This window comes from Rana temporaria, chromosome 2, assembly GCF_905171775.1.
Source record: "Rana temporaria chromosome 2, aRanTem1.1, whole genome shotgun sequence".
NCBI classification, from domain to species: domain Eukaryota; kingdom Metazoa; phylum Chordata; class Amphibia; order Anura; family Ranidae; genus Rana; species Rana temporaria.
The window spans coordinates 15,716,915-15,789,003 of record NC_053490.1 but is presented as its reverse complement, the minus strand read 5'-3'; the positions used below and the strand labels follow the sequence as shown (position 1 = coordinate 15,789,003).

The window sequence follows — 72,089 nt, the reverse complement described above, 5'->3', positions numbered from 1 at the left end:
TGTGTCTCAATATTGCTGGTATCACCTGGTGAACACACCTGCTCACGGTGGGTTGTGACATCCCAGCCAACAGTGCACTTGTCCTTTGAAAAGAACCAGTGGCCAAGAAATGAAGTGTGGCTAATACCTTCACCAGTGGCTGCACTGCATGTGTGCGGAGTGTGGGGCTTGTGAGGTCATCCTGCAGGAATCTGGTGATTTCCAGTATGGCTTCACGGCTGAACCTGTAGGTGCGATACACCTCTGCGTCCCCCATGCCAAAAACATTAATGCGTGTGCGGAAGATTATCTCCTGTTCCCTCCTACGTGCCCGTCGACGCAGAAGTGCAAGGACCACGGCTGCCCCTGGCATGATGGCACACAGGTGTTGTCCAGCAAGTGTACTTGCAGCTCAGTTCGTCTGTAGCGGTGTGGTTTTATCTGCTCTCCAAATGACCTGTGCAAGTGTGGTGTAAAGTTACCCCTGCTTTATAAAGGGTAACTTTCCGCTGCAAACCAGAGTTACACGCACCGGGAGTAGCCTGCGCCGGCAATTCGTAATTTGCTGAATCGGACCAACTCCCTCATTTGCATATTTAAAATAGAAAAACCAGGGCCGCGCTAGTTCAGACCAGCGTAAATGGGCGCCCACGCCGCACCGGCGTGGAAAGGTCCAAACGAAAAAAAAAATCTACGTTACGGCGTAATATTGTTTGCTGAATACGGCGCGGAGATACGCCGGCGCAAATTGGCATTTACGCCGCGCATCTCAGTCTACACCGGCGGAAATTGTTCCTGAATCTACCCCACTGTGTATGTCACACATGTCAGAGTGAAAGAGAAATATTTTTTTTGGTCCTTCAGTTGCAGTTAACTGTAAACTGATGGTATCGGACTCCGGCCTGACTAGCACAGATATATCAGACAGCAGATGAACACTGCTGGAGGGGGTGTAAAGATAGGGGTACATTTCTCCATATATGGTGGTACTGCCCCAAGATCAGATCATTCTGGGAAGGAGTGGCCCCATGGATCAAGAGGGTGATGGTTAAACCCATAGAGTTGACACCTTTACACTTCTTGTTTTATGGGACGACTGGATCTATTAAATCTTATAAAAAAAGCATTACACCACACCTGCTGACGCAGCAAAAATGTTAATACCTAGGTATCGGAAGCAGATTACATGCCCCCCTCTTGTGGAATGGAAGAGAGAGGTAGATGGAATAATGGAGGCCGAAAAATCGTTGCACGAGACAAGAAACCAACAAGAAAAATTTAAAAACACATGTGCAGGCTGGAAGTATTACTCCCCAGAGATAGATAAAGATTAAAGCACACGACCGGTCAAAACCGATGAGAATGGACCGAGGTTCAGTTTCATCGGTCCAAACCGACCGTGTGTACGGCCCATCGGTCTTTTGCCCCTCGAACCAAAATTTTAAAACTTGCTTTAAAATCGAACCGATGGACTGCTGACCGATCGGGCCAAACCGATGGTTAGTACACAAAAGCATCGGTTAAAAAACCGACGCATGCTCAGACTAAATGAGGGGACGGGAACGCTCGTTCTTGTAAAACTCGCGTTCGTTTTTGACATGGCACATTCGACATTTTTTAATTTAGTGTCTCGTTTATTGCAGCGCATTTATTTCTTCGTTCTATTGCTAGAATAAACACGTTGTTTTGCTGATGCTATTTAGACAGAGTTTTCCTATACGGATTTGTTTTGTTTTTTGCTTGTGATCTCATGTTTTTTTATGGTTTTTTTTGCAAGCCAGATGTCCAAAATTTCTTTTTGTACTCCACATATCTTTTTTTTTTATTTTGTTATTTTGGCAAATTATCACACCAATGTATTTTTTTGAGAATTTTTTTATTTTATTTATTTTTTTGGTGGACATTTTTTTTTCCTTTTTTATGGGGATATTTTTTTTTTTTGGCAAGTTATCACACCAATGTCCCCCCCCCCCCCTCAAGGAGGTTGTGTCCTTTGTAAATTACACATTGGGGTAGATTCAGGTAGGGGCACGCAATGATACAGTGGCGCAGCGTATCGTATTTACGCTACGCCGCCGTAACTTACAGGAGTAAGCGCTGTATTCACAAAGCACTTGCTCCGTAAGTTGCGGCAGCGTAGCGTAAAAGGGGCCGGCGTAAGCGCGCGTAATTCAAATAATCCGATAGGGGGCGTGGATCATTTAAATTAGGCGCGTTCCCGTGCCGACTGTACTGCGCATGCGCCGTCCCTAAAATTTCCCGACGTTTATTGCAGTAAATGACGTCGCAAGGACGTCATTGGTTTTGACGTGAATGTAAATGGCGTCCAGCGCCATTCATGGACGACTTACGCAAACAACGTAAAATTTTCAAATCGTGACGCGGGAACGACGTCCATACTTAACATTGTCTGCGCCTCCTAATAGCAGGAGCAGCCTTACACCAAAAAAGCCTTAACGCAAACGACGTAAAAAACGAACGCCGGGCGCACGTACGTTTGTGAATCGGCGTATCTAAGAAATTAGCATATTCTACGCCGACAACAACGGAAGCGCCCCCTAGCGGCCAAAGTTATATTGCACACAATTCTACGCCGCCGCAATCAAGTTACGTCGGTGGAGGAAGCCTATTTTTTCAGCGTAACTGCCTTTGTGAATCGGCGTAATGCTACGCAGGCGCGGAATTCAAAGTACAGCGGCGTATCTGGAGATACGCCACTGCAAAAAGTACCTGAATCTACCCCAGTGTATTTTGGCTATTCACCAGAAAAACACAATAGACAAAGTTTTAGCGTAAATTAAATTACCATTTATTCTGGCCAAAAAAATTAGAAAAAGAACGGCAACACTTGAGCAATTCACAAAATACATGCAGACTTTTTGGAAAACAAAGGCACATTCTACCATGATCAAGAACAAAATTAACAACCTCAGGAGTCACAATGTGCTCCCCAAATTATAGAAATTAGAAGCAGCAGCAGATATAAATGACCCCAAGCTGTGGTACTACAACAACCTCAGTTTGTGGCTAAATCAGCTGGAAGGCAGGGATTCACTTTCTGGTCTTCCTTACAGCCTTCCTTCCAGGCTGCCTTGCAGCGGAACTTCCACGGCCCCGTCCACGGCCCCTTGCAGGTGGTGATGATGTGGCAGCAGGAGGGAGATGAGAAGCAGGCTGGGCCGGGTCACTCAGATCAGTGTCCCTTGTCAGCAGGTCCCTTCTGGCCCACCACATGACCTTGTTGATCATGTCTTTGGCGAGCCCTCTTTGTTCCTCCCCCAATTCCTGCAGGTCATTGGAGAGGGAAGAACTGTAGCTCTCCGTTGGGGTCAGGGGGGCCCTCATTATCTGAGATGCCTCCCTGATGACCTGCATGCTCTCCTCCTCCAGCTGCCTCAAGCGCCTCCTTTGACTTGGTCGGCGCATCTGGAGGGGAGGCACCTGGGAGATGGTGCTGAGCCTGGGGACCTGCTGACATCCACTCGGCCCAGCCTCCTCCTGGCTGCCACACACCCTTTCCGCCTGGCTGACATCTTCGGGACCTGCCGCCTCCTGGCTGGTCTCTTCCTGTGTATAAAATAGGGACATGTTGTAATATTTTGCACAATCAATCACACATTTTCATGCTCTTGACTGTTTTATTTTTTCGTCATTTAAATTGAACAGACTCTCATTCTGACCCCTGCAGTTGGCATTCCTGACACAATTCTTTCTGCCCACGACTTTTGTTTGTGTTTCCAAGCTTTCCTTTTTGGTTACAAATTCATCTCAATAAACCAACAATAATTTCCAGCCAAGAAATATGTTGTAAACTACTATACCTCACTGAAGCTCGGCAGATCTGCCTCCTCGATGTCAGCCAGCTCCTGCTCGCACTCTGCAGGGGTGGGGGGAACCGTGGAAGTTCCGCTGGAAGGAAGGGTGGAAGGAAGACTGGAAATTGAATCCCGGCCCTCCATTTGATCCTCCAAAAAGCTGAGGTGCTTGTAGTACCACAGCTTGGGCTCCTTTACAGCACGTGCTGCTGCTCCTGACCTCTGTTTATGCACTTTTTTGTAGGTCTTCCTGTATGTGTTCCTGAGGTTGTTAATTTTTTCCTTAATCATGGTGGATGTGCACTCCGGAATCCAAGTCTGCATGTATCTTGCAAATTGCTCAAGTGTTTCCGTCCTGATATTGGCCTTGTGGTACGCTGGGTTTCTGGAATCCCAAAGGCAGGGTAGGTCACAGTATTTTTCGATAAAATGCATCAGATTTTGGGCATGTTAAATTGATCCATCGTTTATAAATGGTTTTCTAGAATACCAAAAAAAAATTAAAAAAACTCTAGGCTCAGCTTGTACATTGCCAGAATATGCGCACAATCCTTTGAGCTTCAAACACAGTGTCTCCTGCTGCTAAAATGCTGCCCAGCTCTGCCCCATTGTTGTTGAAAATTAGTATTTTACCTGCAGACCCTGGGCCGGATTTAGATCCATTGGAGTATCTTTCGGCGGGGCGTAACGTATCTCAGATACGTTACGCCGCCGTAAATTAGGGCACAAGTTCCGTATTCAGAAAGAACTTGCGCCCTAAGTTACGGCGGCGTAACGTATGTGGTTCGGTATAAGCCTGCCTAATTCAAATGTGTTTGATGTGGGCGTGTTTGACCCCACGTATTTGACGTATTTTACGAACGGCGCATGCGTCGTTCATGAAAAAATCCCAGTGCGCATGCTCGAAATTACGCCGCAAATCGTCAATGCTTTAGACGTGAACGTAACTTACGTACAGCCCTATTTGCGAACGACTTACGCAAACAACGTAACATTTTCGAAATTCGACGCGGGAACGACGTCCATACTTAACATAGGATATCCCTCATATAGCAGGGGTAACTTTACGCCGCAAAAAAGCCTAACGTTAACAACGTAAAAAATGCACCGGGCGGAGGTACGTTTCTGAATCGGCGAAACTACCTAATTTGCATATTCCTCGCAGAAATATACGGAAGCGCCACCTAGCGGCCAGCGTAAATATGCAGCCTAGGGGCGTGGCCTGGACGGGCATGTGAGCGGACGCTTAGCACGGAGCTCCCGCTAATGATCCTGATTCGATCCGGTTCCCGGTACTTACAGACATAGGCGATTGACTCCCTAGTGCCCTGCCGTCGCACTGACCTTAGCGGAGGCCGTTTAAACGATCGGCGTGGTCCGGATGACCCGTAAACCCGAGAAAGGAGCCGCAGCAGCGGCGACTATGGATATCCAACTGTAAAAAAGGGAAAAAACTGCGCTAATCTAGAAATATAAAGTGAGCAGCTACACAAGCAATATGACAAAAATTGAAATAGAAACAGTGAAAAAATATGCAGCGCTAATAAAACTCTTATAAAGATATAAAAGTGAAAAACATGCGTCAATGTGATAGGATCACAGTAGCCTGTGAATGAGTGTCCATTTGAAATGAAAAACACAAAACAAAAAGTCCATCAATAGGGGGTGTATGGCCACATCCTCATCATAGGAAAGACTTTCTGCACGATAAAAACAGGAGTAGATGGAATACTCTTACCGGATAACGTGGATCTGCTTGTCAGCGACAACAGATCATAAACGCATGGAAGGACTCCACTCGAATCTGCTCGGCTGGACGATGGCCCAATAGTAGACTCACCACGGGATATCCCGATGGATGGCTGTAAGCCTGGACTGGAACCTCACCGTGGGTGTACTTGCTCCAACTCAGATTCGTAGACAGGAACAGAAGGTCAGCTTGTTTCAAGCGACAAACGATGATGTAAACAGTGGTGTCCACTGATGGAAGGTGCGCACAAACATGGAGTATGAAAAACTTTGTATCCAAGCAGGTCATGCAGGAGAAAGAAAAAACAATGCTCCGGATGGTGCAGATAAAAGAGGATAGGTTTTATTGTAATAAAACCAAATTACATAAAAGTGATCACTTCAGTATAAAAATGGATAAAAGCAATATGGGGTGCAGGTATAGCAAGCCCGACGCGTTTCGTCTAAGTGGACTTCAACTGGGGCATCCAGATGCCCCAGATGCCCCAGTTGAAGTCCACTTGGACGAAACGCGTCGGGCTTGCTATACCTGCACCCCATATTGCTTTTATCCATTTTTATACTGAAGTGATCACTTTTATGTAATTTGGTTTTATTACAATAAAACCTATCCTCTTTTATCTGCACCATCCGGAGCATTGTTTTTTCTTTCTCCTGCATGACCTGCTTGGATACAAAGTTTTTCATACTCCATGTTTGTGCGCACCTTCCATCAGTGGACACCACTGTTTACATCATCGTTTGTCGCTTGAAACAAGCTGACCTTCTGTTCCTGTCTACGAATCTGAGTTGGAGCAAGTACACCCACGGTGAGGTTCCAGTCCAGGCTTACAGCCATCCATCGGGATATCCCGTGGTGAGTCTACTATTGGGCCATCGTCCAGCCGAGCAGATTCGAGTGGAGTCCTTCCATGTGTTTATGATCTGTTGTCGCTGACAAGCAGATCCACGTTATCCGGTAAGAGTATTCCATCTACTCCTGTTTTTATCGTGCAGAAAGTCTTTCCTATGATGAGGATGTGGCCATACACCCCCTATTGATGGACTTTTTGTTTTGTGTTTTTCATTTCAAATGGACACTCATTCACAGGCTACTGTGATCCTATCACATTGACGCATGTTTTTCACTTTTATATCTTTATAAGAGTTTTATTAGCGCTGCATATTTTTTCACTATGGATATCCAAGATGGCGCTGGGGCCTCACAACAGCCGAAAGCAGCGCGCGGGGCGGAGAAGCAGACGGAGGCCGGCGGTAAGGCTCCTAAGGCGCAAAGGCAGCAGGGGAGAGAACCCCCCAGAGACATGCTATATTTCACGCAGAAATTGCAGGGCCCCATCAGCTCCCCTGCTCCGTCCCAGCTGTCATGGGCCCAGAGAGTACAGGGCCAACATGGCGACGCAGCCATGGATGACACACTCCCGCTCGAGAGCTCCTCTGACGCCATACAGGACATATTCGGGGAACTGCAGGATGACTCCCCGCAACCCACGCTTAGCGAGATCCTCCGTGCGGTGCAGAAATGCACCACGTCGGTTACTGCCGCAGTGGATGGCCTGAAGCTCCAGTTTGGAGAGCTCACTGAAACGGTGTCACTCCTGCGCCATGACCTCCAGAAGATCAGGGAGAGGACCACGGCTGTGGAGGGCCGCATTAGCGAAATGGAGGACACACTCCCACCCCTCACCAGGGACACTAGATCTGCCCTACAACAATCCGCGCAGGCTAACGCAAAAACAGACGACATTGAGAACTGCCTGAGAAGGAACAATGTCCGTATAGTGGGGCTCCCAGAGAAGGTGGAAGGTAGCGACCCCACGGCCTTTGTTGAGACATGGCTCCAAGACATCTTTGGCAAAGAGGCCTTTACCGCACTGTTCGCGGTGGAGAGGGCACCGCACACCTCCTAGGCCCCTTCCCCCTGGCGGCCCCCCCGATCCATGCTCGCCAGACTCCTAAACTACTGTGACAGGGAGATAATCCTGTGGCTGGCCAGGGAGAGGGGATCGGTGTACTACAACGGAGCCAGGATCTCGTTTTATCCGGACTTCTCGGCTGAGGTGCAGCGCAAGAGAGCCAAATTCGCGGAGGTCAAGAAGCGCCTACAGAAGGTACAAGTTGCATATGCGATGCTGTTCCCGGCGAAGCTGAGGGTCACAGTGAGAGGCCAAGCTACCTTCTTTGAATCCGCCGCAGAAGCCGCGCAGTGGCTGGACCACAATGAGCAGGACCTGAGGAGACGCCGAGAGGACGACAGGGGAGACTGAAGCCCCGCGGTTGCTTCCACACGCTACAGTTTTTGCCGCAGACAAGATAAGTTTTTACCTGTTAACCGGGACTTTACCTGTTTTACATTTTATTAGCGATTGAACAGAGCTTCGGCAGTTGAAATACACCCCCCCTGGAATCTATGCTACAGCGGGGGGCATGCACCGGCGTGCTGATCGGTGCCGCTGCTTCACCCTGGCTAGGGAATTGTATCTGTTTGTGCCCGGTTGGCACGTATCGTTTGCTGAATCCACACACTGGAGGGTCGCGGAGAGGGAGTGCCTCCACCCCGGCTGGGGTTGTGCTGTGGACATTGCTACTACATCCTTTTTTGTTCACAACCTTTACTCAGTTGCTTACAGGATCACACCACTTGTTACTTATCTGCTTTCCTGACTCACTGCAACCACGTACCTGGTTTTATTTACCCGAGATGACCCTAAGGCCCCTGGCCTTGGCCACTGATCACTTCTGGATTCAACCATGGCCACCACCCCGGTAGTGACTTGGAATGTGCGTGGGGTGCATGACCCGTTGAAGCGCACCATGATTCGTTCTGGACTGAAGAAGTTTCTCCCCGCAGTCGTGGGCTTGCAGGAGACCCATCTTACGAAGGACACGGTAGGGTGTCTGGGATTTTCCTGGGTGGGCAGGGCATACCACTCCACTCACACCTCATATTCACGGGGGGTGAGTGTGCTGGTGCATAGCTCCCTGGCCTACCAGGAAATAGACGTAGCTATAGACACTCTTGGCAGATATGTGTTTTTATATTGCAAGTTGTTTACAGTCACCATGGTCCTAGCTTTTGTATACATCCCCCCACCTTTCTCTCGAGAGGTGTTACAGCTATTTCTGTCATACCTGGGCGATAAGCCTGATGTCCCTGTCCTGGTACTGGGAGATTTCAACGCGTGCATTGACCCTAGGTTGGATAGACATCCCCCAGCTCAGGCTCCTCAGGGGGGCAGGGGAACGATACTGAGCCAGATGGCTGGGAGAAGTGGGGTGGTTAGACATCTGGAGGGCTAGGTACCCCATTGTTAAACAATTCTCTTGCTTCTCTAAGACCCATGGCTCATTGTCCCGTATTGATTTGTGCGTGGGGTCCCCTCAGGCTCTGGCTATGATTCCTAGGGTAGAGTACTTTCCAAGGGGGGTCTCTGACCACTCTCCGCTGGTGGCTCACTTGGTGACCCGTCCGGTCTCCTCTCTGCCCAGGGCCCCTTGGAAACTGAATGCCTTTTGGCTGAAACTGTTCACCTCCCATGATCAGGTCACACGCAGGATAGAACAGTACTTTATAGACAACTGGGGAGGTGGGGATCGTGCCCTAAACTGGGACTCTTTCAAGGCCTGTCTCAGGGGAACATTTATTGAGGAAATTGCAGCCGTCAAACACAACTCATCCGCTCTCTTGGAGCGGGTTGAGGATCAGGTGAGACAGCTGGAATTAACCTGTCCATGTCATGGACCCATCGGACTCCACGAGGGAGGCATGGACGTCGGGCCAGGATTCCCTCGACCGGCTGAGATCCTCCGCCGCGGAGAAGAAACGCTTCTTTACCCAGCAAGCTTATTATGAGGAGGGGGAGAAGACGGGTCGTCTGCTGGCCAGAATCGCTAGGTCTCAACAGGCGTCCCCTGCCATAGGAGCGATCCGGGATGTGCAGGGACGACTGGTGAACGACCCGGAAATGATTTTGGTGGAGCTCGCTAATTTCTATTCGGAACTTTACAAGGCGCGGGATGAATATACAGATGCGGAGCTGCAATGTTACATGGAGGCAGTGGCCCTCCCGGTTTTGAGTAATACGGCGCGGTCTGAGTTGGAGAAGCCGCTCTCCTTGGAGGAGCTCCGGGAGGCGGCTGCATCCTTCTCCACATGCAAGGCCCCAGGCGACGATGGTATCCCCATAGAAGTGTATACCCAAGCTGCTCGAGGTGTTCAACTCCGCGTTTGATACAGGCGACTTGCCCCCCTCTATGACAAGAGCGAACATTGTTTTACTTCTGAAGGCAGGCAAGGATCCATTGGATCCTGGGTCGTATAGACCTATATCGCTCCTACAGAGTGATGTTAAAATTCTTGCGAAGGTACTGGCCATGCGGGTGAACAAAATTATTATATCCATTATACACTCCGACCAGGCGGGCTTTATGCCGCGTAAATCCACTGCGACGAATCTCCGTCGGCTCTACCTAAATATGCAGGCCTCCTCGGGTTCCGCCGGCAATAGGGCACTGTTGTCGCTAGATGCCAACAAGGCCTTCGACAGTGTCGGCTGGCGGTATCTCTGGGCGGTGCTGTCCAAATTCGGATTCGGCCCTAGATTCCTGAGGTGGGTACGTCTTTTGTATGCTCAGCCCAAGGCAGCCGTGCGCATGGCTGATAGGATGTCTCAGGCTTTTGCTCTGGGCAGGGGGACCAGACAGGGATGCCCCCTGTCCCCCCTGCTCTTTGCTCTGGCTATCGAGCCCCTTGCGGCCCTGGTAAGGGACTGCAAGGCGGTTCGCGGGTTCAGGTATGATAATATGCACGAAAAGATCATGCTATATGCTGACGACATGCTCCTCTTTTTGGAGGATGCAGATGATTCCCTGCGCCAGGTAATGGCCATTATCACTGACTTTGGCCGCTTCTCGGGCCTCACCATCAATTGGACAAAATCGGCCCTGATGTTCCTGGATGGGGAGCCGGAGCATGGGGGCAGCCTGCGATGCCCGGTCCCCGTAGTAACATCATTTAAGTATCTTGGGGTCTGGATATCCCCCACGATTACGGATTACTGTAAGCTTAATGTACACCCCCTGCTGTCCAAATTTTGAGACAAGATTCAAATCTGGAATAGACTGAAGATGTCACTCGCGGGTAAAACCAACCTTATCAAAATGATACTAATGCCACAACTATTATATTTTCTTCACAATGCACCCATCGTCATTACCCTTAAAGTATTCCGTGTAGTCAACTCCCTTTTTCGACAGCTGTTGTGGCACACCAAACCCCCTAGGATAAAATTGGAACAACTGCAGCGCCCAAAGGAGGGAGGGGGCCTGGCACTACCTAATCCCTGGTTATATTACTTAGCGGCTCAGCTGCAGCATTTAATAGGAGCCATGGAACCGATGCCCAGGGCCTCTGCGGCTAGGCATATGCTGCAGGGCTCTGGAGCTGTCACGATTCCGGAGGGGCTGGAGGCTCGTAAGTTTCAAAGATCCAATAAACGTATGCCCACGTATACTCTGGTCCAGAAGGTTTGGAATAAAGTCAGACAGCTTCAAGGGGTGGTGGGGTTCACTGAATTCAGCCCCATTTGGGGAAACGACACATATGAGGAACTGGCCAGGATTGACCAGGGCCACAGATGGAGGTCCTTTGGGGTCACGCACCTTAAACACATCTTTCAGGGGGGGGCCCTACTCTCTTTTAGCGCACTACGGTCCAGATTTAACTTACCACATACCATGCTATTCTATTATTTACACTTGCAGCATGCTGTTAGGGCTCAGGGGGCAGCTTTGGCATGGGTTCAGTCCCCCACACCGATTTTCCGAATGTTGTACTCTGCACAGGATACTAAGGTAACAAAAAATAGGATGAAAAGAGGTGGGGGGGATAAGAAGAAAGAAATGGGGAGATTGGAGAAAAGAGAGGAAGTCAGCCAACTTGGGCTTAAAGGGATTACTATGAGCAACACTGTAATGATCAATATGTGAAGGCAAGGATACGTTTAAGTAAATTTATTTGTATCAAAAATATAAAGATAGGCATTAGATAATATAAGTTACATGAAAGGTAAAGCGGTGGCCAAAAAATATTTAATGTGGCTACCTTGAAAAAGTATACAAGTATAATTGTATACTTTTTCAAGGTAGCCACATTAAATATTTTTTGGCCACCGCTTTACCTTTCATGTAACTTATATTATCTAATGCCTATCTTTATATTTTTGATACAAATAAATTTACTTAAACGTATCCTTGCCTTCACATATTGATCATTACAGTGTTGCTCATAGTAATCCCTTTAAGCCCAAGTTGGCTGACTTCCTCTCTTTTCTCCAATCTCCCCATTTCTTTCTTCTTATCCCCCCCACCTCTTTTCATCCTATTTTTTGTTATAATAGTTATTGATTACAGCAACACGACCCATTTGGGTACTAGATCAGTTTAGGGAATACATACAATTCCCTACATACATCAGTGGATATTTTGCACCAACCCCCTCTCCCGTCCTTCCCTCTTTTTTTATCCATAACAGGATACTAAGGGCATGATCTCGCTATGTTACAATATGCTTCTGGCTTCATTTCTCGAGGGGCACCCCATGAAAGTAGCAGAACAATGGGAGGTGGACCTAGGGCCCATTGAGGGTGAGGTGTGGGAGGAGGCGCTACAGGCCGTAAATGCATGCTCGCTAAATGTATCACAGAGAGTCTCCCAACTCTATATCCTGTTACGGGTGCACTATACTCCGGTTAAACTTTTCAGAATGGGCCGAGCTCCAGATCCGCTTTGCGGACGCTGCAGAGCGGCCCAGGGAGATCTGATCCATCTACTTTGGCGGTGCCCCAAGCTACATAGATACTGGACGGAGGTCCTGGCTACGCTGAATTCGGTGTTCCAGACCAACGTTCCATTGGAGCCGCTTCATTGCCTGCTGGGCGTCCTGGAGGGGGTAGTCGAGGAGGTGGCCACCAGGGTGGCATTTGCCAGAGCTTTGTTCCAGGCAAGAAAACTCATTCTCTTGCATTGAAAGTCGAAGGAAGCCCCGTCTCTTAAAACCTGGGTCCAACACATGGGCAGAACCCTATCGATGGAAAAGTACATATACCAACATAGAGGGAGCTCAGGGAAGTTTCTTAAGCTCTGGGATCCATGTCTCGCGACACCTGGTCTTAGCCCCTTGGAACTGGTACAGGCCAGATTGCTGGGTGGAGTGTAGGGGCAGCAGACTGCGCCAGAAAAGATTCCTTGCCTTTTTGTCTGGGAGATCTTCTGGCCGGGGAGGGGGTAGGAGGGAAGGAGTGGACAGGTGGTGGGGGCAATGGGCCCGTCGAGTTCAGGAGATATATAGCACTTGAGATATGTTTTATGGTTATGACTTTGTGGTCTTTCGAGGATCTCTGATGTATATGCTGGAATGTAAGTTACAAGATGTCATTCTGATTTTTGTTTTCCTGTAAATGCACGCCTTTTTGTTTTCCTGTAACTGTATGTTATGTGAGCAATAAAAACCTTTTGATTCAAAAAAAATAAATATGCAGCCTAAGATACGACAGTGTAAGACACTTAAGCCGGTCGGATCTTAGAGAAATCTATGCGTAACTGATTCTATGAATCAGTCGCATAGATACGACCCCGCAACTCAGAGTTACGATGGCCTATCTGGAGATACGCCGTCGTAACTCCGTTGTGAATCCGGGCTCCTGTGTTTACATTTCACTAAATAAATGGCATCAAAACATGCACAAGTAATGCTAGCATTCATCAAGGCACTATTCATGTGTAGATATCATGCCCCTCAGCATTGATGAGATGATACACTGCCTAATTAGCTCTGTCCAACAATCACAATCGTTGCCTGATCTAATACACCATAAAATAAAGAGGTATTGCAGTCTCACATATATATTTGGAGATGTCTCCGAGCAGATGGAGAACAAAATTGCATGGGGGGCCCCAAGATAAATAATAGCGCAAGGGTGCAATCAACATATGAACCCCCCATCCCATGACTCAAGTCTCTAGGCCTCTGCTGGGCCCATTTTCAAATTTACCTTCGTTTCTGACGTTCCTCACTTCCGCTAGAGCAGACTCCGCGTAACTATCGTAATCACGTCGTTTTCCTTATATACCCCGCGCATGCGTGAAAATCCGCCCTCTTCGCCCGCCCATGATGGACCCTTTCCTCTTTTCCACGCCCCTAATCATTGTGATACGAGAATATGACGGTGTCACAGGAGCGTGGTTTACCCTTTCCCGACAAAGAAAAGCCGGAGGCAAGAACGTCACGATCCAGGCCCAGGCGCTACAAAGCGACAAATATGTCACTAGAAGAGATGGTGGACATACTGCGTAGGAAAGATTATGATGGAGATCATGGACCATACAACACCCCTAATCGGAGGAAGGCAAAAATAATGGACAAATTGGCGAGGCGACTTTCTGACATATTTGGGGTCACAAGGTCCAAGGAGCAGCTAAGTAAAAGGTGGTCGGACTTGAAATTGCGGGAGCCAGAGCAGTATAGGAGAATCAAGAGAATTATTGAGAAAAGTAGGTAATTTAAATTTGTTTTTTTCAATTGTCTTTATAATTTGTGGACATGTTTTTCTCCATCTGCTTCTTTGGCCTGGTTGTACTTTTGAACATGGCATTTTTATTTCTAGAATTTGGCAAAGTATAGTATTTTCCCGTTCATAGTAAACATCGTTCCACCACATCGTTCCTCACAAATCCGATGTTTTCCGCTGTTCCAGGAAAAGCACACCTGGACATGCCTATTTGGAGTAAAAAACAACGTTTATAAACATTGTTGACAAGATGATGTGTTTGTTCAACCTTACTATAATGTGAAAGGCAAACAGGATTCATTCACACAGTGATAGTAAGCAGCTGTTTTCACATCTGGACTCAAGAGCACCTGTGTCCCCCCCAAAAACAGCAGTATCCCAGCTTGGGAGAAGTCAGAAAAACAAAGGTGTTGTTTTTAGGGTTGATCCCAAACAGACAATTGTACCCCACTTCTAAGCAACGTTTTATATTTCTGCCCTCCAATATCTGTGTGCTGAGTATACCTTTTGTTTCATGTAATTAGGGGAAAGAAGAGGACACCATTCGGAGGAGGCAAGGAGGCACAGACCCAAACAACCCCACCCACCTCAGCATGTGAAGGAGGAGGATGTGGAAGAAGGAGTGGTGGAAGAAGGAGTGGTGGAAGAAGGAGAGGTGGAAGAAAGAGAGGTGGAAGAAATAGAGGTGGAAGAAAGAGAGGTGGAAGAAATAGAGGAGGAAGAAAGAGAGGTGGAAGGAGTTGTGGAAGATGGGGAGGTGGAGATTATCAGCACAACAGGTCAGTGTCACTCCAGCTTCACAGGGAAAAAGAGATGTAGGTAGGCCTGCATATTTCTAAAAAACCCTTTTGTTTTTTTATAGGTGATGAACATGGTGGTATCACAGCATCTGATAGGACACCTTTCTCCAGTGCTAGTGCCCAAATCGTCATCCAACAAATTATGGAATGCAGTACAGAAATGGACATTATGAGGAATAGGATGAATGTCATTGAGAAAAAATTTAAGAACATCATTGACATGATGGGCCGTATACAAGATTACCCCCCCCCCCCCAAACCAGTTTAAATGTTATGTTTTGCACAACCATTTTTATTGGATAATCCACACGCCAAAATTTGAAGATGCACACAGTGTGTCAACATGTGCTATCTGCCATCACAGGATATCGATTGTCTGTGCTTTGTGGGTGCAACCCCTTCCTCGCTACTCAAGTAGGTGAGAGAAAGGGTTTGCACCCCCAAAACACATCCATTGATCACCCATGATGGCAGATAGCACATGTTGACATTTGGCATGGTATCAGGAGAAAAATCCCCATTTGGCCACTCAAAATGTGTGCATCTTCAAATTTTGGCTTGTTCTGGGGTGACACCCCATCACATGTGTTTCGAATAAGGTTGAACTTTGTAAGTTCCATTGTTTGGAGATATTGTTTTTTTGTAAAAACGCATGTTTTTTTGTACAACATAAAAAATAAAATATATAAATTACCAAAAAAAATAAATAAGCACAAGTTGTGCAGAACCCAAAATGTTTTTATTTTTTGAACAGAAAAATAAAAAAAGACAGAGGTTGAGCACAGAATAAAAACCCCTGAAAAAAATGGAGTGGCTTCTTGTTTGTATGCTCAAGACCAGTTTGTAGATGAGTGACTACTGTGCAATTGTGGTTATTTACTAAAACAGAGAACTACATTTGGCACTAGAAGTGCACTAGTTGGAGAACCAGGGAGACTGATAAAAGGAAACCAAAGCAAGAATGACAAACAACTGTATAAATTCCAATGGTCAAATTATTTATTAATTAATTAATATTTCTTTCTTTTGGGGGCCGAATTAGAAAGAAATATGTTCTGGCATAGCAATGGTCCCCCGACCAATGAAGTACTCAACATTAGGGTTGAGCGAACCCGAACTGTAAAGTTCGGGTTCGGTACGGACTTTGTTTTTTTTTTGGACCCGAACCCGAACCCGAATAATTGAAAAAAGTTTGGGTTCGGAGTTCGGGTATGTTTTGGCGCGCTGCACGGCAGCCAATCGCCATTTGTTTTACTACTGTGACTGGGAACTGATCACAGCCATGCCTACTTATGGCATGGCTGTGATTGGCCAGTGCAGCATGTGACCAGCCTCTATATCACATAGAGGCACACAACACAGATCGTCACTCTGCTTTAGTTATGATAGGGAGAGGCTGTGCTGCTGCTGAATCAGGGACAGTGTCAGAAAGTTTTTTCCTGCTTCAAGTGTGCTCTAGCTATGTAATAGGGACAGTCTGCTGCTGAATCAGGGACAGTGTCAGATAGTTTTATACTGCTTCAAGTGTGCTTTAGCTATGTAATAGGGACAGTCTGCTGCTGAATCAGGGACAGTGTCACATAGCTTTATACTGCTTCAAGTGTGCTCTAGCTATGTAATAGGGACAGTCTGCTGCTGAATCAGGGACAGTGTCAGATAGCTTTTTCCTGCTTCAAGTGTGCTCTAGCTATGTAATAGGGACAGTCTGCTGCTGAATCAGGGACAGTGTCACATAGCTTTATACTGCTTCAAGTGTGCTCTAGCTATGTAATAGGGACAGTCTGCTGCTGAATCAGGGACAGTGTCAGATAGCTTTTTCCTGCTTCAAGTGTGCTCTAGCTATGTAATAGGGACAGTCTGCTGCTGAATCAGGGACAGTGTCACATAGCTTTATACTGCTTCAAGTGTGCTCTAGCTATGTAATAGGGACAGTCTGCTGCTGAATCAGGGACAGTGTCAGATAGCTTTTTCCTGCTTCAAGTGTGCTCTAGCTATGTAATAGGGAAAGTCTGCTGCTGAATCAGGGACAGTGTCAGATAGCTTTATACTGCTTCAAGTGTGCTCTAGCTATGTAATAGGGACAGTCTGCTGCTGAATCAGGGACAGTGTCGGATAGCTTTATACTGCTTCAAGTGTGCTCTAGCTATGCAATAGGGACAGTCTGCTGCTGAATCAGGGACAGTGTCAGATAGCTTTTTCCTGCTTCAAGTGTGCTCTAGCTATGTAATAGGGACAGTCTGCTGCTGAATCAGGGACAGTGTCACATAGCTTTATACTGCTTCAAGTGTGCTCTAGCTATGTAATAGGGACAGTCTGCTGCTGAATCAGGGACAGTGTCAGATAGCTTTTTCCTGCTTCAAGTGTGCTTTAGCTATGTAATAGGGAAAGTCTGCTGCTGAATCAGGGACAGTGTCAGATAGCTTTATACTGCTTCAATTGTGCTCTAGCTATGTAATAGGGACAGTCTGCTGCTGAATCAGGGACAGTGTCGGATAGCTTTATACTGCTTCAAGTGTGCTCTAGCTATGTAATAGGGACAGTCTGCTGCTGAATCAGGGACAGTGTCGGATAGCTTTATACTGCTTCAAGTGTGCTCTAGCTATGTAATAGGGACAGTCTGCTGCTGAATCAGGGACAGTGTCGGATAGCTTTATACTGCTTCAAGTGTGCTCTAGCTATGTAATAGGGACAGTCTTCTGCTGAATCAGGGACAGTGTCAGATAGCTTTTTCCTGCTTCAAGTGTGCTCTAGCTATGTAATAGGGACAGTCTGCTGCTGAATCAGGGACAGTGTCGGATAGCTTTATACTGCTTCAAGTGTGCTCTAGCTATGTAATAGGGACAGTCTGCTGCTGAATCAGGGACAGTGTCACATAGCTTTATACTGCTTCAAGTGTGCTCTAGCTATGTAATAGGGACAGTCTGCTGCTGAATCAGGGACAGTGTCATATAGCTTTATACTGCTTCACTAATCGAAAACAGCACTGTGTATTTCTGTGAGATCTGCATCTTATAGTTTAGGGACAGGTTCCAGCTTGTTTCTATAGGGACAGTAATATATAGGTGACTCTGCCTATTTCACCAGCACTGCAACTCTCTCCTGTGATCCACTGTGTGTGTCCAGTACATAGTTCAGGGACAGGTTCCAGCTTGTTTCTATAGGGACAGTAATATATAGGTGACTCTGCCTATTTCACCAGCACTGCAACTCTTTTCTGTGATCTACTGTGTGTGTCCAGTACATAGTTCAGGCACAGGTTCCAGCTTGTTTCTATAGGGACAGTAATATATAGGTGACTCTGCCTATTTCACCAGCACTTCAACTCTCTCCTGTGATCTACTGTGTGTATACAGTACATAGTTCAGGGACAGGTTCCAACTTGTTTCTATAGGGACAGTAATATATAGGTGACTCTGCCTATTTCACCATATTACACTATTGTATTTAAATATTTAAATCCATATTTTGAGAAATATGAGGAAAACGTCAAATAATGGCCGCGGTTGTGGTGCTGCTGGTGGAGCTCCTGTTACAGGGAGAGGACGTGGTCGATCTGTGCCAGCTACACGCACAAGTGAAACACCTTTCTCAGGTGCGAGTAGCCGACAGAGCCTGCAGCGGTATTTGGTCGGGCCTAATCCAGCTCTACGAATGTTGAGGCCAGGAGCAGAACAGGCGGTAATAGATTGGGTTGCTGACAGTGCCTCCAGTTCCTTCACATTTTTTTCCAACCAGTCTTGTGCTGAAAGTTCAGAGTTGGCTCCTGCAGCCGATGTCCACCATCAGTCTTTCACCTCACCCCCTTGCAAATCAGCCAAGCAGTCTGAGCCCCAAAGCATGCAGCAGTCTCTTCTTCTTTTTGATGAGTCTGTTAGCATGTGTTCCCAGGGCCATCCACCTAGCCCAGCCCCAGAAGGGGAAGAGATTGAGTGCACCGATGCCCAACCATATATATTTCAAGATGAGTACATGGGGGGACCATCACAGCACATCTTGGATGATGATGAAACACGCTGGTGCTTTTGCAATTGTGCAGAGGGCAGTGGTGAAGACTGGGTGGAAGATGATGTGAAGGACGATGAGGTCCTCGACCTGACATGGAATCAACCTCATGCAGGTGACCCATGTAGTTCGGAGGAAGACGCGGTGGTCGCACAGAGCCACCAGCACAGCAGAAGAGGGAGCAGGGTGCCAAAGCAGAGCGTCCATCCCCTAGACAGTACGCCTGCTACTGCCCAACGCAGCAAGGGACCGAGCACACCAAAGCCAGGTCCAAGGAGTTCCCTAGTGTGGCAGTTCTTCACACAATGTGCTGATGACAAGACACGCGTGGTTTGCACGTTGTGCAATCAGAGCCTGAAGCGAGGCATAAACGTTCTCAACCTGAGCGCAACCTGCATGACCAGGCATCTAAGTGCAAAGCACGAGCTGCAGTGGAGTAGACACCTCAAAAACCAAGAAAGGTCTCTGGCTCCTCCTGCTTCCTCTTCTGCATCAGTCTCAGGCCTCTCTGCCTCTTCATCCACCTCCGTAGTGACAGTGCCACCTGCCACCCCTCAATTAGAGGACCGGCAAGCAACACTACCACCTGGGTCACCAAACATCTCCACAATGTCCCATGGAAGCATTCAGCTCTCTATCTCCCAAACACTGGAGCGCAAGAGGAAGTACCCCTCTACCCACCCGCGATCCCTGGCCCTGAATGCCAGCATTTCAAAATTACTGGCCTTTGAAATGCTGTCATTCCGTCTGGTGGAGACGCAGAGTTTTAAAAGCCTGATGGCATTGGCTGTCCCACAGTACGTTGTGCCCAGTCGCCACTACTTTTCCAGGCGAGCCATCCCTTCCCTGCACAACCAAGTGGGGGACAAAATTAGGTGTGCACTGCGCAACGCCATCTGTGCCAAGGTCCACCTAACTACGAATACGTGGACCAGTAAGCACGGTCAGGGACGTTATATCTCCCTAACAGCGCACTGGGTAAATGCAGTGGCGGCTGGGCCTGAGGCGGATAGCAGTTTGGCGCATGTCCTTCCACCACCGAGGATTGCAGGGCGCTTCAGTTTGCCTCCTGTTCCTAACTCCTTCTACTCCGCTTCCTCATCCTCTACCGCCTCCTCATCCAGTCAGCGTAACAAATTCACCACCAACTTCAGCACAGCCATGGGTAAACGCCAGCAGGCAGTTTTAAAACTTTCCTGTTTGAGGGAAAAACCACACACCGCGCAGGAATTGTGGAGGGACATGGAACAACAGACCGATGAGTGGTTGGAGTCAGTGAGCCTCAAGCCGGGCCTGGTGGTGTGCGATAACGGGCGAAATCTCGTAGCAGCTTTGGGCCTAGCCGGTTTGACGCACATCCCTTGCCTGGCGCATGTGCTGAATTTGGTGGTGCAGAGTTTCCTGAAAACTTACCCCGATATGCCACAGCTGCTGCAGAAAGTGCGGGCCGTCTGTGCGCACTTTCGGCGTTCTCACCCTGCTGCTGCTCGCCTGGCAGCGCTGCAGCGTAACTTCGGCCTTCCCGCTCACCGCCTCATATGTGATGTGCCCACAAGGTGGAACTCCACCTTGCACATGCTGGCCAGACTGTGCGAGCAGCAGCCGGCGATAGTGGAGTTTCAGCTGCAGCACGCACGCGTGAGTCGCTCTGCGGAACAGAACCACTTCACCACCAATAACTGGGCCTCCATGCGAGACCTGTGTGCCTTGTTGCGCTGTTTTGAGTACGCCACCAACATGGCCAGTGCCGATGACGCCGCTCTCAGCGTGACTATCCCAGTTCTATGCCTCCTTGAAAAACCGCTACCGGCGATGATGGAAGAGGATGTGGCACAGGAGGAGGAGGAGGAGGAATCGGGATCATTTCCAAGGCTTTCAGGGCAGTCATTCACAAGTGGCTCCGAGGGTGGGTTCGTGCACCAACAAAGGCCAGGTACACAATTGTCCAGCAAGGGCACAGTTCTGGAGGATGACGCGGTGGAGGATGAGGAGGAGGAAGACATGGAGGAGGAGGAGGAACCATGTTCACAGCAGGATGGCATCCAGACCAGCTCATAGCCATTACTGGTGGCTGGGGGGATACAGAGGACACAGATGATACACCTCCCACAGAGGACAGCTTTTTGTTGCCTCTGGGCAGCCTGGCACACATGAGCAATTACATGCTGCAGTGTCTCCGCAACGACCGGCGTGTTTCACACATTATAACAGGTGCTGATTACTGGGTGGCCACGCTGCTGGATCCCCGTTACAAGGACAATGTACCGTCCTTAATTCCCTCACTGGAGCGTGAATGCAAGATGCGCGAGTACAAGCACGCGCTGGTAGACGCGCTGCTGGTGCAATTCCCACCTGGCAGCGGGGGCACAGTGGAAGCAGAAGGCGAAGGCAGAGCAGGAGGAAGAGGTCGCCAACGCAGCAGGGGCACCACCAGCACCCCAGAAGGCAGGGTTAGCATGGCCGAAATGTGGAAAAGCTTTGTCAGCACGCCACAACAAACAGCACCTCTAGCTGATATGGAACGTTTTAGCAGGAGGCAGCATTTCAGCAACATGGTGGAGCAGTATGTGTGCACACGCCTACACGTACTGAATGACGGCTATGCCCCCTTAAACTTCTGGGTCTCCAAATTGGGCACATGGCCTGAGCTTGCCCTTTACACCTTGGAGGTGCTGGCCTGCCCTGCGGCCAGTGTATTGTCTGAACGTGTATTTAGCACGTCAGGGGGCGTTATCACAGACTAGCGCAGCCGCCTGTCCAGAGCCAATGTGGACAAGCTCATGTTCATTAAAATGAACCAGGCATGGATCCCAGAGGACTTGTCCGTACCTTGTGCAGAATAGACACCGGGCCGGCCTTACCCAGCCATTGTTTTTTTTCTGATCTTTCTAGGGTTGCCATCTCATCCCTTTAAAAGCAAAAACATATTAATTACACAGGTTCTCTGGCTGATTAAGGTGCTGCTAATTAAACTCACTTGGTGCCTTATCGACATTAAATTAGCCCCAGAACCTGTGTAATTACTCTGTGTTTAGGTTTAAAGGGATGAGGTAGCAACCCTAGATCTTTCTCACTCTTTTGGGGTTTACCCTAATTTAAAAAATAAATCAATTAAAAACCAAAACCTGCTGTGTTGGCTACCTCCTCCTCCTCCACCGCCGCTTCCACCTTCAGTCACATTCTTAGGCTTGCGCACTGCAACTGCTTTCTGTAAGTCCCACCAGAGGTTCTCAATCGGATTTAAGTCTGGTGACTGCGATGGCCACTCCAAAATGTTCCAGCCTTTAATCTGCAACCATGCTCTAGTGGACTTGGAGGTATGCTTGGGATCATTGTCCTGTTGAAAGGTCCAACGTCTCCCAAGCCTCAGGTTTGTGACGGACTGCATCACATTGTCATCCAATATCTCCTGGTACTGAAGAGAATTCATGGTACCTTGCACATGCTGAAGCTTCCCTGTACCTGCAGAAGCAAAACAGCCCCAAAGCATGATTGACCCCCCGCCATGCTTCACAGTAGGCAAGGTGTTCTTTTCATCATAGGCCTTGTTCTTCCTCCTCCAAACATAGCGTTGATCCATGGAACCAAACAGTTCTAATTTTGTTTCATTAGTCCACAGAACACAATCCCAAAACTTGTGTGGTTTGTCCACATGACTTTTGGCATACTGCAGTTGACTCTTCTTATTCTTTGGAGACAGCAAGGGGGTGCGCCTGGGAGTTCCGGCATGGAGGCCTTCATTATGCAGTGTGCGCCGTATTGTCTGAGCAGAAACTTCAGTACCCACATCTGACAAATCTTTTCTCAGTTCCTCAGCAGTCACACGGGGACTTTTCTCCACTCTACGCTTCAGGTAGCGCACAGCAGTCGAAGTCAGCATCTTCTTTCTGCCACGACCAGGTAGCGTTTCAACAGTGCCCTTTGCCTTGAATTTGCGAATTATGCTTCCTATGGTGTCTCTTGGTATGTTTAACATCTTTGCAATCTTCTTATAGCCATTGCCCTTCCTGTGAAGAGTAATCACCTCTTCTCTTGTCTTCCTGGTGCTTATTAGGCTTTATTGCTGCTCCCTGACATCCACAGTTGTTTTCAATACCTGATTGAAAACACTTCAATGAACCTCTGTTCTTCAGAGTGGTAGTCTTTAAGGGGTTGAATAATTGTGTAAATGAAGAATTCACAAAATAAACATTTACTACTGTATTACAAAACCAATTGATGTCATTTTAGTTGCATATGGTTCTTTAAGAAGTCCTTGTAGGATTTCATTCTGAATACAATTACAAATGTACACTAAATTCCCTAAAACCCTTTACAGCATTGGGGGGTTGATTAATTTTGAACAAAACTGTATGGACCTCCTGTATCGTCCTCCTAGGTCAAAATCATTATATATATATATTTTTTTTTATGTTATTTTAAGTTATTTCCCTATCCACATTTATTTCCAGAGTACTTGCCATGCTCTTCCCGACATTTTGCTGCCATTTGCAGCCCTCCAGCCCTTTCCCTTAGTTTTTTAGAGACATTTTTGTAGTCAAAAGTCCGGGTCCCTATTGACTTCAATGGGGTTTGGGTTCGGGTCAAAGTCCGGGTTCGGGTTCGGGTTCCGAACCCAAACTTTTTTTTCAAAGTCCGGGTTCGGGTCCAAACCCGAACATCCAGGTGTCCGCTCAACTCTTCTCAACATATTTTTCGCGTGCCTCACGAGCAGATTGGGGGGCCAAGCCAGCGCGACCAGTGTCCAGGCCAAGAAAGGTATCTGAGGGTAGTCCTGCCTCAGCACCAATGTTGGATAGGTACGACTGGGAGTGCCTGCGTAAAAAATTGTGCAAAATGCAACAGGCAAACACAACAGTGTTCAATTTATATTCCGCCAGATGTATCGCTGTCTGAAACAGGCGGAACCGGCTGGCGAGTATCCCAAAGGCATTCTCGACTACCCTCCGGGCTCTGGCCGGCCGAAAATTGAACACCCTCCTCTCCGGGGTGAGGGTCCTCTGGGGAAAAGGTCGCATGAGGTGAGATCCAAGCCCGAAAGCTTCATCCGCGAAAAAAACAAACGGAAGTCCCTCCAAATTGTCTTCATCCCGTGGCAGTTCCAGACCACCAGATTGTAGACGCTTGGCCAACTCTGTCCGCGCGAACACTCCCCCATCAGACAGCCGGCCATTCTTCCCCACGTCCACATACAAAAATTCGTACTGTGCCGACACCACCGCCATCAACACGATACTATGAAAACCTTTGTAGTTGAAATAGTACAACCCCGAACGGGGTGGCGGCACTATGCGGTCGTGTTTCCCATCTATGCCCCTCCGCAGTTCGGAAAATCACACCGCTGGGCAAATTGGGAAGCCACAGTCTGCCATTCCTGTGGCGTGGAGGGAAACTGTGGGGACAAACAAAAAAAAAATATTACTTTGCCAAATATACATTGCAATCACAATTCTAAAAACATCCCTGTGCAACATCAGTATAACATTTATTATTGGAGTGAGTATTTCATGGCCAAAAACATAGGCCCACTTATCAGACTCCTCACCCCTCTGATGGGGCATTAAACATTTTTAGGGGGGGGGGTTCTAGCTGAGTGTAGGCCCAAAACGTATAAACAGGTAGCACTCTGCGTAAAATGAAGGCAAAAAAAAACATTGGGACACATTTTAAGGGGGGGGGGGCAGAACTACAATGGAGCAGACAAAAATCAGGTTGAAAAATGACTAGGCTAGGTGTGTTTGGCCGTAGGATAGCATGCTGGAGAGGTTAGTGAAGGGAAAGATGCATGTAGGCCAAGAAAAGAGCATGGAAAGCTTACAACATGCATGGGGACAAAAGGGAACATTCACACCATATTACAATCATGGTAATTAGGGAAATATGCAAAAAAACAAATATATTAGCATCCATTAAAAAGACATATAGGTAGATTCACATAGATAGGTGCAAACTTGCGGCGGCGTAGTTTAGCGTGTTTAGGCATACGCCGCCGTAAGTTAGCTAGGCAAGTACATGATTAACAATGTACTTGCCTGCTATGTTACGGCGGCGTAGCCTAAAGCGGGCGGGCGTAAGGGCGCCGAATTCAAATGTGTGTAAGGGGGCGTGTTTTATGTTAATAAGGCTTGACCTTACATTTTTGACGTTTTTAGTTTCTGCGCATGCGCCGGGCGCCTACATTTCCCAGTGTGCATTGCGGCTAAGTACGCCGTACGGGCCTATTGATTTCGACGTGGACGTAAACGACGCAAATCGCTATTCGCGGACGACTTATGCAAACGACGTAAAAATTTCTAATCTCGAAGCGGGAATGGCGGCCATACTTTACCATTGCTATTCCATCTAATAGATGGAATAACTTTAGGCTTGATAATGGCTTACGGAAACGGCGTAAAAGTACTGCGGCGGCCGGGCGTACGTTCGTGAATCGGCGTATCTCCTCATCTACATATTCTACGCCGACCTCAATGGAAGCGCCACCTAGCGGCCATCCAAAATATTGCAATCTAAGATAGGATGGCGCAAGCCGTCGTATCTTAGATATGTTTAAGCGTATCTCTGTTTGAGCATACGCTTAAACATAAGTCGGCGTAGATTCTGAGTTAGGTCGGCTTATCTACTGATAAGCCGGCCTAACTTTTCTGAATCCACCTAATAGATTGTGATGTTTAAAGGAGGAAACTTACCTTAATATACTCCTCCTGCATGACTTGAATGATAGCAGAACACGTCTCCTGTATGATGATCCCAAGCGCCTGGGGAGAGATGCCTGTCGAGAACTTGAGGTCCTGCAGGCTCCTCCCAGTCGCCAGGTACCGCAACGTGGCAATAAGCCTCTGCTCGGCCGTGATGGCTTGACGCATCACAGTGTCCTGCCTCGTGATATAGGGGGACAGAAGATCCAATAGACGGTGGAAAACGTGGTCCGTCAAACGGAGAAAGTTCCTGAAGTCGTCAGGATTATTCTCCTGGATTTCCCTAAGCAGAGGCATATGAGAGAATTGGTCATGCTGGTGCAACCAATTCTTGGCCCAGGAACTCCTCCTCCCACTGTTCCTGGCCAAAGTCAATATGAACTGCAGAAGACAGCCCATACGCAGCACGAAGTCTAGAAAAATCACGCTGCTCCATCATGGCTTCAAAGCGGTCGGCTGGTCAGAACGCACTCCAAACAGAAAGCACCCCCAAATCCAGCAATACCTGTAAAGAACGCACTGCACACAGATACGAGCGGACAGGACGGCACTGCAAAGCAGAAACGACCCGACAGCCAGCACTGAATGCCAAATACGAACCCACAAGCACACACTGAACCTGAGAATACGATCTGTTAAAAGCACAGAGACTGAAAAGCGCGAATCAGCTCGAACCAAACTTTCACTAACACGCGGTTACGCGGAATTAGCAAAAGCGGACTCAAGGGCGGCGACGAAGGCTTTGGCCTTCCCCTTTATAGTGACGTCGTATGTGGTTTACGTGTCTGCGTTCTGATCCGATCGGATTTTGAACTGATGGTGTGTACACACATCAGGCCACTTCAGCGGTGGACCGATGAAAACGTTCCGTCGGACCATTCTCATCGGATGAACCGGTCGTGTGTACAGGGCCTTAGATTCCCCTTTTTGTGGCCCCTCTTTTATTCCATAAGGGAGAGGGAGAAGGGAAGAGAAGGAAAGGGAGAAAAAGGCAATGGAAACTTTGGATATTGGCGCATGTGCTCATTCCTCTTAGGCCTCGTACACACGATAGGTTAAACAGAGGACAACAGTCTGATGGACCGTTTTCCTCGGTCAAAACCGATCGTGTGTGGGCCCCATAGGTTATTTAACCATCGGTTAAAAAAAAGACAACTTGCTTTAAATTTATCCGATGGATTCCTAACCGATAGGTCAAAACCGATCGTTAGTAGGCACCACCATCGGTTAAAAATCCATGCATGCTCAGAATCAAGTCGACGCATGCTTAGAAGCATTGAACTTCATTTTTTTCAGCATGTCGTTGTGTTTTACGTCACCGTGTTGTGACACGATCGGTTATTTAACCTATGATGTGTGGGCGCGACGGACCATCAGTCAGCTTCATTGGTTAACCGATGACAACGGTTCTTCAGACCGTTCTCATCGGATGGACTGATCGTGTGTACGAGGCCTTAAAGGTGTACCTGATGTTAGGTAGATAAATAATAATTGAACTACAACTTTTTATGAATATGTTTTGTGACTGTACAATGTTTGTTATGGGGGGTGGTTGTTGGGGGGGAGAAAAGATAATTATTAGAGGGAATACACTTACATATGATACAACACGAGATGCCTAACACAGTCTCTAGAGACCACAAAGAAAGACGAAAGAATCAGTGAGTTTCTCTTAAGTACATTTGGGAATACATACTGTTATGCCCCTCACTACACGTGACTGATGTGTATTCGGGCACACTGTTAACTCTTCTCATACCAATGCATTCCAGTAGGCGCAGAATCCTTTTGAACTTTTATTAGTACAAGACAGAGTAAAAATGAAACAGATACAAACAAGTACAATTAGTAAATAATCACACAATTAGAGCATCCCTAACTACCTAGCTAGAGACACAAAGATAAATGTACCGGCGATGGATCAGTATGGCTGACGTGGGATAGAACTCAGCAGACATGTGCTTGCTTCCAAGAAGAAAATGGAAAGAAAGGCCTGAAGATGGTGCAAAGCCTCATGGAATAGAAATACGGAGGCTTGCATGAGTCAAAACTAACCAGCTATTCTAACTAACTGAATTGAATGGAAATGGTGCAGTTAAACAGAATGTCCATTAGATGGCAGCATTGATTTAATTCAAACAAACTAAAGTCAATGAAGACCATGAGCCTTATTTAATGAAGGCATAACACTCACCGCCTGGTTTCACACGGATACCACATATCATGGCACTCCGGAGCAGAGTAACAAAACAAGTTTGGAAACAGTGATTTATATGGAGACCTCTCAGTGAAAAAGAAATAACATGACATTAAAGTACCATCATCCTAACATAATTTAAATGAAGATCGGGTTCATTGAGTGCCACACCCATAATTTGAATGAAGATCGGGTTCATTGAGTACCTGGGGTAGTGGATGGGACTTCAGTCTCCACTGGTATACCCCAGGGATGGGGGGCAGTTGGCCCAGACCCCCAACAGCATGATGGACTGAGACCAGTCACCCTGTCTTCTCTCCAGCGGCTGAAAGGACTCCAGGGAGAAGGGCCAGTCCAGGCCTCTCCCCAGTGGCAGGCAGGTTCTCTGAGAGAGGCAGAGGTTGGCTGGGTGAGTAATGCTCTGTTTGGAGCAATTTATTCGGGGTACGGTATGGATACCAGCATTGAAGGACTGGAACTACTGACCAACTTCGGAGTCAACCCGTTTGGGGTTCCCTCCTGTGTCAGTCTCCCACTGAAAGGGGAGAGATGTAACGGAATGACCCGTGACACCCAGAGACCTTTGAAAGATTAGGGGTACTCCTGTGCCAGCGTCACTAATAACTCTTGGGTCTAAGGTCACTAATCACATTCCACACTGTTTCATGTGTAGAATGTGACTTCTCAGCTGTAGTAATTAGGTCATGTTAAATCGGTGCCCAAAATGTCTGACATATAAATGTGTATTCTGCAGGTGAATCACTTATTGTCGGAGACGGAATGTCTGGGGAATAATTAGCTTAACGGGATGTCATTGTCTAAGAGAGTGTGTATTGAAGTGATGTGTGGGTGGAGAGTTCTTTGTTCCTTTGATCACTGTAATATGTTGTACTGTATATAAAACTGAGAGTTACCATTAAAAGTGTTCATTCATTTTGAAACCAGAGACCAGAGCTGGTGTTGTGTCGGTTATTCTGGGAAATGGGATGGATGGTTGGAGTGTCAGATAAGCTGTCGTGACTGATGGAAGGGAAATCGTAAACGGTGGTGACCGTTACAATACACAAGTGGGTGTTACGTTTATCACCAACCTTTCTTGGAGCTGGTCTAAATGTAAATATGCTTAGCTTGGCTTTTAAAACAGTATAAGTATACATGTGGTTTGAGTAGCTAGCTAGAGGACCTCAGGGTCACTGACCCTACAGGGAGATGGGGGTAGGAAGCCCCACCCTGCTGGAAGGGACCTCTCCCAGCAGACAGATGTACCAGCATATCTTTCCTCCGTCTGAAAGCTTCTGAATTACCATCTAGCAATGTATTACCAGCTGTAACTATGTAACCATTGACTGTTTGCTTGTCAATTCTTGAAGAATAAACGTCGTACTATTTGGAAGAAAACCTGAGTTGAATATTGAATATTGGGAACAAAGCGCCTGGGAAGGAAACACTACTTGACATAACATATGACACGTGTCAAAAATGTCCTCTCTTTCCCCCATTCAACAGACTACATCTAAGACTTTCTTTATTCAGTGGTTTTTACCACGAGTCTATCATTATTGATTTTTTAGTGCTGTTTTGTGTATTTTAATACTACAGAGACTGAACTGTTTTATTCTTGTACCGTATTTTTATTAATGGCTGTGTGTTGAGTTATTTTGAGGGGACAGCAAATTTACACAGTTATACAAGCTTTACACTCACTACTTTACATTGTAGCAAAGTGTAATTTCTTCATTGTTGTCACATGAAAAGATAGAATAAAATAATTACAAAAATGTGAGGGGTGTACTCATTTTTGTGAGATACCGTATTTAACTTTATTTTGTCTTATTATTTAACTTCATTTAGCCTTTATATTTAAAGGAGTTGTAAAGGAAAAAAATGTTTTTTGCTGAAATGACTGTTTACAGGGTATAGAGACATAATAGTTAACTGATTCCTTTTAAAAATGATTAAACATAGATAAAACCAATCATATAATGTACCTGTAGTTTCTAGTTTTGTTTGTGCATGTTGTTTCCTGCTTCTGTGATGTACAGAGCCAATGAGCCAATACAGGGCAGTGATGAATGAATGAATGAAAACTTATATAGCGCGGCACATGCGAACTTAATAGCCTCTGGGCGCTTGTTGTTCCTGTCTCCTTTGGTATCAAAAGAGATGAGTCTTGATCTTTCTCCTGAACGTCAAGTGGTTCTCCTCCAACCGAATGCTGGTTGGTAAAGCGTTCCATAGTCTAGGCCCTTGGACCGCGAATCTCCTTTCTCCTTTGGACTTGTATCTGGGTTTGGGTATCTGGAGGAAATTTTGATTGGTGGATCGCAGAACGCGATCGGGATTATGAGCTTTTATTTTTTCGCATAGATAATGGGGAGCATTCCCATAGATACATCTATGCGTTAGACAGAGTGCTTTAAAAGTGATTCTGTCTTTTACTGGTAACCAGTGAAGGGTTCTCAGTGAAGGTGAGATTGATTCCCAAGGTTTTTTCCCAGTCACAAGTCTAGCGGCCGTATTTTGAACGACTTGTAGACGAGCGATTTGGTACTTGGGGAGTCTGAGGTAAAGGGCATTTGCATAGTCCAATCTTGAGTTTACAATAGCTCCCACCACGACCGCTATGTCTTCCTTGGGTATAAAAGGAGTAAGTCTGCGTAGTAGGCGCAGCAGATGGTGAGATCCGCTGACTACTGACCCTATTTGTGCGTCCAATGTCATGTGAGAGTCAAAGATGACCCTGAGACTTTTGACTTTGGCGCTAGGGGTGATGATTTTGCCCAGAATGGGCGGGGGGGTCCAAGTTGTTGTAGGTTGATTCATACGCTTGGCATGAAACAGGAGAAGTTCTGTTTTCTCTCCGTTGAGTTTAAGATAACTCTTTGTCATCCAGTCCTCTATCAAAGAGAGGCATGTCTCTAGATTGAGGTGATGATCCTTTTTATTGCAAATGCGGAAATATAGTTGCGTGTCGTCTGCATATGAGTGGTAGAGCAGTTTTTGACTGCTAATAATCTCAAAAAGAGGGCGAAGATAGATGTTGAATAACACCGGCGACAGGGGGGATCATTGAGGGACTCCGCACGATAATGTGCGTTTCTCAGAAGTGAAAGGTCCTAACTTCACTATTTGCGATCGGTTTTCCAAAAAAGAGGATAACCAAGATAAATCGCCTTCTGCGACTCTGGCTACTTCAGCTAGCCGAGTCAATAAAAGCTTGTGGTCTACTGTGTCGAAGGCTGCGCTTAGGTCCAACAGAACCAGAAGACAAGATTCTCCGTCTGCGGCCTCGAGAGCGTCGTCCCATATTTTGAGCAATGCGGTTTCTGTCCCGTGTCCAGGCCGGAATCCCGATTGAAATGGGTCAAGTAGGTTGTGGGTATCTAGATGCTGTTGCAGCTGTTGTACCACTACTTTTTCCATTACCTTTGGGAGTACATTTAGGCCTGTTATTGGGCGACGGTGGAGTGGGTCCTTGGGGTCCAGGTTGGGTTTCTTCAAGATAGGTCGAATTATACCCTCCTTCAACTGGGAGGGCACTATGCCTTCTCTGAAGGATTGGTTGATAAGCTGCGTGATAGGAGGTGCCAGGATGTCAGCGCATTCCTTCAGCAGTTTAGTGGGGATGATATCATTCGGCGCGGTGCTGTTACGCAGAGTACCGATGATATTTTTAGTGGTGGTTTGGAAAACTAAACTGATTGGTGCTGTGGGGTTTTAGACACACAGTAATCACACCTCCTTGATTAGTGACCACAGAGAGAAAGCTCCCAGTACTGTGGTTATCAGGAAACAGACAACCAGGAAGTGTGGAGGCCAGAGAAGAATTACAGCAACTTGAGAGCAAAAACGAACAATGATGCCGCGTACAGACGGTCGTTTTTTGTGATGAAAAAAAAACGACGTTTTAAATCATGAAATAAAACGACGTTTTTGAAACTTCATTTTCAAAAACGACGTTGCCTACACACCATCGTTTTTTCAAAATGCTCTAGCAAAGCGCGGTTACGTTCAGCACTCTTTTCCATTGAAGCTAGCTTCATAACTTGCTTCTGAGCATGCGCAGGTTTAAAAACGTCGTTTTGCCCACACACTATCATTTTAATTGACACAAAAAACGACGTTTTGAAAAACGACACAAAAAATTCAAGCATGCTCGAATTCTTTTTTTGTCGTTTTTCAGAAGACATAAAACAACGTTTTTTCCACACGGTCATTTTAAATGACGTTTTCAAAAATGATGTTTTTTTTCATCACAAAAAACGACCGTCTGTATGCGGCATGAGGACATGAAAACAGCACTGCATTAGGGTAAAGGAAGCTATTAAGATAAAAAAACTAATTTCCTTTACAAACCCTTTAACTTTTATTTAGCCTTTTATATTTAACTTTATTTAGCCTTATTATTTAACATTCTTTTAACAGAAAGAAACAGCCAGTGATAAAAATAAATAAATAAAATGATCTATTTCCAAGTAGCAATCAAACATACAAAAAGGTGATAAAAAATATATAAAAATCATTTAAAAGATCAACTAAACTGCCCTAAATACAGCCACTAAAAACACACCCTCTTAAAAAAAAATATATATATATTTTTAATAATGTCTAAGTAGTTCAGTGAGCAAAATAAGGGGGTTTTAACGCGCATTGTGAAATTTCACTAACACAATCAATTTTACCCAAATCACTCCAACCATACTTATTAGTCCAATTTCTTGCCCTAAAAAAAAGACATAACATAATCATAATGAAAGACTTTGTCCTTCTTTATTCAGTTAGGACCATTTTATACACCATGGCGTCCTGGTATGTTGTGTATTAAGAATGTGTTAATGGGAAATTTGATTCACATTATTGCACATTACATTAAAGCGGAGGTTCACCCAAAAAATACATTTTTAACATTGCATTCAGCCGAGTTGTCCTAATGACAATCGACTGTTTTTTTTTTTCCCCGTACATACCGTATTTTCACCGCCGCTTCCGGTTATGTCTTCTGCGGGACTGGGCGTTCCTATCTGATTGACAGGCTTCCGACCGTCGCATACTACGCATCACGAGTTGCCGAAAGAAGCCGAACGTCGGTGCGCAGGCGCCGTATAGAGCCGCACCGACGTTCGGCTTCTTTCGGCAACTCGCTGTATGCGACGGTCGCCTGTCAATCAGATAGGAACGCCCATTCCAGCAGAAGACATACCCGGAAGCGGCGGTGAAATACGATATGTACGGGAAAAAAAAAAAAAAAACAGCCGATTGTCATTAGGACAACTCAAAACTCAACTCTGAATGTAATGTTAAATTTTTTTTTTTTGGGTGAACCCCCGCTTTAACATAACCAATTTAAATGAAGGAGCTTTCAATGCACTAAAACGTCCAAAAAACAAACATACATTATTTTTGCGAACACAGCACACCACAATGCACGGTATTGCACTAATATGCGTTGTTGTGTGATGCAATGGATGTGTCTTGGGGCTGCATCGGGCTGCTATTTAAAATTGATGGCACGACAACAAGCTTACGCACATAACCTGCATTAACGTGTGTTGAGGTAACAAGAGCATTAAGCACAACGCACCACATTGCAAATATGCGTTTTGGCCCTTACACTGCATTCTACAATTATTTTCCCACTAATACTGTATATACATGGTAAAAGATTTTCTATTGTAAGGACTGAAGCACACTTTTTTGTTGCGGTATGTGCATTAGCGTTTTGGGGGTACCATTTTGAATGGTACCCCAACACACTATGGCAAAGCAGCTCCAACGCACATTTATTTGATTGGGTTGCCCCAATGCAACGCACATTAATGTGCAAATCTACAGTGGGATTTATGCAAACCGCTGCAGATGGGAAACCCTATACAAGCAACGAGAGGCTGATGTAATTTTAACATGCAGGGATTGTCTGATTGGCCCTGGATGCAAACTGTTGCATCCAAGACCATTCATTCTTTGGTAATTGCATGCAAACAGCCTTACTGATATTAAAGCGGTTGTATAGTCCCATAAAAAAAAAAATTGTCACCTGTGAGGCAAAAGGCATAATGAGCTAGTATGCACCGCATACTAGCTCATTATAAAATACCGTATTTATCGGCGTATATCGCACACTATTTTCCCCTTAAAATAAGGGGAAAATCGTGGGTGCGCGATATACGCCGATAGCCGCTTCCCGCGTTCATTTTGAAATCCTGCGCCGACATATACCGAGTGCAGTACACTCGGGTACATTCGGCCAGGCTCGGCTTCGCTCGTGCTCACGCATAAACATCACAGAGCGTGAGCGCGAGCGACGCCGAGCCTTGCCGAATGTACCCGAGTGTACTGCACTCGGTATATGTCGGCGGAGGCGTTCGAACTGAGCGCAGGAAGCGGGGACTCGACGTGAGGCGCGCGCTGGAGAAGCCGGGAGGACACCATCGAGGCCGCAGACGGACGCCGGACCGGGCGATGGACGCTGGGAAGACACCAAAACTGTAAGTAATGCAATCATATAACATTTTTTTTTACAGGAATTTCGGGGGCACTTTGGGGGTGCGCGGTATACGCGGGAGTGCGTTATACCGCGATAAATACGGTACTTACCTTAGAACAAGGCGTCGGTAACTTACCTGGTCCACGCTGAGGTAGCTGACATGTTGCCTCGGCGTGTCTTCTGGGTATAGCGGCTCCAGCGATGTGAGTGGCTGGAGCCGCGATGTCGTCACTCCCGCGCATGCACGCGGGAGACTTCTTTCCGGCAAGGTCTGGCGTCTGCCGGGCCTTAAGCCGAGAATCCCCGGTGTAAAGGTTTAGGAGATATTTTTTTTTTACCTACAGGTAAGCCTTATTATAAGCTTACCTGTAGGTAAAAGTTCCAAAAATGACTATACAACTGCTTTAACCACTTAAGGACCCCTTCACGCCGATATACGTCGGCAGAATGGCACGGCTGGGCACATCCACGTACCTGTACGTGGCTCTTTAAGCCCAGCCGTGGGGTCGCGCACGTGACCCGGTCCAAAGCTCCGTGACCGCGGGACTCGCAGACCCGATCGCCGCTGGAGTCCCCGCGATCGGTCCCCGGAGCTGAAGAACGGGGAGAGCCGCGTGTAAACACAGCTTCCCCGTTCTTCACTGTGGCGCTGTCATCGATCGTGTGTTCCCTGATATAGGGAATCACAATCAATGACGTCACACCTACAGCCACACCCCTCTACAGTTAGAAACACAAATGAGGTCACACATAACCCCTTCAGCGCCCCCTTGTGGTTAACTCCCAAACTGCAATTGTCATTTTCACAGTAAACAATGCATTTTCAATTAATTTAATTTAATTTTTTGCTGTGAAAATGACAATGGTCCCAAAAATGTGTCAAAATTGTCCGAAGTGTCCGCCATAATGTCGCAGTCAGGGAAAAAATCGCTGATCGCCGCCATTAGTAGTAAAAAAACATTTTTTTATAAAAAATTCAATAAAACTATCCCCTTTTTTGTAAACGCTATAAATTTTGCGCAAACCAATCGATAAACGCTTATTGCGATTTTTTTTACCAAAAATAGGTAGAAGAATACGTATCGACCTAAACTGAGGAAAAAAAATAATGTTTTATATATTTTTGGGGGATATTTATTATAGAAAAAAGTAAAAAATATTGATTTTTTTTCAAAATTGTCGCTCTATTTTTGTTTATAGCGCAAAAAATAAAAACCGCAGAGACGATCAAATACCACCAAAAAAAACCTCTATTTGTGGAAAAAAAAGGACACCAATTTTGTTTGGAAGCCACGTCGCACCACCGCGTAATTGTCAGTTAAAGCGACGCAGTGCAGAATCACAAAAACTGTCCGGGTCCTTTAGCTGCCTAAAGGTCCGGGTCTTAAGTGGTTAAAGGTGCATTAAAAAAAAACATGTTATACTTACCTGCTCTGTGCAATGGTTTTGCAAAGAGCAGCCCCAATCTTCTTCTTGTCAGCGGCGCTGGCGCTTCTGGTGCCTCCTCTTCTCCAAGTGCCCCCATAGCAAGCCACGAGACCATAAGACACAGAACGAGGCTCGGCCCCACTCTCTGCTCCCTCCTCACTGGCTGTGATTGAAAGCAGTGGGAGCCAATATCTCCTGCTGCTGTCTCTCAGCCAATGAAGAGATAGAGACCAGGGAGAGCAGATGCTGTTATGCACACCGCTGGATTCTGATCAAGCTTGGGTAGTAGAGGGGCTGAGGGGTGATCAGCATACTGAAGGTTTTTACTAGGGTTGTCCCGATACCACTTTTTTAGGACCGAGTACAAGTACCGATACTTTTTTTCAAGTACTCGCCGATACCGAATACCGATACTTTTTTTTAAATGTGTCCCCAAATGCAGCCATGTCCCCCCACAGATGCAGCCATGTCCCCCCACAGATGCAGCCATGTCCCCCCACAGATGCAGCCATGTCCCCCCCCCATATGCAGCCATGTCCCCACACATATGCAGCCATGTCCCCACACATATGCAGCCATGTCCCCCCCATATGCAGCCATGTCCCCACACATATGCCGCCATGTCCCCACACATATGCAGCCATGTCCCCCCACATATGCAGCCATGTCCCCACACATATGCAGCCATGTCCCCCCACAGATGCCGCCATGTCCCCACACATACAGCCATGTCCCCCCACAGATGCCGCCATGTCCCCACACATGCAGCCATGTCCCCCCACAGATGCCGCCATGTCCCCACACATACAGCCATGTCTCCCCACAGATGCCGCCATGTCCCCACATATGCAGCCATGTCTCCCCACAGATGCCGCCATGTCCCCACACATGCAGCCATGTCCCCCCACAGATGCCGCCATGTCCCCACACATACAGCCATGTCCCCCCACAGATGCCGCCATGTCCCCACACATGCAGCCATGTCCCCCCCATACGCAGCCATGTTCCCCCATATGCATCCATGTCCCCCTTATAAGCAGCCATGTCCCCCTTATAAGCAGCCATGTCCCCCCTTATAAGCAGCCATGTCCCCCTTATAAGCAGCCATGTCCCCCCTTATAAGCAGCCATGTCCCCCATATAAGCAGCCATGTCCCCCTTATAAGCAGCCATGTCCCCCTTATAAGCAGCCATGTCCCCCTTATAAGCAGCCATGGGGGGGGGGGGGGGGTTTGGCTGAGTATTCTATTTAGGCATCGGCGGTATTTGCGGGAGTACAAGTACTCCCGCAAATACTCGGTATCGGTCCCGATACCGATACTAGTATCGGTATCGGGACAACCCTAGTTTTTACCTTCATGCATAGAATGCCTTTAGAACCACTTTAAATGGCTGCTGTCAGCGTCTCATTGCTTTGTATATGTCTTCCTACCTGCAGCTGTCGCATAAACCCTGCTGAGTCTCGTAAAAGAAATGTATAGTTCACAATCACAATAGTGAATCAGGCCTTATACATTAAAGAATGTGCTCTGTTTTAAGGTGTCTTGATTAAATGAAGGACAACTGGATGATAAAATAAGGGTTGGGTTTATTCACAAATAGAGATACACAAATTCTAATTACATAGGGTCCTCTGACAAATTCAAATGTCATCTGTCATCATTATCCTTCCCTTCAATCCACATCACTTCTGCCATTTCTACTCTCTTACCCAGGGCCGATCCACCCTTTAGGCTCACTATGCAAGCCGCGAAGGGCCCCCCAAATTACTAGAGGCCCCGACTGGTGAGAAGTCATTTTCGCCCCCTCACGCCGCTTCTCAACTCGCTGGCTGCATGGGAGAAGAGGTAAGAAGTCAGCACCCCCTGCTTCTCAATTTAATGTAAGATGTAATTTCCGACAGCAGAACACCCCCGCTTCTCATTTTTAATGTGCCATGTCATTTTGCTTAGGGCCCCAGGGAGGTCAGGATCGGCACTGCTCTTACCCCCAATTATATTTCTTCATCACTCCTTTCTCTTACCATTCTCCTACTCTTTTATCCATATGCTCAACTTCAACCGCCCTACGGTCAATCTCCACTTTTCTCTGTCATCATTATCCTTTACTTCTACTCAGGCACTCTCTCTTTCCACATTCTTCTCTTCCACTTCAGTTGATACATTGATGCCTACTCTCCTCCCCTCAGCCACCATCATCCCCTCCTAACTCCATCCTCTCTGTGGTATTTCTCTTCCACGTAATTATTTTCCATTCTTCATTCCATTGGGATCATTCTCCACAGCCATTCCCCCTTATGCTCATTATCATCCTGATCCATAATTTCCCTTCCTGTATGCCCTTCCATTCTCATTCAGTCCACTCCTCTCCCCTCCACAATCTTCTCATTTTCCACCATACCTACTCTTCTTTTTCCCCTCTTCCACAAATGTTCGCTCTATTTCCCTTTTCAGTCATTATCCTCTTGTCCACCCATGCATAGTCCAGGGCTGTCTTAGGCCCTGCCCTTTCCCCAAAGCAGCTGGTCCTTGAGCCTGAGCTACCCCGAAATTGGGGCAGCTCGGGCTGCCCCTCTACATCCCAGTTACCCCCCCAGCACTCTGACCCCTCTACACCTTGGATATTCCCTTGCTTTCTGTTTACCTACACTGTCTCTATTGTAGGGGCCCCAGAGCATTACTTTGCCCAGGGGCCCATGATGCTATTAAAGCGGAGGTTCACCCGTACATGACACTTTTTCCCCTTAGATGGATGCTCGTTTTGTCTAGGGGAATCGGCTAGTTGTTTTAAAATATGATCCGTACTTACGCCCGCTCCCGAAGACCCATACCCGGAAGCGACGGAGAAGATGCATCTCGAAAACGGTAAGTACGGATCATATTTTAAAACAACTAGCCGATTCCCCTAGACAAAACGAGCAGGAATCTAAGGGGAAAAGAGAAAAAAATATATAATTGGGTGAACTCCCGCTTTAAGATGGCCCTGGCATAGTCCCTGGTGATTTTCCTCCTCTTCCATCATTGCTCATTCTCCTCCCCTCAGTGATAATGCTTCTCCACCTTTATCCTCACTTACCTTTCCACACCTCTATGATCTTTCTCCTCCTCCTCTCTCTTCTCTCTGTCAATTTTCCTCTTCCATCCATTCTCCTCCCCTCAGTGATCATTCTCCATCACCTTTCATGTCTACCCTCTTCCCATCTGATCATTATCCTCCATTCAGCATTTCTATCTATCTAAATAGTTGTAGGGAGATGGGAGAAGGTATCTTCTAGTTCTTTCTAAATTAACACAATCATTTTCACTGAATCTTTCACACAAGGGCTTCTTGTCCAATCTTGGAACACTCCCATCAGGTGGATCCCAGCAAACCAGATCCATGTTTGTGGAATTATTGAGGACTCGTCCGACAGGATCTGCATTGTCTTATGTCCTGTGTGTGACCCCCTGAGCTCCAAAGGTGTAGATGACTATACAGGATGAAAATATGACCATAAACTGTTTGCCCCCCCCTACAAGAGTGCTGCAATACTGAACAGGTGTGGACAGTAAATACCCATAGGGGGTCATACTAGTCAATGTGTTAATGGCATTAAGTCTTTAGAAGATCAATAAGTATTATTTCTCTGCCAGCCTGTTATGGCAAACAGATGGTCCCCAGGCAACAGGTCTTAGGGAGTACAGTGTTCAGGCACGTATTGCTATAGTTTTCTCCCAAGATGAGCATTATCACTATTCTATCTATATGACTTCTACCATATCTTCTCTCTTACCCCGATGATAATTCTTCACCACTCCCCTCTCGCACCATTCTACTACTCTATCTATTCTCACCATCACCCCTTTATGACCATTCTCCACTTTTCCCTGTCACCAACCATTATCCTTTACTATTTAAGCACACTCTCTTTACCCATATTATCATTCTCTTTCACTTGCATTGATGCCCAGTCTACTCTCATCAGCCATCACTATTCCCTTCCAACTCCAAGCCACCCCTTCTTCTCTTCTACTTTCATCTTTGCCCAATCTCCAATTATTTGTAAACATTCTCCATAATCATTCTCTTTTTATGTCCATTATTCACCTGCTTTCCTCCCCACGGTGATTATTCCCATTCAAGTCCATCCATACCCACTATCTCTTGTCGTTTATTCACCTCTTTTCATACCCACTCCACTTCTTTTCCCTCTGTGATCATTTTCCATGTCCACCATACCTACTCTTATTTTTAAACTTTTAAATCCTCTTTCACCCATGCCCACTCTCCTTCCCACTTTCATCCTTCTTCTCCTGTTTTACTCATGCCTACTCTCTGGTCATTCCACTCCTCTTTCACCATTGCCCATGCTCCTCCCTTCCATTATCATTCTCCTCCATATTTATCTATGCCAACTAATTTCCCCTCTATGGCCCCTCTCCTTCTCTTCCTTCCGTGCCTTTTCTCTGGCTAATTTCCTTATTTTTCATCATTATCCATTCTGCCACCCTTAATGGTCATACTTCCAAACACTTGGTTGCCACTGCAAGCTGCTCCTTCAGCAAGTCTATTTCTAACTCTGCCTTTTTCCTCTTTTAAGATTAAATATGTAGAGCGTGCAGGAAGTGCAAACCCAACAGAGCAACTGCCCGCATCTCTCCCTTACTGAACTGAAAAATCTGAGGAAAGATCAGAGATTCCATCCCCACAAGCTCTGTTCTAAGGAGAAGCATTTCTAGCCAGCTCCTTTGCAACAAACATACACTGACTATCTCTAGCCCAGGCAAGGTGCATGCCATCTCCTCCTGTCCTGGACACCAGAAACCTTTGCAATCTTACTCTTCCTAAACAGTTTCTTCAGCACAAGTTACAAAACACACCACAGAAAAACAGGTCTACTTCAGTTGAGCTTTAGCGCAAATCCTGGACGAGCCCCCAAATGTTTTGCTTTCATCTTTAATAAAGGTTCCTGCGGTAAAACCAAGGAAGCTTAGACTTCTGTAGTATATCAATGCTTTACTAAACAGAAAAGCTGCAAATACAACTTAAACAAAACACAATTCATAGCTTACAAAATATACCTACAACATGCACAAGCCAATTATGCTTTCTAGCAAAATAAGCATGTACAATATGTTTGCAATAAGTAATCTAAACAGTTACTCAACTTAGAGATAGAATAAAGAAGTAAAGTCCTTCTTGGTTCCTTGGTTAAAATCCAACTCAAAACTTCCCCACAGTTCTCCAGCTTGAAGCAGCCTTGTCTTGATTCTTTGTCTCCCAAAACACAACTCTACTTTTTCTGCCCACATGCTTCTTTCAAAACCTAATCCCCTCCCTCTAACATCCACTGCCTCATATCCTGTAAAGAGCTTCCTTTGGGACCAGTTCAACTGGTACATTTGCATATCAATAGGGGGAGCCTTATGCCTTGTTTCCACTGAGCGGATCGGTTCGGTACGGTACGCTATTTTGGGTGTTTCCATTATGAAAGTGTGCCATAAAACCGAACCGTACCGGACCATTCTGGGTCCTGCTTCAGATGTGGGGCCATAGAAAATGTAACGGTTCCATTAGGGCGGAGCTACAATACATTCCACTGATTGGTGGACGCGCTAGGCATTTTTTCTAAACCCTGTATGGTCCCTGACGGTCTGATTTGCAGTGGAAACGCTCACGAGAATAGACCGGTCCATTCTAACCGTTCCAAATTTACTGACCCGGAGTGGAAACGAATAGATTTTTAAAATTCATGGTCTCATTAGTATAACCATGTTATACTAACTAACAAATACATATGCTATAAAATCACCTAAATATCCATAGCAACACAACTGTCTGTCCTAACAATGGGTTACAAGTTATGACTTCTCTAATTTGCATGTCAATGAGAGGGAACTTAGCCTGTCCTAAGCCTTTCTTTTGGGACAGACCCACACTGAACATTTAGAAACACCTACAGTCTGCCATGACACCGTCGCCTATGAGACTTCTAAAAGGTAAAAAATATGAAAAAAATGTAATGATATGTTGTGTAAATAAGAACACACAGCAAACATAGCAACCATATAAAATTTCCTCAAATCTGACTGCAAAAGTTGAAATGAACTTTGTAACAATTTTTCAAGAGGTAAAATACCATGCAACCCGTTATGCCGATGAATAATACAATGTAACAATATATGCAGGACTTATATTTAATTTTTTTTAGCACGTATGTTCTCCACCTGCTCATTTAGCTCTCTCACACGTTGTAGAAGCCTTTGAGACCTCTCATCTTGGGTTGTTTCATCTTCATGACTTAAAAAAGATTCTTGGTCTGGCCTCCTCCTGATGCTAAATGGTTCTTCATTTTGGTCAGACTCAAAACCTTCTGAAGTATTTGTAGAAATAGAAACGGCTGAGAAAGGTGAGCTGGATCTTGAGTCTAAATCTGAACATCCTTTACAATTAAAAGTTGGTTGGGGAATTTGGAGATCCATACTTAACAACGGTTTGGATAAAGGAGACCCTGCTCTTACTGCTCTCTCTTTAGATGGTGATATTTGACCTCGATAACACGAGAAACCTGGAAATTCATCAGAAATGCATGGAGAGGTTTCTAAATGAACGGCAGACTCCATGATAGAAGAGGTGGTTGAAATAGTTCCAAATTGTATTTTGTGATCTGAATCTCCAGGACAAGGACTCTCCATCGCCAAAGGACACTAAAAAAACAAACAAACACACAGGCAATATCATAGCTGTTTTCCCAAAGTAGAACAAAAGGCAAAACTTTATTTTTTTCCATTTTGGATATAGAAAGGGAGGGTTATAACTAGGGTTGTCCTGATACCGATACTAGTATCGGTATCGGGACCGATACTGAGCATTTGCGCGAGTACTTGTACTTGCGCAAATGCTCCCGATGCTTCGCCGATACGTTATTTTTTTCCCTCTGAGTGGGGGCGGAGAGCGGGCGGAGAGGGGGTGGGGAGCGGTCAGAGAGGAGACCGAGAGGAGAGCAGAGCAGTCCTCGGGTATGTATAACATGCCACTGGAGGAGAACTTCTGCCGCTGCCGCCGCCGCCGTCTAGTTGTTCGGCGCTCAGGGAACATAACAGCTTTCATTTGAATAGCTGTGTGCTCCCCGCCGCGCATCATAGCCCCTCCCCCTTGTCCGGGCACTTTGATAGACAGATCACCCGTTCCAGGATTGGATGGGTGATCTCTCTATCAAAGTGCCCGGACAAGGGGGAAAGGGTGAGGGGCTATGACGACGTGCGGCGGGGAACACACAGCTATTCAAATGAAAGCTGTTATGTTCCCTGAGCGCCGAACAACTAGACGGCGGGGGAGACCTACACAAAGCTGATATTGGGAGACCTATACAGAGCTGATATTGGGAGACACAAGGCTGCATTTGGGGGGAGACATGGCTGCATTTTAAAAAAAAGTATCGGTAATCGGTATCGGCGAGTACATGAAAAAAAGTATCGGTACTTGTACTCGATCCTAAAAAAGTGGTATCGGGACAACCCTAGTTATAACCCTTGTCAATTTCTTTTTTTTTTGCCATCACATTGGAGAGATTTCCCTAACTTCCTGTCCCATAGCCCAAACAGAAAGTAAGCGGAATGCAAAGGGAGGGAATCCCTGGTTGTCCCCAGAACTAGTGTTCCCATTGAAGATTTCCCCTCTAATACTGTTCTAGTGTTAACTCAAATGTTGGGGTTTTCTTTTTAAATTCACTTTCAGTAACAATGGCAAACATGAAAATGTGAGGGTGAGTTTCCCTAAAGGGACACAGGCAGTAATAAAAACCTGACAGGTGTTCTAATCCCTCTCCACTGTATACAAAAAAAAAAGTTTTCCCTTAAATTATAGTCACAAGTTTATAAACTACCGGTATATGTTTTTTTATGATTTATATAAACTGTTCGTTTTCTTAAAAAATATTTTGACATTTAGAAATGGTCCATTCATACAACTCAAATGACAAACACTCATTAGACTGAAAAACTAAATAAAATTACTCAAATGGCAACTTAGATCCTGGAAAACTCCCTATCTGATCTCTTAAAACAATCTGGTCTCTCGTTTCTCATGAACTATGAACTCTTTGCTCTTCCCATGAACTTCCTGATTTAAGCTACTTCCTATTTGCCCGATTATTGTGCTCTCTCCAGCCAATATGTCGCTCTTTTGCATACCTGCAACAATTGATTATCAACCTTTGGCTTGTTCCTCGACTATCCTTTTTCTTGATCCCAACCTGCAACCACTTGTTACCAACCTTTGGCTTATCTACTAGACATGTGCACACTGAAATATTTAGTTTGGGGGTTCCTGGCATGATGTGGGGTAGCGTGTTGCCTGATGTGGAACGCTATGCTGGGTTGGACAGGCCGCCGGATGTACTGGTGATACATGCGGGTGGCAACGATTTGGGTGTTTGTAAGATCAGGGCTCTGATCGCAGATGTCAAATCGGACATTGGGAAGCTGCGAGCGGCCTTTCCGCATACGGTCCTGCTGTGGTCGGATATTGTAGCCCGAACTCAGTGGCACAGGGCGAGGTCGGTAGCACGAATAAATAGGGCCAGGATCCGTGTTAATAGGGTGTTAATAGGTTGGGCGGTTCATGGCGCACCAGAGTGGTTTAGTTATCCGGCATTTGGAGCTGGAAACCAACTTGGGAATTTACTTGAGAAGGGATGGGGTTCATCTGTCAGATGTAGGGATCGATCTTTGGTCCTTGGGTCTGCAAGATGGGATCCAGCATGCACTGCGGGTGTGGAGGGGCCCTAAAGGTGGAGGTGTCATCCTTGCGGGCTGTGTTTGTCTGTTGGTCTTTTAAGGTGGTGGTAAGAAATGTGATGAAAAGGGGGTGGGGAGCTCATTGGTATGTGCCCCTCCCGTGTATTCCAACTGAAGGTTTGCTGGAATACCGTAATGGTTGCACTGCGGGCGGGGGTTTGTCTCCGAGTGGACTACACGGCTGGAGGCCAAATGTGTTATATGGGCCCGCAGTGTATTAATTATAGATGGTGTTTGAGTTCGGGGGGCTGCCAGAAAAGACCAACAGACTGTTATAATGATGTTATATGTTATAATAATGATTATTATAATTATTATTTTTGAGTTGGAGTTTTTACCCTACATTGTTTTAATAAATAGGCTGTTATGGCCATTTTTACTCCAAAACAATGGTGTGGTCTTATTATTTTAGGTAAAGTGTGGAATGGGAGTAGAATTGGTATAACGGGTATAAGGGTGAGTATCTCTGGACTACACTTGTCAAGTGAGGCCCAGAACAAAATAAAGAAATACTATAGTGAAGGGCTGGGCATGACAGAGTGTGCAGGACACACAGGGGTTAATTTACTGGGGGGTGGAGAGGTAATGGGAAAAGGCAGAGGGGGAGTGGCAGCATAAATAAGAGAGGCAGGAACAGAGGGGGAACAGTTCGCAGGGTTAGTTAGTGGAGGAGGCAGTTTTTCCCACCCTCCCTCCCTGTGTATATTTTGCGTGTTGCCGTGTGTTTTTTCTTTTGCAGGTGCACGGGACAAGGGTCATCATGACAGCTGTGAAATGGCAGTGTTTGTCTGTTGGTCTTTTAAGGTGGCGGTAAGAAATGTGATGAAAAGGGGGTGGGAGGGCGCATGCGCGGAGGCGTCCAAGATGGCCGCGTAAGCTAGGAGCTCCGCTCTGCCTCAGCCCCACGTCAGCCCTAGCACCGGTTTCACGGCGGTGCCAAGACCCCGGAGGGCCGGATTAGATTGGGGAACGCTCGGTCGAGCCCCCCATGTACAGCGGAGCGGTCCGGAGGGGCCTGGAGGCGAGTTACACGGCGCTAGAGACACAGGCCGATTCCAAGATGGCGGCCGCGCCTCAGCTACAAATACCTCACGCAGGGGGAAACGCTGACCTGAGGCAAGTGATCGCCCCGGCTACTTTAAACTTCCCTCCTTTGCTGGCCCAAGGCTCTCCAGGCTCCCTGGCACCCTCAGCAGCTGCCTTAGGTCCCCAGTCAGACTCCACACTGCTCCATTACAAGGGCCAGGCACAAGGTGTAATACAGGCCTCACCAGTCTCCATGGCTGCTGGTCATTCAGAATCAGAAATACCTCAGAATGCAGGGGAGCTCTTTTTGAAGTTCTCTGAACTACTTGAACGTGGGTTAGCCCAAACAGCAGTTAACATTACTAAGGAAATACATGCTGACTTCCAGAATCTGGGCTCCAGGATGGAGATCTAAGAAAATAAATTGGACATCACTATATCTAGAACTAACCAGAACACTGACCAAATACAATCACTTCAGGAACAGCTAGACGTGGCCCTTACTAGAATTGACGACCTCGAAAATCGTTCCAGAAGGGACAATTTTAGGGTGAGGGGTCTCCCTGAATCCGTTACAGACATCCCCAAAGCTATCCAGGACCTCATCAAAAGCATGATCCCCGCTATTGCACCCCACAAGCTGGAGCTGGACAGGGCCCATAGGTCTCTGGGCCCCCTGAGAAAGGATGGATCTCCCAGAGATATTATAGTAAAACCCCATTACTTCTCAGTGAAGGAGGAGGTCATGAGGGCATCCCGTCAGCAACCCCGCATATCCTTCCTGGGTCAGGATATTCAAATCTTTGCTGACATTTCTGCAGCTACTATACAAAGACGCAGATCGCTGAAACCTTTATTGCTGATCTTGTCCCAAAAGGACATCAAATATTGGTGGGGATTTCCGTTTGCCTTAAAATTTGCCTTCAAGGGTAAAACTCACGCCTTTACCACGCTATCTGAAGGAGAAAAAATTTTGCTAGCCTTAAAATTGATCTCGCTGGACTCAGCAATGGACACGTCAAATCTTCCACCAGGTCCTTCCAAGCGGTCCACCCCGGCAAGTCCTTTATCCCCCACTTGGCACACGAGCAAAAGCAGACGCACCAAAGACACCACAAAGACCTGAACTAATCATTATAGCGGTCCCGCTCGCTGTGCTGGAAGTTTTCCTCCGCTTGGTGTTTCTAACGGAGGATATTATACCTGTTAGGTATAGTGTTTCTGGGTTCTCTATCCGTGGCTGGGGACCCATGAAATCCCCCCAAAAAAAAAAATTTTTTTTTTTTTCCTTTTTTTTTTTTTTTGGAGACTGTTTTGTTTTCTAGTTACATGTTCTCTGCACTGACCGTGATCCGTACATTTTTCTCATGTGTCGTGATAGTATACATTTAGAGTGTTATATGATAAGCTATCGTTTCCTTGTTGACTCTAAAGGGTTGATAGGGGCTGAGGCAGTTGCCTTGCGCCTCAGATCATACCTGGACGGGGACTTTGTCGCTGTCGGGGTTTGGTCCTGTAGCCCGAGTTAAGGGCTACGTTACTGTTTTGTCTGACGAAGGTGGAAGGGATCTACATCCCTTCCATGTTCGTTGTGTAGACATACTTCATATTTTAAAATGTATTATTTCTACTTTTGTTTGTTCTCTTATTTTTCTTCTCACTAACCTTTTTTCCTTGATTGCCAGTCCGTTCATATGTCATCCTACCTATAGTGTTCCAGGCCTCGGCTCCGGTCTTGTTCCGCTTTGCTGTCTCCCATGCCTCCATGTCGATGGGGTAAGTTACAAATTGCACCCACTTTGTTCTCCCAATGACTTCACCACATAACTTGACTTTGCCGAACTTGGTTAGAGTTGCCTCACACAATGTTCAGGGCTTGAATTCGCCCGTCAAGAGAAGGAAGGTGTTTCAGTCCTACCATTCCCGGAGGATGTCAGTTGTCTTATTACAAGAGACACATTTTCCGACCACTTACACACCCTCCTTTCTTCATGCGCAATACCCACAATTTTTTCTGGCTAATGCCGAGGATAAAACGAGAGGGGTGGCTATCCTTTTCGCGAAATCTTGCAAATTTAACCCGCTCCTGATTCACAGAGATCCTAATGGTAGATTTCTGTTGGTTAAAGGGGAATTGGATGGACTTCTAGTGTCATTTATTTCATACTACGCCCCCAACAGAGGTCAGACCGAATTTTTTAAAACTATGTTTGATACCTTAGTTCCTCTCTTGGAGGGAATGATAGTGTGTGGAGGAGACTCCAACATTGCATTTGACCTAAGCTTGGACAAATCCAGACCTATAGCTACAGCATTGACACGCCCAACTAGAGCTAGCTCACACATAGCAAAACTGATATATCAGCATAACCTGGTAGACATTTGGAGGGAACTCAATCCAAACAAAAAGGACTACTCCCACTATTCTCACCCGCATCGATCGTACTCTAGGATTGACCATATATTCATATCTGCTAGACATATTCCCCTGATTACGAAAGCTAACATAACGGACACAGCCCTATCGGACCACTCCATGGTGGTTTGCTCGCTACAAACTCAAAACTCAGATCCCCACAAATCACACTGGAAATTAAACGAAACTTTACTACACGACCCTAATGTGGTTTCAGAGATTGATGGGGCCATCAGGGAATATTTTGTGTTTAACAGCGTTGAAGGGACCTCGGCCGAGATATTGTGGGCAGCTCATAAAGCTACCATTCGTGGCAGGATCATACAGGTAGCCTCTAAACGAAAGAAGGAAAAGTCTGCGGAGGTGATGAAGCTTGAGAAAGATTTTTTAGCCCTGCGCAGACAACATAAGAAGGATCAGACGAAGGTTCAGGCCCCGCAGCTTGATGCCGCTCGACTAGCTTTAAATTTAGCTTTGACGGTTAGGGCGGAACGATCGCTAAATTGGTCCAGTGCTAGATTTTATTTATACAGGAACAAAATGAACACGATGCTAGCCACCAAGCTCTCGCCGAGGTTCCGTTCGTTTGCTCTGCCCAAGATTAAGACCAGGGACGGGACAACAACCCTTAACCCTAAACGCATACTGCAAGAATTTGAAACCTTCTATACCTCCCTTTATCGGGGGTCGGGGATGGCCGGACATTCCGAGATCAATTCCTTTTTGGACCGGTTAGTGATCCCGAACCTACAGGAGAGTCATGTAGACTTGATGGAGGCACCGATCTCCACAGAAGAAACTATAGAGGTTATTAGGGGACTTAAGGATGGTTCGGCCCCTGGACCAGATGGTTTCTCAGTCCCATATTACAAGACTTTCTGCGAAACCTTGGCCCCTCACCTCACTAAATTTTTTAATTCAAAACGGGGGAGGGAGGGCGGATCCATGCACCCAAATTTAAATGAGGCGTTTATCTCAGTCATCCCCAAACCAGATAAGGATTCGGAGCTCGTTGAAAATTACAGACCTATATCACTAATCAATAACGATTTAAAAATATTGACCAAGATACTAGCCAACAGGTTAAATTCATTTATAAAAATATATATTCATAGGGACCAGGTTGGATTTGTCCCTGGTAGACAGGGCCCTGACCAGGTGAGGCGAGCAATCGATATTATTTCTCTGCTTCAGTCGGGCTGGGATGGGAACCCGCGGCAGGAAGGACTCCTCCTTTCTTTAGACCTACGGAAGGCGTTCGACTCTGTTACGTGGGATTACCTCTTCGAGATTCTGCGGCGCTGGGGCTTTGGAGAACAATTCCGGGGATTGTTGAAATCTTTATACTCTGAACCCAGTGCACGGGTCAAACTACAGGGATTTTTTTCGGGCTCCATTAGTATTGCTAGAGGTACTAGACAGGGCTGCCCTTTGTCCCCCTTGATTTTCGCAATAGCGATTGAGACACTTGCTATTGCGATCAGGTCGGATCCGGATATTAGGGGGGTATCTTGCGGCTCCCAAATCCATAAATGCGCTCTCTTTGCAGACGACCTTCTTCTGTATATCTCCTCCCCGACCACCTCTCTTCCAATTCTTTGCAACTTACTGGAATCCTTCGGGAAGATTTCGGGTTTGCGGGTGAATTGGAATAAATCTCAAGCCTTAAACATCTCCACCCACCCCTCAGTGATCAATCACTTGAAACCCTATTATGAATTCCAGTGGGCCGAATCATCCATTCGTTACTTAGGCATAAACCTCACAACCAAAATTGAACATCTCTACCAGGCTAATTATCCCCCTATATTTCGGAAACTAGAGCTAGATTTACAGACGTGGGCTCGACACAAACTTTCTTGGACAGGTAGGGTTAATGCAGTCAAAATGACCCTCTTACCAAGGTTACTCTACTTGTTCAGATCTCTACCAATAGCGGTTAAAAAAGACCAACTCAGATCATTACAGAGTAAAATTCTGAAATTCGTTTGGGAGGGCAAAGGTTATAGAGTGGCACAAAATGTCCTTTATGGGCTCAGAACACAAGGAGGTCTTGGACTACCAAATCTGTTTAAATACTACCAAGCTGCCAGACTAGCACAATTTTCTGCTATTTTTGCGGAATGTGAAAAACCAGAGTGGATAGATATGGAAGGTTTGGCGATCCCTAACCTTTCAATAGAGAGCCTTTTTTGGTCATCCCAAAAATCTAGACCTTCAATACTGTCCCCCACATTGTTGCAATCTTTTAGACTCTGGGATGGTCTGAGACACCTTCCTTCTTTGGTCTCGGAGACTAAGCCTTTGACACGGATCTTTCTCAACCCTCAGTTTCCCATAGGGATGGACATTTCAGCTTTCCAATGGTGGCTGGACAAAGGGATCTATAGAATAGGCGACTTTTTGACAGCCACGGGCCCACTTTCACTGGAACATTGTGTGAGGACACTTGACTTACCTCTATCGGAAAGAGCCCGGTACACCCAAATTTTTAACTTTGTGTCATCCCTCTGGTCTGACAATTTCAGGCACGCAACTCTTACTAGTTACGAAAGTTGGTGTAAACAAATGACGGAACATAAGGGGGGAATATCTATATTATATAGAGCTCTATCTGAGGTTTCCACAAAATTCTCATACATGGAGGCATGGGAGAGAGATCTGCGGATGACCTGGGACCTGAGTAGATGGCACAAGGTAGGTTTGAAAACTTTCAAAGGTCTAGTGAATACTTCATTAGCTGAAGCTAACATAAAGGTTCTGATGCGGTGGTACCTGGTACCCAGTAGGTTGGCTGCGATGTTTCCTACGTCTTCCCCGTTATGCTTTCGCAACTGTCAAACGCAAGGCACGATGCTTCACGTTTGGTGGGAGTGTCCCAGAATCAGGGGGTTTTGGAACAGAATCTTTTGCCTTATCAGAAAAGTTACGGGGGTACAGGTGGAGAAATCCCCACATATCGCTCTACTAGGCTCCGAAATTCCTCGAGTCTCCAAACCCATACAAAAACTGATAGCTTTCATGCTCATAGGAGCTAAAACCACTTTGGCGGCGGCCTGGAAGCAACCTAGGGTCTCGTTCTTAGCAGCTAAGGGGAAGATTTCATGGATCATGACGCAGGAAAAAATGGTCAGCTCTATCTCTAATACAAGGGATATTTTTGAGGCCATATGGGAACCTTGGGCCAGACATGTTGGTGTATCCCTATCGCCGGGTCAGGCTCCGTCCCCCTCAGGTACTTAACTGGACTACTGGCAATCAATTCTTTTCTTATTTGTTATATCTTTCTTTTTATTTCGTTTCTTTCTCCCTCTCTTTCTTTCTTTCTCCTTCTGTTATGCTATCTTTGGTACAATCTCCTCTTCGAGATGTTTGATTTAGTTATTATACCAGTCTATTAATAGACAACACTTTCAGGGGAGCACCCTGGGGGAGGGGGAGAGTTTGGTGGGGAGTGGGAGGTCTTTCTACTCACACATCCCTTGGGATGGGACAGGAGGTCTAGCGCTTTTCTCCACATTTTGGGCGGGGTTCGAGGTTATCTAGGGTCACAGAAGTCTCTCATCATTATTAAGTCATGCTAGCCCTTTATCCGACACAGTATGCTCCCTTTACGGGGTGTCGGTTGAGACTCTGTACGAAAAGCGTTGTTTTGGATCCCCGTCCCTCTTCAGCTCTGGCTACACATAGATGGGTAGGAGATCTCCTACGGGGACATTGATTTATATTTTTATTACTCTCTCTTCATGGTGCTAGATTAACTTAAGATGTATATTGAAATTTGGATTGTATCTTCATTATTTATTGATCGCTGATTTTTTTACAATGGTATGTACTGAGTGCTTCATGCTGTACTTTGTGTGATTTTACTTCTTCATCAATAAAATAAAACATTAAATTGAAAAGGGGGTGGGAGCTCATTGGTATGTGCCCCTCCGGTGTATTCCAGCTGAAGGTTTGCTGGAATACCGTAATGGTTGCACTGCGGGTGGGGGTTTGTCTCCGAGCGGACTACACGACTGGAGGCCTAATGTGTTATATGGGCCCGCAGTGTATTGATTATAGATGGTGTTTGAGTTTGGGGGGCTGCCAGAAAAGACCAACAGACTGTTTTAATGATGTTATATGTTATTATAATGATTATTATAATGATTATTTTTGAGTTGGAGTTTTTACCCTACATTGTTTTAATAAATAGGCTGTTATGGCCATTTTTACTCCAAAACAACGGTGTGGTCTCATTATTTTAGGTAAAGTGTGGGATGGGAGTAGAAGTGGTATAACGGGTATAAGGGAGGGTATCTCTGGACTACACTAGTCATGAGCAGTTAGCCCTTGAAGTGCAGACACAATCCCACTGCAAGGGAAGAATTCAAATTTTCTAAGGCCCCGTACACACGTCTGAGGAACTCGACGGGCAAAACACATCGTTTTGCCCGTCGAGTTCCTTGTGAAGCCGCCGAGGATCTTGGCGAGCTGAAATTTCCCATTGAACAACGGGGAAATAGAGAACATGTTCTCTATTTCCTCGCCGAGATCCTCGTCGGCTTCCTCAGCCCAAAGTGTACACATGGCCGGGTTTCTCGGCAGAATTCAGCTCCGACCGAGTTTCTGGCTGAATTCTGCCGAGAAACTTGGTCGTGTGTACGGGGCCTAAGAGTTGGGCTTTAAGATAAGGCAATAACTGGATATTTCTGCTGTGCTCTCTAGGTTGTCAGTATAGTAAATAGGAGAAGAACCTCACCTGCAGAGCATGAACCAAAAATAACTCAGTAATGAGGTCTTCCTGGTTCAGAGATGTCAGATCCCAGCTACTGTAAATAGCAGATCGTGATACATAACAAAATTGTAACTACTGTTATTTTAGAGGTCCTGTGCTTTAAGAAAATGTATAAGGTTTTGGAGGTTTTAAAGCAGAGGTCCACACAAAAGTGGAACTTCCGCTGTCCAAATTCCTCCCCCCCTCCGGTGTCACATTTGGCACCTTTCAGGGGGGAGGGGGTGCAGATACCTGTATAATACAGGTATTTGCACCCACTTCCGGGCATAGATAGCCGCAGATTCTGTGGCTATCTATGCCACTTGCCGCCCCCCCCGCTGTCTTCTGGGAGACACATGTGTCCCAGAAAACAGCAGGGATCATTCGGATTGCGCAGCCCGACTCGCGCATTCACAGTAGGGAACCAGGAAGTGAAGCCGCAAAGAAGATGGCAGCGGCAGCAGCATCTGAGGAACAGGTCGGGCCTCGGGTTATAGTGGAGTCAGTGTACCTGAAATTATTGACAGGCTGCAGGCGTCCATTGTTTAAAAGTCGCGGTCTCCTCCTGGTCCCTTCCGTGATAGGCATGGGCGTCCGCTCCATAGGGCAAGGGGGGGCAATTGACCCCCCTGGAAAAACCGAGACGGACCAGATGTCACACAGGCACAGCGAGCAGAGTGAAGCCGCCTCCCCCACCTGCTGTGCCGTGCTGATGGCTGATCTGAGATACTGAATGGGATGGGGGAGGGGGGGTCAGTCTGTGCTCAAGGGGGGTTTGTGCTGAATGGGGGGTCCATCTTTTCCTGAAGGGGGGGTCTGTACTGAAGGGGGTATGTGCTGAAGGGGGGGTCTGTGCTTAAAGGGGGTCCATCTGTGCTGAAGGGGGGGTCTGTGCTGAAAGAGGGGTCTGTGTGGAATGGGGGGGTCTGTGCTGAATGGAGGGGTCTGTGCAGAATGGGGACCCCATCTGTTCTAGGGGGGGGGGTCTGTACATTCTCTAGGCTATATTTATATGGGCATGGAGTGAAGCTGAATTATCTCAAGAGCTATTTCACACTGCCAGCTGGCTGCATTTTTGGTAAAGTGCCGCTAAAAAGCGGTGCTTTACCATCGTTTTAGCTGCGCTATTTGGCCGCTAGCGGGGCGATTTTAACCCCCGCTAACATTTAAAGAAAGGGTTAAATGCGACTGTATCGCCACTGCTGAAGCAGCGGACGCCCATGGTGATAGGTGTTTCTCAGCAGACACAGTTCCGCCAATCACGGACGTCCTTTCATCCTCGGACAAGAGGAAGTCCGTGATTGGCGGAGCACTGAACACAGTGTCTGCTGGGAAACTGAATCCAAGGATGAGAGAACGTCCGTGATAGGCGGAACTGTGTCTGCTGAGAAACACCTATTACAGAAGGGACCAAGAAGAGACCTTGACTTTTAAACAATGGATGCTTCGCAGACTGTCAATAATTTCAGGTACACTGACTCGGTCACAGTGAGGCTGCAATGGGCACAGTGAGGATGGGCACAGTGAGGTTGGCACAGTGAGGTTGGGCACAGTGAGATTGCAATGGGCACAGTGAGGTTGCAAATGGGCATTGTTGACCCTCTTTTCCGCTTACAGTAGCTGCTGCATTCTCACCCTAGGCTTATACTTGAGTCAATAAAATTAGGTACCTCGGCTTATACTCGGATCGGCTTATACTCGAGTATATACGGTAAGTTGATTAATTTTTTTTTCTATTAGTGAACCTTTTGAGCTAATTATCACATTTAGGCCAATTAACTACACCATAAAGGCTCACCTGCCTCCCTAATTAATTTTCTGGTATAAACTCTGAGCCACCCCAAAAGCCTACTGGGACCGAACCCCTTGGACCTTCATGGACTACCACATCCTGAATCTCATAATTAAAGTTTCATAATTTTAGTTTTCATCAGGTAGCATGCTATATAACCTGCTACACTGATAAAAAGTACAATGTAACAATATAGGTAGGGCTTACTTACACATTGTAGAAGTCTTTGAGCCGTCTTGTCTTTGGCTGTTTCGTCTTGTTGATGTAAAGAAGATGCTTGCTCTGGCCTCCTCCGGATGTCAAGTGGTTCCTCATTTTGGTCAGACTCAAAACCTTCCGAAGTATTTGTGGAAATAGTAACTGCTGAAAAAGGCGAACTGGATCTCGAGTCAAAGTCTGAACAACCTTCACAACTAGAAATTGGTTGCGGACTTTCTCTAGATGGTGATATTTGACTTGGATAACAAGAATAACGTGGAAATTCCTCAGGAACACATGGAAGGTTATCTAAAGAGGTGGATGCAATAGTTACAAAGTTTCTTTTGTGATCTGTAGCTGAACCTCCAGGATTAGGTCTCTTTTTTACAGATTTTGCATCTTCGTTGTAGATTTTTCTTTTGAATTGTTGGATCGCCAAAGGGTGCTATTATTAAAAAAAAGCAAAAAAATAAATGTTTTTTTTATCATGGCTGTTTTCTTAAAGAGGACTTTCACTCTCTTTTTGGACATTGCTTAAAGTGGTTCTAAAGGTTGAAGTGTTTTTTAGTGTGCAGCTCCCCCTTCAGTCTCCCCTTATACTAGCCTGAGCCTGATCACAGTTCAGCGATGTGCACAAGAGCAGAAGTTCTGCCAGGTCTCTAACTCCTCATTGGCTCCCACTGCTGTCAATCACAGCCAGTGAGGAGGGAGTGGGGGGCAGGGCCGACCAGCACTTTTGCTGTCATATAGACACACAGAAGGGGCCAGATTCAGGTAGATCCGCGTAACTTTGCCCGGGTGTAACGTATCCGATTTACGTTACGCCTCCGCAACTTAGACGGGCAAGTGCTGTATTCTCAAAGCACTTGCTCCGTAAGTTGCGGCGGCGTAGCGTAAATCGGCCGGCGTAAGCCCGCCTAATTCAAATTTGGATCAGGGGGGCGTGTTTTATGTAAATGTACTGTGACCCGACGTGATTGACGTTTTTCCCGAACGGCGCATGCGCCGTCCGTGGAATTTCCCAGTGTGCATTGCTCCAAAGTACGCCGCAAGGACCTCATTGCTTTCGACGTGAACGTAAATGACGTCCAGCCCCATTCACGGACGACTTACACAAACGACGTAACTTTTTCAAATTTCGACGCGGGAACGACGGCCATACTTAACATTGGTACGCCGCACTTACGCCACCATATAGCAGGGGTAACTATACGCCGGGAAAAGCCTAACGTAAACGGCGTAACTTTACTGCGTCGGCCGGGCGTACGTTTGTGAATTCGCGTATCTAGCTGATTTACATATTTTGACGCGTAAATCAGCGTACACGCCCCTAGCGGCCAGCGTAAAATTGCAGTTACGATCCGACGGCGTAAGAGACTTACGCCTGTCGGATCTAATAGATATCTATGCGTAACTGATTCTAAGAATCAGGCACATAGATACGACCGGCCGGACACAGAGATATGACGGCGTATCTGGAGATACGCCGTCGTATCTCCTCTAAGAATCTGGCCCAAGGTGTCTCGGGATGGAGCATAGGACAGGGACCAGAAGCACTGGCAGGGGACCTGAGAAGAAGAGGATCCATTGCAAAACCATTGCACAGAGCAGGTAAGAATGACATGTTTATTATTATTATTATTATTTTTTTAAAGTGAACCTTTACAAACTCTTTAAAATGATATTAACTATGAGTTTGTTTGTTTTTTCATGCCATCGCTTAGAGGAGAGGAGTGCAGGAAGTGAAACCAGCCAAAGAGTGAGTAGTCCATTTAAAGGGAACTTACAGTATCATTTACCTTAGTTTACATATGGGTCAGATATATCAGGTTAGGGCACAACTGGTGGTGGTGGAGCACTAAGTGAGCGCATTGGGCAAAAATGTACAGACACATTGGGGTTGATTTACAAAAACTGGAGAGTGCAGAATTTGGTGCAGCTCTGCATAGAAACCAATCTGCTTCCAGGTTTTTTGTCAAGGGTTATTTAACCACTTGGGATCCGCCTGCCGTCAATTGACGGCTACAGTGCGGATCCCAATTTCCAAACCGCCGTCAATTGACGGCCGCCCCTTAGGGCGGTCCCCGCGCGCGCTCCAGAGCGCGCTGCGGGAAAAATCTGTGTTGGCCGTGTCCCTCGGACACAGCCAATTACAGATCGCCGCGAACGGCCAATCAGAGTGGCCGTTCGCGAGGCGATCTGTGCGGCCAATGAGAGAGGATCTCATATGTAAACATATGAGATCATCTCTCATTGCCGTTTTACACAGAGACAGCGGTGCTGTCTCTGGAGAGGAGACGGATCTGTGTCCCTTGTACATAGGGACATAGATCGGTCACCCCCCCAGTCACCCCCCCTCCACCTACAGTTAGAACACTAAGCAGGGATACATTTAACCCCTTCCTCACCCCCTAGTGTTAACCCCTTCAATGCCAGTCACATTTATACTGTAATTAGTGCATATTTATAGCACTGATCGCAGTATAAATGTGAATGGCGCCAAAAATGTGTCCGATGTGTCCGCCATAACGTCGCAGTCCATTAAAAATCGCAGATCGCCGCCATTTCTAGTAAAAAAAATAATTAAAAAAAAATAATTCTGTCCCCTATTTTGTAAGCGCTATAACTTTTGCGCAAACCAGTCGCTTATTGCGATTTTTTTTTTTTTTTTTACCAAAAATATGTAGAAGAATACGTATCGGCCTAAACTGAGAAAAAAAAATGTTATTTTTTTTTTAAATTGGGATATTTATTATAGCAAGAAGTAAAAAATATTGTATTTTTTTCAAAATTGTCTCACTTTTTTGTTTATAGCGCAAAAAATAAAAACCGCACAGGCGATCAAATACCACCAAAAGAAAGCTCTACTTGTGGGGAAAAAAGGACGTCAATTTTGTTTGGGAGCCACGTCGCACGACCGCGCAATTGTTAGTTAAAGCGATGCAGTGCCGAAAGCTGAAATTTCACCTGGGCAGGAGGGGGGTATATGTGCCCAGTAAGCAAGTGGTTAAACAAGCTGAAGTTAGAAGCTGATTGGCTACCATGCACAGCTGCACCAGATTTTTCACTCTCCAGTAATAAAAAAATCACTCATGGTTAGTGTTTGGCTGAAGCCATTTATGATCAATCAACTGTGTTTACTCTTTTTAAATCATTATGGCAACAGAAACTACCAAAATTACCCTGATCAAAAGTTTACATACCCTGGTGATTTTGGCCTGATAACATGCACACAAGTTGACACAAAGGGGTTTGAATGGCTATTAACCACTTAAGCCCCGGACCAAAATGCAGGTAAAGGACCAGGCCCCTTTTTGCGATTCGGCACTGCGTCACTTTAACTGACAATTGCGCGGTCGTACGAAGTGGCTCCCAAACAAAATTGGCGTCCTTTTTTTCCCACAAATAGAGCTTTCTTTTGGTGGTATTTGATCACCTCTGCGGTTTTTATTTTTTGCGCTATAAACAAAAATAGAGCGACAATTTTGAAAAAAATGCAATATTTTTTACTTTTTGCTACAATAAATATCCCCCAAAAATATATAAAAAAAATTGTTTTTTTTCCTCAGTTTAGGCCGATACGTATTCTTCTACCTATTTTTGGTATAAAAAATCGCAATAAGCGTTTATCGGTTGGTTTGCGCAAAATTTAAGACGTTTACAAAATAGGGCATAGTTTTATTGCATTTTTATAAAAAAAAATGTTTTACTACTAATGGCGGCGATCAGCGATTTTTTTTGTGACTGCGACATTATGGCGGACACTTCGGACAATTTTGACACATTTTTGGGACCATTGTCATTTTCACAGCAAAAAATGCATTTAAAATGCATTGTTTATTGTGGAAATGACAGTTGCAGTTTGGGAGTTAACCACAAGGAGGCGCTGAAGGGGTTATGTTTCACCTAGTATGTGTTTACAACTGTAGGGGGGTGTGGCTGTAGGAGTGACGTCATCGATTGTGTCTCCCTATAAAGGGGATGACACGATCGATGCAGCCGCCACAGTGAAGCACAGGGAAGCCGCGTTTACACGCGGCTCTCCCCGTTTTTCAGTTCCGGGAAACGATCCAGCGGCGATCGGGTCTGCGCGTCCCGTGGTCCTGGAGCTTCGGATCGGGTCGCGGGCCCGCGACCCACGGCTGGGTAGATGTACATGACGTGCCGGTACGTGCATCTGCCCAGCCGTGCCATTCTGCTGACGTATATTTACAGGAGGCGGTCCTTAAGTGGTTAAACGTAACCATCCTCACCTGTGATCTGTTTGCTTGTGTAATTAGTGTGTGTGTATAAAAGGTCAATGGACTCCTGACAGACCCTTGCATCTTTCATCCAGTGCTGCACTGACGTTTCTGGAATCTGAGTCATGAGGAAAGCAAAAGAATTGTCAAAGGATCTGCGGGAAAAGGTAGTTGAACTGTATAAAATAGGAAGGGGGTATAAAAAGATATACAAGGAAGGAATTGAGAATGCCAATCAGCAGTGTTCAAACTCTAATCAAGGAGTGGAAAATGAGGGGTTCTGTTGAAACCAAACCACGGTCAGGTAGACAAACTAAAATTTCAGCCACAACTGCCAGGAAAATTGTTCGGGATGCAAAGAAAAACCCACAAATAACTTCAGGTGAAATACAGGACTCTGGTGTGGACTCCGGTGTGGATGTTTCAAGATGTACAATAAGGAGGCACTTGAAGAAAGATGGGCTGCATGGTCGAGTCGCCAGAAGAAAGTCATTACTGCGCAAATGCCACAAAGTATTACAATACGCCAAAAAGCACAGAGACAAGCCTCAAACCTTCTGGCACAAAGTCATTTGGAGTGATGAGACCAAAATTGAGCTGTTTGGCCACAACCATAAACACTACATTTGGAGAGGAGACAACAAGGCTTATGATGAAAGATACACCATCCCTACTGTGAAACACGGAGGTGGAGCGCTGATGTTTTGGGGATGTGTGAGCTACAAAGGCACAGAAGATTTGGTCAAAATTGATGGCAAGATGAATGCAGAATGTTATCAAATAATATTGGAGGAACATTTCATTCATCAGTCAGGAAGCTGCGCATGGGATGTACTTGGACATTCCAACATGACAATGATCCAAAACACAAGGCCAAGTCGACCTGTCATTGGCTACAGCAGAATAAAGTGAAGGTTCTGGAGTGGCCATCTCACTCTCCTGACCTCAATATCATTGAGTCACTCTGGGAAGATCTCAAACCTGCAGTTCATGCAAGACAGCCCAAGTATTTACAGGAATTGGGTCTTTGCCAAAAGGAATGGGCAGCTTTACCATCTGAGAAGATAAAGAGCCTCATCCACAAATACCACAAAATACGTCAAGCTGTCATTGATGTCATTGATGTTAAAGGGGGCAATACACAGTATTAAGACCTGGGGTATGTAAACTTTTGATCAGGGTCATTTGGGTAGTTTCTGTTGCCATTATGATTTAAAAAGAGTAAACACAGTTGATTATTAATAAATCCAGATAAACATGTATCAAGGGCGCTTCAAATGTCAGGATCTAGCAAATAGTGTCTGCATTGAGCATATCATGGATATGTATGGTGGGTGATCCAGCAGGAAGGTCCCAGTGTATGTAGCTTCCAGCAGAAAGTCCAGGGAGACCAGCAGGTGAACGCTCCAGGCTCAGAGAGCACTGGTGAAGCGATCGCACCGTCTGGATCAGTGTGGAGCAAGGATCCCGGAGATGACGTCAGCGGAAGGGGATGACAACCAGCGTGAACCGCAAACAGGAAGTAGGTCATCAAATGGGAGGCGTTTTGGAACTATTGATTGGTTCCTTCTTCAGCCAATGATGACAGGTTAGTAGGAGGTTAGCTTCTTAGGCCCTGTACACACGATCAGTCCAAACTGATGAAAACGGACTGAAGTTCAGTTTTATTGGTTCACCGATGAACCTGACTGATGGTCTGATGTGTGTACACACCATCAGTTCAAAAACCGATCGAGTCCAACGCAGTGACGTAAAACACAACGACGTGCTGAAAAAATGAAGTTCAATGCTTCCAAGCATGCGTCGACTTTATTCTGAGCATGCCCGGGTTTGGAACCAATGCTTTTGCGTACTAACCATCGGTTTTGACCTATCGGTCAGGCGTCCATCGGTCCGATTTTAAAGCAAGTTCTCTGTTTCTGGACTGAAGGACTACAGACCGATGGGCCGTACACACGGTCGCTTTGGACCGATGAAACTGAACTTCAGTCCGTTTTCATCGGTTTGGACCGACCGTTTGTACGCAAGCTCATAGTCTGTGGATGGTAGTAGGGAAAGAAAAATTATGCTATAATAGCAAAGGGACAGCAGGTGATTATTGTGATCCATGGGCACAGGGCTCCACAGTGAGACATGAAGACAACACGGGATTCATCCCGCACAAAGAACGGCAAGACAGGTGCAACAATTGATTGCAAGAAAACATATAAGGAAAAAAAGGCATAAAAGCAAAGGACAAATGTAAAGCAGAACCCAGCATTCATACTGTGCATGGCTCCTAGATAGCAAATGTTGCTGGGCATAAATATTACATGGGGAATGCTTAAAGAGGAGTTCCACCCAAATTTGGAACTTCCTCTTAACCCACTCCTCTCCCCCTTACATGCCACATTTGGCATGTAATTTTTTTGGGGGGGGAGTGGGGGCTTCAGGAAGAGTGGGACTTCCTGTCCCACTTCCTCCTTCCTGTAGACAACTAAGCTTAATCGCCTTCAGGAAGGGGCTGCTGTAGGCGATCGCCTAGGACACGTCACAGGTCCTAGGCGATCTCCTGGCCAATTACACGGCGCGGCGCCGGCTCGCGCATGCGCAGTGCCGCTCGCGCATGCGCAGTGGGTGCCCGGCCGTGAAGCCGAAAGCTGTCACGGCCGGGTGCCCACACTGAGAATGAAGACGCCGGCCGGGGAGGGGGGGAGAGGAGCGGAGCCCCGGCCGGCGCGTCGCTGGAGCAGGTAAGTGTCTGTTTATTAAAAGCCAGCAGCTACACTTTTTGTTGCTGCTGACTTTTAATAAACATACAAATGGCTGGAACTCCCCTTTAAGATTTGTAAACATCATTTAGAATAAATGTGTATATATATATATATATATATATATATATATAAATAATTATTATTGCACATGAAAAAAAAATATAAAAAAAAATACATATATAAAAAATATACATATGCATAATAATAATAACATAATAATAACATATGCATAATAATAATATGATAAACATACATCTGAAAATGGAAATGTGAATGAGGTTCTAAAGTATGGCACTAATTTCAAAATCCTCATTTAACCCTCCAGGGGCCAAAACATTTAATGAGAAAATCCAATACATTTCTCTATGGCAAAGCCAAAGCCAGGTCTCTAGGCATCGCCTCAATAACCCCAACCATTAGACCATCAGTGGATTTGTTATGGTGGTCAAGGTAGTGCCTGGGCACGCTATGAATATCTAGTCCATCAGTAATGAAACCGCGGTGTTCGCCAAATCGCTTACGTATTGGTCTGATAGTTTCGCCCAACATAGAAAAGACCACAAGGGCATGTCAGACAATACACTACATGGTCAGAGGAGCATGTGTGAAAACCTTTAATAGGATATGTTTTACCTTTCAGGCCTCGTACACACGACCGAGGAACTTGTCAGAAAAGACACATCGTTTTCCTCGACTAGTTCCTTGTTAGGCTTGTCGAGGAACTCGACAAGCTTGCTTTGCGTACACACGGTCAAGACAAAATCTCCTCGTTCTCAAACGTGGTGACATACAACACATACAATGGCAGGGGAAGTTCGATTCCACTGGCGCCACCCTTGGGGCTGCTTTTGCTAATCTCATGTTACTGCGTGTTAGGTAAAAGTTTGGTAAGAGACGATTTGCACTTTTCAGTCTGTTACAGCGTGACAAATGTGTTATCTCCATTACAAACACTACTTTTACCGAAGGTGCGCTCCCGTCTCATACTTTATTCTGAGCATGCGCGGGTTTCTTAGCATACACACGCTCGCGTTTCTCGTCGAAAACCAGCCCGACGAGGACCACGACGAGGAAATTGAGACTCCCGTCGAGGAAAAAGAGAAAAAAAAAAAAAAGAAAAGAGAAAAAAGCTCTGCCACCAAGTTTCTTGATGGATTCTATCGAGGAAAACGTTTGTGTGTACGAAGCCTATCACCAAAATCCTTCTGGCTTGAGGATTCTGAAAACGTGTTCCTTTTTGGATACTATACAACAGAAAGAATGGTCTTCTATCTCTGAATTTTGTACTAATAAGTGGATTAGTATTATTATAACACGAAGACATAATAAATATGAGCAATTAGTACACCAGATACAGATCCTTTTCTCCCAGATTTCCAAATTGACCTTTCCATCTACCCACCCATTGGCTACATTATCATCACTCACAAAATTTATAGGAGAGAAGACCTTCTCACTAAATTTAAATTGGGAACATTTCGTAAAGATCTGGGGGACTATAATAAAAACAGATATTTTTCATGGAAAGCACATCCGACAATAGCATTCCATCTCTTATGGACATTAACCCTTGCGCCCCCCTACCCATTCAGCGTCTGACAGCCATGGCGCATGGTAGAGTGCCCCCTAAGCCCCAAATACAGGCCACTTTATATAAGAGGGAAACTGCAATGGTTCCACTACCTTCAACACCTGCCACTTTACCTACACCTAAGGTTCTAAGAACCTAAGGTTCTAAAGTTCATGGTAGAGCATCGCTATTTTCAATTTGTGACTCTACCTTTTGGTTTGGCAACTGCACCCCGGGTATTCACAAAAATACTGGCTCCTGTGTTGGCAAATTTAAGAGCACAGGGCATAACGGGGGTCGGCTTATCTAGATGATCTACTTATAATAGATCAGTCAACGGCAGGGCTAGAGCATGCAGTGTTCAATACGGTGAGATACCTGGAGCAGTTAGGATGGGTTATAAACCTACAGAAATCCTCTCTACAAGCTCTAAGAAGAGAGTATCTTGGTATGATCATAGATACAGCCCAAAGCAGGGTATTCCTGCCAGAACCAAAGGTGAAGTCCCTAAGAGAGTTAATCCACAGGGTCAGGACAAAAAGGAGATCATCTATCCCCCTGTGCATGAGGCTATTAGGAAAGATGGTGGCCTCCTTCGAGGCGGTTCCTTACGCCCAGTTTCATTCGAGACTCCTACAGAGCGGCATTCTGACTGCCTGGAACAGGAAAAACCAAACTTTGGATTTTCCTAAGCATCTGTCCCCTCAGTTGCGCCAAAGCTTCAGTTGGTGGTTAAAAAGCAGAAGCCTACGGAAAGGACGGTCCTTCCTTCCAGTCACTTGGAAAGTGGTATCGACGGATGCCAGCCGGTTAGGCTGGGGAGCCGTGTTAGAGGAGGCCTCAGCCCAGGGTACCTGGGCCAAAACAGAGGAAAGTCTGCCCATCAACATATTAGAGATTCGGGCAGTATACTTAGCTCTTAAAACCTGGACACACAGATTACAGGGTTACCCTGTTCGAATACAATCCGACAATGCTACTGCTGTAGCCTACATCAATCATCAAGGAGGCACCCGGAGCCGGGATGCTCAGAAAGAGGTGAATCGGATTTTAATATGGGCAGAAAGACATATACCCTGCCTGTCTGCGATTTTCATTCCAGGGGTAGAAAACTGGCAAGCGGACTATCTAAGTCACTAGCAATTGCTGCCAGGAGAATGGTCACTCCACCCAGAGGTCTTTCAGGCAATATGCCAGAAATGGGGGACCCCGGATATAGACCTGCTAGCCTCCAGACTCAACAAGAAGTTGGACAATTTTGTGTCCAGGACAAGAGATTCGCGAGCCTACGGAACAGATGCGTTGACAATTCCATGGGATCAGTTCTCACTGATCTATGCATTCCCTCCGATCCCTCTCTTACAGAGATTGCTGTGCAGGATCAAGAAGGAGGGAATACCAGTGCTCCTAGTGGCCCCGAATTGGCCAAGCAGACCCTGGTACATCCAAATTATAAAGATGGCAATAGGAAGACCTTGGGTGCTTCCGCTCCGTCACGACCTGTTGTCGTAAGGACCAGTATTCCATCCTTCCTTAGGCCCCGTACACACGGTCGGACAAAACCGATGAGAATGAACCGAAGTTCAGTTTCATCGGACCAAACCGACCGTGTGTATAGGCCATCAGACCTTCAGTCCATAATTTTCCTTCAGTCCATAATTTAAAAACATGCTTCAAAACCGAACCGATGGACCGCTGCCTGATCGGACCAAACCGATGGTTAGTACAGAAAAGCATTGGTTCAAAACCTGCGCATGCTCAGAATCAAGTCGACGCATGCTTGGAAGCATTGAACTTCGTTTTTTTCAGCACGTCGTGTGTTTTACATCACCGCGTTCTGACCCGATCGGATTTTGAACTGATGGTGTGTACACACATCAGACCATCAGGCCACTTCAGCGGTGAACCGATGAAAACGGTCCGTCGGACCATTCTCATCGGTTTTGTTTGACCGTGTGTACGGGGCCTGACAGAAGCTAAATTTGACGGTCTGGCTGCTGAGACCTACTGTATATATATATATATATATTATACATAATATGTAGTTATAAGTAAATATTTATAGTATAGTCATATAGGTAGATTCAGGTACCTGGGTGCAAACTTGCGGCGGCGTAGCTTAGCCTGTTTAGGCTACGCCGCCGTAAGTTAGCTAGGCAAGTACATGATTCTCAATGTACTTGCCTGCTAATATACGGCGGCGTAGCCTAAAGCAGGCGTGCGTAAGGGTGCCGAATTCAAATGTCTTGGAGGGGGGCGTGTTGTATGGTAATGAGGCTTGACCTCACGTTTTTGACAGGTTTTTTTAATGCGCATGCGCCGGGCGCCTACATTTCTCAGGGTGCATTGCGGCTAAGTACGCCGCACGGGCCTATTGATTTTGACGTGGACGTAAACGACGTAAATCCCGATTCGCGGACGACTTACGCAAACAACGTAAAAAATTTGAATCTCGCGGCGGGAACGGCGGCCATACTTTAACATTGTTATTCCACCTAATAGATGGAATAACTTTAGGCCTGCTAATGCCTTACGGAAACGGCGTAAAACTACTGCAGCAGCCGAGCGTACGTTCGTGAATCGGCGTATCTCCTCATTTACATATTCTACGCCGACCGCAATGGAAGCGCCACCTAGCGGCCATCCGAAATATTGCAATCTAAGATAGGACGGCGCAAGCCGTCCTATCTTAGATATGTTTAAGCGTATCTCTGTTTGAGCATACGCTTAAACATAGGTCGGCGTAGATTCTGAGTTAGGTCGACTTATATTATGATATATTATGCACATTCCTGTTATATTTATAGGACAGCAAGTGAAGGGAAATATCCCAGTGGCACACAAACTACAAAAAAAAGAAAAGAAATTGATATATTTTCAATTAGAAATCCGAAACTCTTACCTGAACGTGTTGTAGACTATAGCCTTGTGATGGATTTAGCTCTGTTTGGATAATAGAGAATTGGCTTTCATTGGGGGTTTTCTCTATTAATCTTCGTTGTGGAACTAAGAGACCACTGGGTAAAATACTATCTTTAGCCAAAGAAATAAGTGGCTCATGACGAGGCTGAGCTATGTCTGGCCTTTTGTTTTTGACCAGAATATTTTGCTCCATTTTATTGCATTTATATTTCATTATTCCATGGCTGGGAGAAAATTTGTCCGCGATTCCAGGCGAATCCTGTTCTTCAGAAACGTTGGCTTTTTGAGCTGGCAGTAGGTACATCGTGTTTTTGTACTTACACAATGCCCTGGCTCTGATGTCAACCACTCTTAGATTAAAAATAAGGGCTTCCTTGAAGTTTGGCCTTGTATTTTTATCATGAATAAAGGCAGTCTTGTCGTTGCTCTTCCCTAATAGCTGCAAAATGGTTGAAGCAATTTTTTTGGAGGATCTTATAGGGACAAAACAATCCTCAGCGTCTTCCTCATCTCCAGTCGTAAAGTCAGTTGGAGTTCCGGCAAAATGGGTTCTGTGGTTTCCCTCGGAGAACGTCTGTTTCGTGGCCTCCTTGTTCAGTGTAGTCAGCTTGTGGTTTATCTGAAGTGTACTTTTGGTTACAGGCGACACAAAGATAACACAAGGGGCGTTGCCGCCATCAATGTAATTATCCATCTGACGGAACTTTTGAAAAACTTTAAGAGGCAAAGAGTTCAACGGAATGGCTTTTACTTCCGCGTTCGATGGGATTTGGAGATAGTAGTCACAGCAGGTGAATTTTTTTGAGTTCATGTTCACGGAAATTATCTCTAACACAGGAGTTAAGGAAGTTTGGTGTTCCAAAAAGTTTTGCCTACAGCGATGTCCTCCAAACGTTACTTTGTTTGCAACCGTGCCAAGGCTCTCATAATTACTTCACAGGCTGAAGGTTCACTTGTTACACTAAAGATGAGAAATTATGATGATCACGAAGTTAAATATTTGCGGAAATGAAATTGTCTTTTGATTTGAACTTGTGGATTGTATTCAGCTGGTTATTACCACTTTGGATAAGCATTGTGTAAACCTGCCTGAAGAAAAAAAAAGAAAAGGTCAAGTGATTAAAAGCTGAACTCTGGGCACAAATACTTCCATATAATTAACCACTTAAGACCCGGACCTTTGGGCAGCTAAAGGACCCGGCCAGTTTTTGCGATTCGGCACTGCGTCGCTTTAACTGACAATTGCGTGGTCGTGCGACGTGGCTCCCAAAAAAAATTGGCGTCCTTTTTTTCCCACAAATAGAGCTTTCTTTTGGTGGTATTCGATCACCTCTGCGGTTTTAATTTTTTGCGCTATAAACAAAAATAGAGCGACAATTTTGAAAAAAATGCAATATTTTTTACTTTTTGCTATAATAAATATCCTCCAAAAAATATATAAAAACATATTTTTTTCCTCAGTTTAGGCCGATACGTATTCTTCTACCTATTTTGGTAAAAAAAATCGCAATAAGCATTTATCGATTGGTTTGCGCAACATTTATAGCGTTTACAAAATAGGGAATAGTTTTATTGCATTTTTATTAATTTTTATTTTTTTTACTACTAATGGCGGCGATTAACATTTTTTTTCATGACTGCGACATTATGGCGGACACTTCGGACAATTTTGACACATTTTTGGGACCATTGTCATTTTCACAGCAAAAAATGCATTAAAAATGCACTGATTACTGTGAAAATGACAATTGCAGTTTGGGAGTTAACCACAAGGGGGCGCTGAAGGGGTTAAGTGTGACCTCATATGTGTTTCTAACTGAAGGGGGTGTGGCTGTTGGTGTGACATCATTGATTGTGTTTCCCTATAAAAGGGAACACACGATCAATGACGGCACCACAGTAAAGAACGGGGAAGCTGTGTTTACACACAGCTCTCCCCGTTCTTCAGCTCCGGCAACCGATCGTGGGACTCCAGTGGCGATCGGGTCCGCGGGTCCTGCGGCCGCGATCACGGAGCTTCGGACCGGTTTGCGTGCACGCGACGGCGGCGCACGCGACCCCATGGCTGGGCTTAAAGGGCCACGTACATGTACGTGGATGTGCCCAGCCGTGCCATTCTGCCGACGTATATCGGCGTGAAGGGGTCCTTAAGTGGTTAAAGTGGTTATAAACCCCTTTTAACAACTTTATGCTACAGGTAAGCCTATATTAACCACTTGCCGACCGCCGCACGCCGATATAAATTGGCAGGATGGCACGGGCAGGCAAATGGGCGTACCGGGACATCCCTTTAAATTTGCCGCCAAGCGGGCACACACGCACACGCCTGCTGTGTGCCTTGTGAGTGCGCCAGCGGGTCCCGAGAACTCGATGTTCCCGGGCGGCCCGCGATTGCAGTTGGCAAAGGCAGAACAGGGGGATGCCTTTGTAAACAAGGCATTCCCCTGTTTTGCCTAGTGACACTGTCAGGGATCAGGAACAGTGATCGGTGATGTGTCACTGGTAGGGGGAGGAGCTAACAGTTAGAATCACCCCCTAGGACACACTTAACCCCTTCACTTTCACCTAGTGGTCACTGCCAGTGTCATTTACACAGTAATCAGTGCGTTTTTATAGCACTGCTTGCTGTAAAAATGACAATGGCCCCAAAAATGTGTCAAAAGTGTCTGATGTGTCCGCCATAAAGTCGGGATAAAAATCGCAGATCGCCACCATTACTAGTAAAAAAAAAAAAATGTATAACAAAAATGCCATAAAACTATCCCCTATTTTGTAGACGCTATAACTTTTGCACAGACCAATCAATAAACCATTATTTTGATTTTTTTTAACCAAAAATATGTAAAAGAATACGTATCGGCCTAAACTGAGAAAAATTCGATTTTTTAAAAAAAATTTTTTTTAAAAAATTGGGGATATTTATTATAGCAAAAAGTACAAAATATTGCTTTTTTTTTCTAAATTGTCGCTATAGTTTTGTTTATAGCTCAAAAAATAAAAACCGCAGAGGTGATCAAATACCACCAAAAGAAAGCTCTATTTGTGGGAAAAAAAGGATGTAAATTTTGTTTGGGAGCCACGTCGCACGACCGCGCAATTGTCAGTTAAAACGACGCAGTGCCAAATCGCAAAAAGTGGCCTGGTCATTTGGCAGCCAAATGGTCCGTGGCTTAAGTGGCTAAGGCTTACCTGTAGCTACCCTGGATATCTCCGAAACCTGCACGGTTTAGGTGATATCCTCCTGCGTCTGCATGTGCTGAAGTCATCGACACATGCACACTGGGGCAAACTGAAGCAATGGCACCTATGTGCCGTTGCTTCAGTCTTCGTGCCGTTACCGGAGGATCCCGCACGCATGCGCGGGAGTGACGTCATCACAGCTCCGGCCAATCACAGTGCCAGAGCCACGATACCCGGAAGTAACTCTGGGACGACATGTCGGCAGCCCAAGGGCGAGACGTGGACTGCTGCGGGGGCTTTGATCTCATCTAAGTAATACATGGGGGATTTTTGGACGAGGGTTTACTTCCTCTTTAGCAACAAAGGCATTGAATCCATTCAGTGTGCACCAAATGAATTTGCAAACCCATATATTATTGTAAAAGTAGCAGTTGACAACATCACTGTGCTGAACATTGCCTGAGCAGAGCTGTAGGAGGGGCACAGCAGGCTCCACCCATTACAGGCTGCCTGCAGAAAACTACAGGAGGGGGCGGAGACAGGACCAGTCACCCTGCATAAGGTGAAAGAGCAGCAGTGACCGGTCTTTATTACAGGAAGCTCCTGCAGAGAGGCAACATTTCACATTGGATTACTGCACAGATCTGGAAGAAATGCACCAAGCACATCAAGAATCAAGGAAGAATACTGTACACATATAGCTGGATTCAGGTAGATGGGCGCATCTTTGAGGAGGCGTAGCGTATCGTATTTACGCTACGCCGCCGTAAGTCAGAGAGGCAAGTGCTGTATTCACAAAGCACTTGCCTCCTAAGTTACGGCGGCGTAGCGTAAATGAGCCGGCCTAAGCGGGCCTAATTCAAATGAGGATGGGGGGGGCGTGTTTTATGTAAATTACTCGTGACCCAACGTGATTGACGTTTTTTACGAACGGCGCATGCGCCGTCCGTGGACATATCCCAGTGTGCATTGCTCCAAAATACGCCGCAAGGACGTATTGGTTTCGACGTAAATTACGTCCAGCCCCATTCACGGACGACTTACGCAAACGACGTAAATTTTTCAAATTTCGACGCGGGAACGACGGCCATACTTAACATTGACTAGGCCACCTAGGGGGCAGCTTTATCTTTACGCCGGCGTACCTCTTACGGAAACGTCATATATTTACTGCGACAGGCAAGTGTACGTTCGTGAATCGGCGTATCTAGTCATTTGCATATTCTACGCCGAACTCAACTGAAGCGCCACCTAGCGGCCAGCAGAAATATTGCACCCTAAGATACGACGGCGCAGGCAGTCGTATCGTAGCTAGGTTTAAGTGTATCTCAGTTTGAGCATACACTTAAACTTACGACAGACTTAGATTCCGAGTTACGACGGCGTATCTACTGATACACCGGCGTAACTCTTTGTGAATCTAGCCCATAATGAGTGGATTTTGACAATATTCGCTTATCCTGTGTTTGAAAAACTGTTGAAATGGCAAGTCATTCATCAAAAGGCAAACCAGTGCCATTCCTTAAGAGCTGTGATCCGTGGCTGAGAGGCAAAATTCAAGCGGCTGCAGCCCACAAAGGAAAAGAGAATAGCCGCTCCAGGTGGGAGCCCAGATGAATATCCTCTGTTGCAGACAACTCAGGTGCTGGCAATGCACTTAGCAAAGCAGGAACAAAGATTGTCTCTGGACAGCCGCACTCTGAACAAATTGTAGCCTTTTATTAAAAGAAGGGAAAGCAGAGCAGCCAATCCCCGAAGACGTCATCTTCTGACGAAACTAGTAGGCGTGGCTTGCGTTCCGACGCTATTACGTCCCATACAGCAGGCTAGGACAGCGGGAGGAGTGAGGAGAAGACGCCGAGATCGCTCAGCTTGAACGGCAACCTTACAGGAGGACGCTGCAATTTCGATGTGCCTTTATTACACCACTCATATGTAAGTGCAATACTTTTTAATAAATACCTTTTATCAACTATATTACGCTATGGGGATTCCATGTGTTTTCTTCCCCTCTGAGATACGGTTGGCAAACTCTGCATAGGACGTGAATACTGGACATCTTTGAGTCTTGTTGGGAGACTATAAATACTAACCTGGGCTTATTCTGACCGCTGCAGTGGTCAGTATATCTGGTAAGCAGATTATTATCTCATCACTTTGGGTGTCTCACTTCGGTGGATAAGGACTCTATCAACTACTGCGGATGTCACTTTTTGAACACTGTTTATGTGATCACTATTGGACTTTATTTTTCACAGTTTTTTGTTTTTTGGTAATTTTATTCATTTTTTTTCACTACAAATGATACCAATTTAATATTATCATTTTTTATGATCACTTTATATTGACTTTGCAGTACTGGGATTTCTATTCACATGCAAACTCTCACACTGTTGAAGGTTTTCATTTATCTAGTTCATTCTTAGGTATCGTTATCAAATCACTAATCGTTTTTGCGCCGTACCTCTTCCTTTTCATTTTTATTAAAAGAAGAACAGCACTACAAGTCACAGAAAAATAAAATAAAACCTGACCACTGACGCGTTTCGCACCGAAACTAGTGCTTAGTCATAGCTAGGATGGTAGCTATGACTAAGCACTAGTTTCAGTGCGAAACGCGTCAGCAGTCAGGTTTTTATTTTATTGTGCTGTAACTTGTAGTGCTGTCCTTTTAATAAAAGGCTAAAAAAAATTCAGAGTGTGGCTGTCCAGAGACAATCTTTGTTCCTGTAGCCCACAA

The 72,089-nt window shown here is 45.9% G+C and overlaps 1 protein-coding gene across 1 annotated transcript; it reads right to left on the bottom strand.

The window, feature by feature from the left end:
* Positions 1–41,322: 41,322 nt before the first annotated feature.
* LOC120928844 lies at positions 41,323–67,256 on the bottom strand. Its single transcript, XM_040339866.1, has 3 exons — positions 66,150–67,256; positions 54,697–55,128; positions 41,323–42,401 (listed from the first exon to the last, which is right to left on the bottom strand). Exons 1-3 carry the CDS (start codon positions 66,978–66,980, stop codon positions 41,892–41,894), a joined length of 1,773 nt encoding a protein of 590 aa, XP_040195800.1. The 5' UTR covers positions 66,981–67,256; the 3' UTR covers positions 41,323–41,891.
* Between the last annotated feature and the right edge of the window lie 4,833 nt (positions 67,257–72,089).

Excerpts from the sequence above, each read along its gene's own strand:
- LOC120928844 (XM_040339866.1), bottom strand. The coding sequence starts at position 66,980 with ATGAACTCAAAAAAATTCACCTGCTGTGACTACTATCTCCAAATCCCA. Across the intron at positions 55,129-66,149 it reads ATAGTCTACAACACGTTCAG|CACCCTTTGGCGATCCAACA; the intron begins GTAAGAGTTTCG and ends TTTTAATAATAG. Across the intron at positions 42,402-54,696 it reads CTCAAAGACTTCTACAATGT|TGTCCTTTGGCGATGGAGAG; the intron begins GTAAGTAAGCCC and ends TTGTTTTTTTAG.